At 39.6% G+C, this 72,089-nt stretch overlaps 2 protein-coding genes, 1 long non-coding RNA gene and 1 pseudogene across 3 annotated transcripts; 3 read left to right on the top strand and 1 right to left on the bottom strand.

Moving 5' to 3' along the window:
• Positions 1-17,090: 17,090 nt before the first annotated feature.
• Positions 17,091-21,068, top strand: LOC119738713. The gene is made up of 3 exons (XR_005272493.1): positions 17,091-17,170; positions 19,720-19,933; positions 21,038-21,068. It is a non-coding gene; the product is annotated as an uncharacterized LOC119738713 (long non-coding RNA).
• Positions 21,069-23,410: 2,342 nt separating this feature from the next.
• LOC119734351 (intraflagellar transport protein 56-like) lies at positions 23,411-25,895 on the top strand. The gene is made up of 4 exons (XM_038207813.1): positions 23,411-23,438; positions 23,855-23,899; positions 24,626-24,758; positions 25,597-25,895. The coding sequence occupies exons 1-4, from the start codon at positions 23,411-23,413 to the stop codon at positions 25,709-25,711; spliced, it is 321 nt and encodes a 106-aa protein (XP_038063741.1). The 3' UTR covers positions 25,712-25,895.
• A 9,238-nt stretch (positions 25,896-35,133) lies between these two features.
• On the bottom strand, positions 35,134-50,934 carry LOC119738720 (endophilin-A1-like). Its single transcript, XM_038213658.1, has 7 exons — positions 50,820-50,934; positions 48,386-48,519; positions 47,352-47,418; positions 38,371-38,471; positions 37,973-38,076; positions 37,111-37,247; positions 35,134-35,992 (listed from the first exon to the last, which is right to left on the bottom strand). The coding sequence occupies exons 1-7, from the start codon at positions 50,932-50,934 to the stop codon at positions 35,805-35,807; spliced, it is 846 nt and encodes a 281-aa protein (XP_038069586.1). The 3' UTR covers positions 35,134-35,804.
• LOC119738731 lies at positions 41,180-42,595 on the top strand (annotated as a pseudogene).
• Positions 50,935-72,089: the final 21,155 nt, after the last annotated feature.

Below are 72,089 nucleotides of genomic sequence, written 5' to 3' on the forward strand. Positions count from 1 at the left end.
CAATTATCCCTTCTAAAAAAAAATCCTCCAAGCCATAGTCTCCTCAATTATCCCTTCTAAAAATATCCTCCTAGCCATGATGGTTAGTCGCCTCAATGATCTCATCTAAAAAATATCTTCCAAGCCGTGATGCTTTGTCTGTTCAATAATCTCGTCTAAAAGAATTCCTCCAAGCCATGATGATTACTATCCTAAATTATTATCAACTCTAAAAAAAATAGCTTCCAAGCCGTGATGGTTTGTGCGTTCAATAATTTCTTCTAAAAAAAAATCCTCCTAGCCATGATGTTTGGTCTCCTCAATTTTCCCTTCTAAAATATCCTCCTAGCCGTGGTGATTAGTCTCCTCAATTATCCCTTCTAAAATATATCATCCAAGCCATGATGGTTTTCATTTCAATAATCTCTTCAAAAAAATCCTCCTTGCAGTGATGATTAGTCTCCAAAATAATTATCCCTTTAGAAAAGATCCTCCTATCCATGATGGTTAGTCTCCTTAATAATTATCACATCTAAAACATCTCCTCCTTGCCAGGATGATAGTCTCCTCAATTATCCCTTCTAAAAAATATCCTTCTAGCCATGATGGTTTTCATTTCAATAATCCCTTCTAAAAAATATCCTCTTAACCGTGATAAGTCACCTCAATTATCCCTGTAAAAACAACCTCCTAGCCGTGGTGATTAGCCTCCTCAATTATCCCTTTTCAAAAAAAATATCCTCCTAGCAATGATGGTTAATCTCCTCAATGATCACATCTAAAAAATATCCTCCAAGTCCAGATGATTAGTTTCCTCAATTATCTCTTCTAAAACATATCCTCCAAGCCATGTTGGTTTTCATTCAATAATCCTTTCTAAAAAAATCCTCCTAGCCGTGATGATAAGTCTCCTCATTTAACCCTTCTTAAAATATCCTCCTAGCCATGATGGTTAGTCTTCTCAATTATCCCCTTAAAAAATATCCTCCAAGTCATGATGATTAGTGTCTTCAATTATCACATCTAAAAGATAACATCCAAGCCATGATGGTTTGTCTGTTCATATAATCAATAATAATAATGTTCAATAATCCCTTCTAAAAAGATACCTCCTTGTCATGAGTGTGAGTCTCCGCAATTATCTCTTCTAGAAATTATCCTCCAAGCAATTATGGTTAGTCTCCTCAATTATCACATCTAAAAATTAACTTCCAAGCCGTGATGGTTTGTCTGTTCAATAATCTCGTCTGAAAAATATTCTCCAAGCCGTGATGTTTTTTATTTCAATAAGCCCTTCTAAATAAAAATATCCTCCTAGCCATGATGAGAAGTCTCCTCAATTATTCCTTCTCAAAAATCTCCTCGTCTCCTCAAAAATCTTCCAAGCCGTGATGGATTGTGTGTTCAATAATCTCTTCTAAAAATATCCTCCTAGCCATGATGGTTTGTCTCCTCATTTATCCCTTCTAAACATATCCTCCTAGCCATGATGGTTAGTCTCCTCAATTATCCCTTCTAAAAATATCGTACAAGCCGTGATGATAAGTCTCCTCGATTATCCCTTCTCAAAAAATATCTTCCAAGCCGTGATGGAAAGTGTGTTCAATAATCTCTTCTAAAACATATCCTCCAAGTCAAGATGATTAGTCTCCTCAATTATCCCTTCAAAAAACTATCCTCCGAGCCATGATGGTTTTCATTCAATAATCCCTCTGAAAAATATCCTCCTAACCGTGATAAATAGTCTCCTTAATTATCCCTTCTAAAAAATATCCTCCAAGCAATGATAGTTAGTCTCCTCCATTATCCCTTCAAAAATATCTTCCAAGCCGTGATGATTAGTCTTCTCAATTATCCCTTCCTTCTAAAACATATCATCCAATCCATGATGTTTTTCATTTCAATAATCCTTCTACAAATATCCTCCCAGCCGTGATTATTAGCATCCTCAATTATCCCTTTAAAAATATCCTCGTAGCCATGATGGTTAGTCTCCTCATTTAGCCCTTCTAAAAAATATCCTCCTAGCCATGAGGGTTAGTCCCCTCAATGATCACATCTAAAAAAATATCTTCCAAGCCTTGATGGTTTGTCTGTACAATAATCTCGTCTAAAAAATATCCTCTAACCATGACGGTTTTTATTTTAATAATCCCTTCTAAAAAATATCCTCCTAGCCGTGATGATAAGTCTCCTAAATTATCCCTTCTCAAAACAATATCTTCCAAGCCGAGATCGATTGTGTGTTCAATAATCTCTTCTACAAAAATATCCTCCAAGCAATGATTGTTTTTATTTTAATAATCCCCTCTAAAAATCCTCCTGGCCATGATGGTTTGTCTCCTCAATTATCCCTTCTAAAACAATATCCTCCTCGCCATGATGGTTAATCTCCTCAATTATCCCTTCTAAAAATATCCTCTAAGCCATGATGATTAGTCTTCTCAATTATCCCTTCAAAAAAATATTCTCCTTACCATGATGGTTTTCATTCAATAATCCCTTCTAAAAAAATCGTATAGAACTGCGCCTGGAACACACCTTTTTGAACCGTAGCCTTTTTGTTCGTGGTCTTTGAATCAACATGCGATTCAGTTTCAAATTCTCCCTATTATAACTAACTTCGTTCGATGACGTCACAATGCTGAATTGTCGGAAAGACGTTTACGGTAATTCAAAGAATATCTATGGCTGCAGACCAGCAAATAAACTGCCATGGACCTCAGTGATAAATACCCCCACTTGTAAAGATCAGGACAAATACTCACAACTCTCCAAGGTGTTTGAGACACCCATCAAATTACAGCTTATTTCATCATCCTTCATTGTCTGTTCAATTTTTGCGGTAAAATCCGATGACCTTTTTGGGATAAAAATTCCATCCAAAGATGATGACCCTGCAGTCCTGTAGCCCATCGCCCAAGGCACAATCTGCCACTTCACAAACAATGAACACTCAGGTTTATTAGGACAAAAGATATTGCTCAAACAGGGGCGGATCCTGGAATTTTTGCAGGGGGAGGGTCAGGCTCCTAAAAAAATTAACAAATTGTTGTGACAGGCGAACGGGTAATATTTTGTGTGCATGTTTCACATCGGGGGCAGGGGGGGGGGGGGTCGGCCCCCCTCCCCACCCTCTGGATCCGCGCCTGTCAACATATTTTGTCAAATTTTGACCTGAAATGCTTGTAATTTGATGTATGATGACGTCATGACGACGTCACTAAAATATCCACATCTTCACACTAAGGTTCATGTTCAAATCAGGTTTCGTCTTTCAGCAACTTCTTTTTACATTTTAAATTCACCTAAATTTGACCTACCAGTAACCCCGGAAGGAAAGGTTAGACGACTTTACCTCGAATATCAAAAATGTTTATCAAGGTATAGTCAATCAGATTTCAAAGTGTGAACATGATTGTTCATTTTGTTTATGAGGTTTTGCAGTGAAATCGCTTGTAATTAAATACCTGATGACGTCATTACGACGTCAGAGTATAAAAAGGTATACCTCTGAGTCAGTGTTGATGTTTGTTAAAGGTTTGAAGTCTGTACTGTTCAGAAGAAAAGTCACAGATAATTATTTTCAGAAAAAAAAAACAAGAAAGAAAAAAAGAAATTTCTTAACATTTCCAAACAATGATCGGGTGGTACCGATCACCCAAATATATCAGGGTTTTGTTGCACGGAATGAGGAATTCCTGTTTGACATTATTTCCGCCTCTACTTTCATTTCGCACGCTTCAAACTAAATTATTGTTCACATACTGACTGGTTTAGTTTTTGAAAAAGTTGAAATCTTGTCACTATAATGGATAGCACACTGCACATTCACGGAAAGTTGTATTGTCAAAACAAAGGCCATCAGGTAGGACTTTTTCTAGTCATATCTGATTGCAGTATTTTGAAGAGTTTAAAACATCAAGTTCCCTGCTGATTTCAGAATAGTTTCAACTGATTGTGATTAATGCTTCAACAAATTCACGCACTTTTAATACTTTAAATAAGTGTTTTTCTTTTGTTTAAAGAAGACATATTGCGAAAGCTCCATCCTTTATAAATAACCTCACCCATAAAATAAGTATGATCAACCACCCCTTATTTTCTTCCTCATTTTACCATTTTAATGTGATCAATTTAATTTTAAAACATGAAATCCTGGTTCGATGCACTCACATTGTTTTCCGGCAATCACTGAAACTAATTCAGGATCAACAGTTATGGGGAAGTTGGTCACGGAAGAGCGTTTAGTTTTCAGGAAATCCGGACATCAAAAACATTCATGTCTTATTGTGTGTTATTGCTCAAGCAGTACCCTTTCAACTTTGCCATTTCGCTAGAGTTCACAGTGCGCTTTGATCATCAAGTTTCATTCAATCATCGCAGGATGAACGTGTCATGAATATAGAGGGCGCAAATACAAACGGACCGGATCGTGATCGATGATTCACACAGTTTTATACAAGTTCAAATTGCTTTATTTAACTGGATGAATTTGTAGAAATCATGTGTAGAGTTGGTGTTGTACAAATTTCTCAGGCTATCTGTTCGCCTGAAGAGATTGAAGCAAAAGCTCTCGATGAATTCACTCATGTATTTGCATGTAGGGTTCCACTCAGCATGCTGCTGAGATTCTGTTGGATATTTGGACAAACAGCCAAATTGATTTTTGGCTTATTTTTCGAAAGTTTTTGGTGATTGGTACAGATTTTCACAAATCTGAAATATTTTGTGAAACAAGTTTCAGTTGACAAACAGATGGTGGCTTACTAGAGCCAAACCGGTGCGCTGATTTCCTATCCGGAAAATAAATCTTTATTGAACGACTGTAACCCTTGACTGCGGTAGTCCAGCTGTAATGTTTGCGCCCCCACTTCCTTGGTATGAGATCGATTTCCCCCACAAATGCAGAAACTGTACGCTCATTGTGATTCCTATCACTACAAGTTCAAGCAACCTTGAACCAGTTAGAGGAACATATGATCAATTGCTCACAATCTTAAGTATGATGCAGCACAACTAACTTTTGAACTTTTAGCTTAGTTGATGCTATACATTTGGCCAAAACAGATGAATTAAAGGGATTATTTTTTTGGTTCTTGTCACTGAATTTCGTTGCTAACACACGTTAATAGTCTGCCCACCGGCACACTATTTCGAAAACGTCTTCAGTTTTTTAAGAGGATATATCTTGTCTGATATAACACTATACAAACACGAAATAATTCAGTGTCAAAAACAAAGCTGTTCAGACTCGACTGGTTTTGAATCAAATTTTGGGAGCATTTTTTTAAAGAGCTCATTACATCAAGTTCCCTGCTGTGATTCAGAATAGTTGAAATTGATCGGGATTCGCACTTATTCAAAATAATTCATGCACTTGTAATAGTTCAGGTAAAAAATTACTGCGTTAACATTTTAAAGAAAACAATCTTGCGAATGTTCGACTCTTTAACCTAAGCAGTATATAGGTATGATCAACCACCCCCTTATTTTCTGCCTCGTTTTTTCCCTGTTTGATTTATCATTTTAATTTTTAAACATGAAATCCTGATTCGATGTACTCACATTGTATTCCGGCAATCACTCAAACTAATTCAGGATGAAGAGTTATGGGGAAGTTGGTCACGGAAGAACGTTTATCAGGAAATCCGGACAACTCAAACATGCCTGTCTTATTTTGTGTTATCATTTATGTGGATACTCAGTACCCTTTGAACTTTGTTGTTAAACTGTGTCATTTCGCTAGAGTTCACAGTGCGCCATTCCGGTTTGATCATCAAACATTCAATCACTGCAGGATGAACGAGTCATGAATATAGAGGGCGCAAACACAAACGGACCGGATCGTGATGATGCACACAGTTTTATTCAAGTTCAAATAGCTTTATTTAACTGGATTCATTTGTAGCAATCATGTACAGCGTTGATGTCTGTGCACATTATTCGTCCCTTCTGTTCCCTGTCAAGGGCGGATCCAGAACACAATTTTTTGGGGGTAGCCCCCCCAAAAAATTGGTCCCCGGAAAGTGGGTCCAAAAAATTACGGCGTGGGGTTCAGGGCCCGCTTAATCATGGGCCCCGATTTTTTTGTAATTCTAAATGCTCTGTGGCGATCTGAGGAAATTTCTGACCACTTTAACCATTTTTTGTTTCGAAAAGATGGTAGTGTACCCAGTGCCTGCCTTTATTGCGACCTGGAGGCTTTTGCAAGTCACTTAAAAACAAAATCGGGTTTTTTTTGTCGGGGCGGGGGGGGGGGGGGCATGGTCCCCCCCCCCGATCCGCCTTGTCCGCTGTTCGTCTTCAAATATTGAGCACAAGCTCTGTTTGCATGCAGGTTTCCACTCAGCATGCCACTTAGATTCCCTTGAATATTTTCTTGAAATGGCAATAGTAGCATTTGCTGAATACTTTGAAAGTGTTTGGTCAGTTGGTACACAGATAATAATAAAACAATTATGGGACATTATTCGGTTAACAAACAGATGGTGGCTGATGCCAGTAGTCAAACCGGTGCGCTGATTTCCAATCCGGAACATAATTATTTTTGTAACGACCGTACCTTGACTGCGGCGCCCACCTGATATCCGCCGCTACTTCCTTGGTATGAGATCGATTGTCCTTGGTTATGCAGAAAATGTATGTTCATTGTGATTCCTACAATTTCAAATCCAAGCAATTTAAAAAAGAAAACTAGGATTATTTGCTTTTGAATTTTTGTTTTTCGTGCGAAGCAACAAAATGGCTTAAAAATTTAAGAAGGTTGCAACTAACCTGTTGAAGTTTCAGCTCAGTGGATACTATCGTTGAGAAAAAGCAGAGAAAACGTATTCACTATTTTGTTGGATCTCGTATCTTGATTCCGTGCTTCCTTAAAACACCTTAACTATTTTTTTTTATTTTAAAAACACCTGTAAAGTTTTCAACCGATATATCAGGCGAAATACTTTAACCGGGTATTTGATACCAGTCTTATCTTCACTCTCAGCATTGCAAGGTTTCTGCCATTAAATGTACTTTTCCGGGCAATTGCAAATGATCCTACGTGGCCTTAAATTCTTTTTGCATACAGATTTCTCTCAGAAAATATGGGCATTTGTTTTGGTAGTTACTGCATTTGATTCGAAAATATTAAATCCTTCAAAGAAGACATGAATATTGTTACTCGTGCGTGGGTCTGTTCAGGGCCGTTGCATGCAGGACGCATTCCGCTTAAAAAATATATTATCAATCCAGATCACATTTCGCCCGACAGAGATTTTGATCAGGGGGTGTTTTACTTGTGAAATTCAGCTATGCCTCCCCCAACAGCCCCCAAGATACCTCCCAGCGGATTTTCAATGACTCATTTTCGTTGGTGTTATTTCCAGCTCGCAATCTGCTGAGTGTTGAGGATTCCCTTCGTGATAGAATTCAAGAACGTTACATCGAGGTGAGTGTCTGTTATTTGACATTTTCCTCACTCAATCATCAGAACAGAGCAGTGATTTTGGTGGGAGACTGTATTTTTTCTCCATATTTATACATCTTTTGATCAAAATTTTAACAGAAAACATCCCTCGAGTGATACTCCCTTCCAATAACACCCACCGTAGAACTGTGCCAGACATTTTGGCCTGCAGTCTTTGCAAATTCCTCGTTAAACTCATCAGGGTGCCTCGAACTTATAGCGGAAACACGCTGAAATTTCCTTCACATTTATTTTTATGCAGGTACATCAGTTGGCAAAAAAAGAGAACTAAGATGAAAACAAATATTGATCACACCAATATTTAGTTGCTGTGTAATCAGATTCTTTGGAATTTGTCTTCCGTTATTTATTTTTTAAATCGGAATTGTGTTCGCAACCATTGTCCTAATTTATTCTTTCTTGATCGTTGATCACTTTGTAATTCGTTTGTGATTGTTTACCACGTTCGGGAATCATAACATAAAGGTTTTTCCGTCCAATTTCGCAATTTGTTCGTCCAATAAGAGAGACTGTTCATTACACTGCTAAAGGTCGCATTTAGCGTATTCGATTTTTTTATAAATATTTTACACCCACCAAAGCGTGAAAGCAACTTTTTCGTGCAAAAGAAAATCCATTTCTTTTGTTGGTTTTCGATTTTGCACTGAGTGTCGGCGAATCTGTAAGAGGAAGTTTTCATTTTCAACGAAAGTACAATGGAATAAGAAGTTCATTTAATTTGCAATTTGCAATTATATTTATAATTTAATTTTTGCAACAATTAACAAACTGGTCACTTGTCGTTACATAAAAACCTGTATTTTGACATAGTATTATATCGGCGAGTGTTCTAGATGTATTTCCTTCTATCACTTTGACATTTTACATTGATACAGTTCTGTTCTGCTTTTTTCATATTCCCTTCCCAGGCATTCCAATCTTTGAAATAGCTGTACATTCCTTAATCCAAACTTTTCAAAAGCCATGTCATTTTATACTCCGTTTTATCACTATAACACAATATCTTGCTCATGCAACTTCCAAATATCATTGAACTGTGTTGCTTTTGTAAACGTATGCATCAAAGAGAATTCTTGAGCGGGACTGAAATTCAAAGCACAAGAAATTCAAAGCACAAGTCACGTAATTTGCTGCTTACTTTTCACGCGTGAATGAAGAATACCCTAAAATATTTTGAGCTGTCGCTAAATTGAACCGGGTGTGAAAAGGTCTGCATGTTTTATGCGATTTTGAATAAAAATGTTTTATTATTATTATTATTAGCAAAGTATGAAATTGGGCGGGAAACCCTATAATATTTCATAGTGAATGAAAAAGTTCATTTCTGCTTTAAAACTCATAGTGAACTGGAGATAAAAGTACATTTGCCTGGACAAGTGCAACAAAAGCTTAGAATGCCAACAGACTTTTGACCGAGTTACTAGTGTCTCAAAAAAAGATACATGCCTTCAGAAAAATTAATTTAAAAAAAAAATCGTTTCAATAATAACGTGTAAACAAATATTATGCTTATTTCAAGAATAAGTCAATTCGAGAGAAATTGAACAATGCGACAGTAAAACAGGTTGTTTTTCTTGACGAATTCGGTCAGGAAAACCTATTATTTTAATTACTTGACCCTAATAACTTGGTGAGAAATTTTTCCTGTTTTGGGGTGGCAATGTATCCCAATGAGAAAAAAATCTCACTAATTTATCTTAATTGATAATAAAATAGTATTAAAATGTAAACTTAACCAGTATTCGTTTGTATGTTTTTTTCAGCCTACACTGAATTCCTTGTGATCTCTTCTTGGACCTGATCTTCAAGAACGAACCATCGAGGTGGGTGTGGTGAGGTTTGATTAATGATTCTATCAGGACCGAGGGTAATCCGTCCCCCCCCCCCCCCAAAAAAAAAACCCGAAATACTACAGCTCCGGAACGCTTCGCCCTATCGGAATGCATTTTGGTGACCTTTCCTAACGATTCGGTGGGTTGCCATGACAACCGGTTTTATAAACTAGGCTTTTCATAAATGTTAGCCCCTTGACCCCTCATACGCCACTGTTATATAACAAAGAAAACATTCTTCGAACAATGATTCCTCCAATCTCCTTTTTTGGGTTTTTTTTTCTTCAAATCTGACGGCGGATTGTCATGAACTTTAGACTAGTTCTCCTGTTTATCAAACCTCAATATTTTTCTCTACTCTTCCCGTTTTTAAAAACTATTTTATCGAAAAAAAATCTCACCTGATTTGTTTCAGTTTAATCGTTGTTATTCTGTACAGAATGAAAATCTTCGTGGCAACCGTTCTTTCAATCGCCCTCCTTCTGGGTAACTCCGTCAACCTCCGAGCTTCCGTTACTGGGCCGGTTGCCTCGGACGGTGATGGTCCTGCGTCTCAGGCGGGTCAAACGTGCTGCCAGGAAACAGCTGCAATTGTCGGAATTTTACAAGGGTCAAAGGGTGATGCAGGTCAAAAAGGAGAGCCGGGTGACGACGGCAGAGGCCTGCCGGGCAAGATGGGACCAAGAGGTTTAATTGGGCCAACAGGAGAAACTGGTGTCAAAGGTCAAAAGGGTGATATCGGCCCCCGGGGTCAGCGGGGAGCACGTGGTGTCAAAGGTCAGTTGGGGCTCCAAGGCCGTACTGGTTTTGCAGGCGAGCCAGGGCTAATCGGACCGATTGGCCCTCAAGGTGACACTGGGCCTAAAGGTTCAGTCGGGCGAACCGGTCAGACTGGTGTCAAAGGTCAAAAGGGTGAGCCAGGGGAGACACCAGACGACTCCAACCAGCGGGTAGCATTCACCGTGGTGAGGACGAGCAACTCGGATACGCTGAGCGGCGCCCGTTTGCCGTTCCAGGCGACCGAGACGCTTCTGCCGGGTACCAGCTTCGATCTCGAGACCGGCACGTTCACGTGTGGTGTGCCGGGCACCTACGTGTTCATGTTTTCTGTGCTCAAATATCGTTCCAGCAGCCGCCTGCTCGTTCAACTCCGGAAGAACGGCGACGTGGTTGTCGCTGGCCGTAGCACTGATTCAAGTCACTATGAGCAGGTGTCTGGGAGCGCGGTGGTGGTTCTGCAGCGTGGAGATACGATGTATCTCACAATGTACGGTAGGGCGTTTAGTAGTTCCTATCACCCCACCTCATTCAGTGGCTTCCTCCTTTACCCCGAATAAACAAACAAATCCAACACATAAAGATACACGAGCATCGTGTTGCTGATTTTTTTTTAATCGCTTTCCATTTTGCCGAAACAATAACCAATGAATTAAAACAAATAATGTTCAATGACAATGTCACAAATTATTATTATTAATGTTTTTGCATTGCGCATGCGCCGATCTGTATACAACAATGGATTTGCCATTTTAAAATTTTTTTTGCAAAACAAAATATTTAGCTTCATGCATGAGTATTGAGATATAGTGAAAAGTATACGTTAAGTTTTTTGACGATTTTTGTACTCATTGTAGGCCTATCGGGAAATATTTTGATGGAATATTTTTTTTAAAGCAAGCTGGGTCATCATTTTATTTTAGAAACAAAGGTTTGCAATAAAGCAGTGCCACCATGTATCCAGAAATGTTAACAACTAAAAAAAAATTGTGTTTATGGTGTTATCTCGACAAACCTGGATTTTTTAGGCCACGTTTCTGACCGCCATTTTTTTTATTGCCACATTTGGTCAACATATAAAACAACGTGTTTTTCCCCCAAAAATAAATGCAACTTATTTGTAGTATTGGGTATTTAAAACAGATTAATTAAACACACTAACTGTATCCTAAAGCAAACAGTATAAAAAAAACATACAGACAAACAAACAAAATATTTTACTCCATACCTGGATAATTTTAGGGCGTTTACTGTAACATGTTATTTTCTTCGCCATATGTTCCCTGTATGCCCAGCACAGATGATGTCAATTAAATCAATCCCATGCATGTATCAATTTTTATTTCATGTCACGAAAAAAGTCTCGAGTGATTAAATCTGATTTTCTTATAGACTTTAAGCTTGGCATTTGGATTAACAATTGTTTGAAATATTCTAATGCTATTCACAGCAATTAGAACACACTGGTTTTTATTAAATGATTGCATTATTTTAAACGTTATAATATGTGAGAATTACGTCAAAGTAACAATTGACTGGCTATGAAAACAGTATGCATAAAACCTCATTCTGAGGATTACCAAAAGCACCACCATTGTTGATAAATACTCTCTTTTTTCACTTGGCTTCGTTATGAAAAAACCTATGATTTTTATTACTTTCAGTTGAAACAGAAATGTGCCCACATGAATGAAAAATGTGGATTTGGCTGTTGTTTTTAAAGCCCGCAAAAGTGCGACAAGTATTTCTTAATTAACAGTATTTCTTAATTAACAGACTCCAAATTATTTGAAGACTGGTATAGTTCTTAATCAGCATTACTTGATTGCATTCAAGAAACTCACTTTGAAAACATCAGTGAAAGTGTGAGCCCGTTAGATGGTAAAGAAACAATCTTAACGAAATCAATTAAAACAAAGTACAAATTCCATTCAAGTGAGGAGGGTCTTTCAACTGGTTGGAATTGTCCTTTGTCACTTTATCATTTCAAGTGAATTTCTTTGTATTGACTTTTATTTGGATGCCATATTTGGTCAGGTGATGCAATTAAGTCTCCTGCAGACTGCATGTCCTTGGATAATGTCTCCAGCAGGCACATGTACATGTACGCTGAACAAGTACGCTTCCTGGGAATAGGTAGACTCCTGCAAGAAATCAAAGAAAAGGTTATAATGGACCCTTCCTGCATGTCAATCAACAGTGCACATTGACCAATCAGATCACCACTTTTGATCAGGTGACCACAGTAGCTCAGTCAGACTGGGTCACAAGCACTGTTAGATCTATTGCTCACCCCGCCCCCATGTTTTGCACCAGCGGTTAAAACCCCCCCCCCCCCCCGAGTATTCTGTAAATATTCCACCATCTTTGAATTATTGTTTTTCTGGGGGGGGGGGGAATTACAATGAAAATACGTCTCATCATGCAACTGTAGCTGAGAATGATGGGATGTCTTTTCATTGTAATGCCCCCCCCCCCCCATTTCAAAGATGGCGGTATCCGCGAAACGGCTCATGGAATTTTGTACGTTAATTTTTGTTTGTCTCAGATTTTGGCGTTCTGCGTCCATTTATATATCATGTTTGCAAGTTGCATGTTGCAAGACTGGACTTAAAATCACAAAAACCAGGGACACTGGAAAAGCATTAAGTGTATTGTCTCCATGCATGGACAAAAGAGGGCGCTTTATAGTCAAACATGCAGAAGCCGGAATGAGGGACACTTCACTCATGCTGGTTATCGTGTATTTGGTACCAGCATTTATAAGCCACGATGGTGCCCAAATGGCCCTCGTTTATAGTTTTTTCTGTGGGGGGGGGGGGGGGGGTGCTTGAGCGCAAGAAGGAGATTCTACCTTCTCGTTGAGCGAAGTGACTTCTTCCTCGCTGATCTTCCAAGGAAACTTCTCTGTGGTCTCCCCTGCTTCCTCATCCAGCATCCAGGGTTTGGACAGCTCCTTGAACCATCTCAGGCTCTACTTCTTGGGCTTCTTGTTCAGGTCCGGGATGACCTCCACGTCCGAGCAGTTGATGCGGAACTTGCTGAGCATGTTGGCCATGTTCATCTTCTCCCTGTCCATTTGCTCCTTCTTGCCCGTGGTGGCAAAGACGCGCAGCTTGCATTTCTCCCAGTTGGATTTCAAGGAGATAAGGTGAGGGATGAGTAGGGTCAAGCCTGGGGGGGGGGTGGTGGTAGGAGGTGGGGGTTGAGGGGGGGGGGGGTTCACAAACAAAAATTATACAGAGCATTATTTCCCTTTGACATAAAGCATCCAGAATAACCTGAGAGATCTCTGAAAGGCTCCCTGAAATAAATAGGACACTGAAACAAAATAATAAAGCCAACCAAGAACAAAAAGTGTGGTGTTTTCTATTAGGCCAAAAAAAAAAAGTCGGTCTCTGGTCGGCGCGCGCGTCAATTTTAATCATGCGCGTCAATCTTTTTTTTCCAAAATGTTTCGCGGTAGCTCCGACAGCGCCCTCTATTGCCGCATCTCCTCAATTTTTTTTTAACAAAGAGCACCAAGGAATGGGAAATTGCTAGAGAGCACCATCGAGAGCACCAAGGCAAATTATGGAGGACACCAATGTACATGAAGACACCAAAAAAGCAAAATAGTACCCCACCTTGGGCCAAGTTCGTGCAAGGACTATAGTTGACCAATGGTTAACTAACGTTTGCCCGAACTCTGTCTAGTCAACGGTGGTTGACTACGCTAGTTGACTATTTGGAACCAGCCTACTGGGGTTGGTTGCTTCGCGGAACTTGCTGAGCATGTTGGCCATGTTCATCTTCTCCCTGTCCATTTGCTCCTTCTTGTCCGTGGCGGCAAAGTCGCACAGCTTGCATTTCTCCCAGTTGGATTTCAGGGAGATGAGGTGAGGGATGAGTAGGTCAAGCCTGGGGGTGGTGGGAGGTGGGGTGGAGGTGGGGGGGGGGGGTTCCCAAACAAAAATTATACAGAGCATTATATTTCCCTTTGACATAAAGCATGTGTTTCCTTAGACATGCAGCCATCCAGAATAACCTGAGAGATCTCTGAAAGGCTCCATGAAATGAATTGGACACTGAAACATATATTAAAATAATAAGGCCATCCAAGAACAAAAAGTGTGGTGTTTTCTATTACATATAAAAAAAAACAACTGTGTGGTAGGATAGGTAAAACTCTGTTTTGAGGGGTTTGACATTTCTATAGCCTGAAAATATAGGGTGGGATGATAGTCATTAAAATTTACTTTTTTTTCTCTATTTTGCATGCATTAGTTAACATGTGAATCATTCTGCACTACTGACCAACTTACACAAAAATAAATATATAGTTTACAGTTTTCAAGGTGGGGGGGGGTGCTGCTAAAATAATGAGCGCAAGGAGGAGATTCTACCTTCTCTTTGAGCGTGGTGACTTCTTCCTTGCTGATCTTCTAAGGAAACTTCTCTGTGGTCTCCAGGCTGCTTCCTCATCCAGCATCCAGGGTTTGGAGAGCTCCTTGATGATTGTGTTGGTCTTGATCTTACCCAACCCACCAATCTAGACGGAAACCAATCAGGAAAGAACATTTGAATGCATTTGCTCTAAATAAATTGTGTCCAGGTCTTGGAAAAGACCAACGTTAGCGCTGCAAAAAGCGAAAAACCTGGACAAATCTGGTTTAATGGTCTTGTTATACATTTTGCAACTTTGACTTAATTTTTTAAAGACCTGCTTGCATTTTACTCAAACTGTTCATCAAAACTCATTCCGCAAAGTCTTCTTCAAGTATACTCAACTGTGAGTACACATTTCGGCACTCAAAATACTCATCGAAATATTCATTAAAATAATTCACCAGAGGTACACAAGACTTGTAAAAAGGTACTCAACTAATACAGTAATGCTTCACAGGGACAAGCTTTTGTCAAATCACAGACAAATTGCAACTTTAGCAGATTACTTACGATCAGCACTGCTCCGCATATGAGAAGGCTTGTGCTCTTGGTGATACGGGAGACGAAGTGAACCAGGGCAGGCCTGCATTCAGGGTGACCAGTCAATGCAATAATTTGTGGCCTGTACAGGGAAATACAACCATCCACAAATTGAAAGGAAGAGGGAATAGAACCTGGGACCTCCGGATTGCCGTTCCAGTGCTCTACCAACTGAGCTTGACCAAGCTCCATTGTGTTTTAGTCTCTCATTTTGTCAATGTCTATGTTAAGAATAGGCATTGGTCAGAGTTGTAATGACTCGAGTCGACTTGAGTCACAATTTTATGCACAATTTATGTACACGTGACTTTGCGAATACAGTACGGCCGGTACAGCTGCCGCTTGTAGTGTACATGCAAACATATATACAACATGACACAGACTCCCGCCTTGTTGTAGTTCTGGAACGCACAAAATAACATTCCAGGGAAAGATTTCCATATAGTACTAACATCAACACCCTGTGTACAAACCCTGGATTGGACTGAAAAATTCTAAGTGTTTTCTATCTACATCTACGCGGGTACTCAGCAAAGTCCACTTCTGGATGTTAAGGCTATTCGACAGCCAAACGGAAAACGAATAACGATTCCCATTTTCCAATTCGACAGTTAAACGGACAATTGACGGAAAACGAATAATCGATTCCCATGTAATGCTTGTATTTTCTCACTGCTCAAATTGACTTTGATGACATGAAATTGCTATCTGGGGGCTTGTTAGTCAATACAGAGGAAAATTAGTGAACTTATATGGAAATCTTTCCCATTCCGGAATCGGACTTTAAGCGCATTTTATTTTGTATACTTTCAGTCACTGCTCAGTTCATTGAATTTGAAAAATGATTGTAGGTGATCAGGGAAAATATGGTAATCCTTACTTTTAGGACGCCTCTATTTTGTACGAGTTCTGTTCAAAACTGACTTTTGCAGATGACTGTCCAGTACCAAAGTGACTTTGGCCGGCTAAAGAAGTCTTTTTTTTCTTCAGACAAACTCATGTTAGTTATAATTTTGAAAGCACTTTCAAAGAAAATGTGACTTTCCTACCTTTTTTGCAGTTTGCCATCTCAATTGCTTTTTAAATTTATTTTCTGTTTGTCATCGTCGTCTTTAACCCCTCATAAATCAAAACCCTGCCCTCTTTCTACAAAATCAAACCTGCTGATATTCAAGAGGTGTCATTGCCAAATTGTCAAATGTGTCAATAAATATCAGAATGTCACTTTTGAGTGTCATTTAGTCAGCTGTTTTGGTGAGTCTTTTAACCTTATATAGGAATGGGGTCCTAAAAAAAGTAAGGATTTATACTGAAAATATTTAGTTGGTGGGTTTTTTCCAATTTGGTACAACTATAGAATGTAATATTGGCTCTTATCTGCTTTTTTTAAGCAAATGTACTCTTCAAATGCTCTGCCTATAATGAATTGACTAATTGAAGTGTGAATAAAAAGTCTAGACGTGATGACTTACATGTACGTTATCGATCGAGTTGTCTGCTACATCAGCCTACTGCCATGACTGCTGACAATAATGGGAAATCATCAAACAAGAGGCGGCGCCCTTCACAATTAACGGTGTGAAAAGTGACAATCTCATAACCCGTAAATTCCCGGTCGCATTAATTCCTTCCTAACGAAACCATTTCCCAATTCCTAAGCAAATAGAAAAACGGATAACGAAACCCACTTCCCCAATTCCTAAGCAAAAAGAAAAACGGATAACGAAACCAATTCCCATTTCCTAAGCAAAAAGAAAGGGTAACGGACTTCGAATCCAAAATCCATTCTCGACAGCAAAACGGATAACGAATAACGATTCCCCCCTTCCAAATCCTTTCGAGAAAGGAATTGACATTTCTCAATGCATGATGGGAAAATTCGGACTTCGAAACTTTTTCGCAACCTTGTCCCCAGGGTTAACTTTATGTCGTAACTTTTTCGCAACCTTGTCCCCAGGGTTAACTTTATGTCGTAACTTTCTTTCCTGTATTAAGTACCTGTCAGTGCGTACCGCTCAACACTACGTAAACGAGATTGTATTTGACACCGTTAATTGTGAAGAGCGCCACCTGTTGTTTGGTTTTCCCGATAATGTATGTGGCGGTAGGCTAGGCCTGTACACCAAGCATGTTTTGTCAGGTAAGCCTGGACTATTTACTTGTCAAAATTCAACTTCCTTTCGGCGTACTGGAAAGATTCCAATATCTGGACATTACTCATTTCTCCCTTCAGTGACTTATGCCACAATTCCGGTTTAAAATGTCAAAAAATATTGGATTTAGTAGGGAAATTTGTTACCAAAAAACTATAGTCGGAGTCCCTTATCGAATGTCAGACAAGTCGACCGTTGAGACAACTCGACTCGGGACAAGTCGACCGTTGAGACAACTCGACCGTTGAGACAAGTCGACCGTTGAGACAACTCGACTCGGGACAACTCGACCGTTGAGACAGCTAACGTGCACGGCACGTGCACGGTACGGCCACGCGGTTGACCGGAGATGCGCGCACAGGCCCGGCAAAAACGAACGATGTGCACGGACAATCACGCTGCGCTATATCGGCTCTGCTCTGTTACGTGTCATAACTCCCAAACGGCGATCAGCCGCCGTCAAAATCCCCAGTACTATCCCCAAAACTAGGCCCAAAAACATGCGAGGCGACTTGTCTCAACGGTCGACTTGTCCCGAGTCGAGTTGTCTCAACGGTCGACTTGTCTGACCCCCCCCCTTATCGCGGCATCCTTTATCGCGGCATGGAAAATGTCTCATTTTGTGTTTTCTAAACTCCTTTAAGTGGCGATTTTTATCCAGGTCCTCCAGGCCATAAGGACTTACTGCCGAGTCGTATTAAAAAAGGACGATTAAAAAATGTTGTGTTTTTCGGGACTTTTAACGATTTTTAATAAATATTTAGTCACATTTTCCAAAACCTGCAATAAATTTTCCCTCACCGTCATGACCGTGTCTGCTTAAACTAAAAGGTACCGTCAATATTTTAACATAAATCATTAATGGTGCTCTGTCCATGGAAGTTCCATTGTCTGGTTCCCCTTCTACAGCTGCAAACACAAAATGAAGTCGAAGGTCACGATATTTCCACCGCGGAGTCATAAAAACTTTTACGGGATCAAAATAAGGACAGCGCGTAAGAAAAAATTAAACGGCACACCGTGTAAACTCAATGACGCCCAATCGCCAATCAGTAGACTTGTCACAGTGATTTTTCTTCTCCTTTCGGGGAAGGGCAGGGTTTTAAGAAATCACCCTGCAGGGATGTAGTCTTTAATCAACTTAAACGTTACAGGGAAAATATCAGACTTTATTCAGGGGATGTTTTGGTAAAACATTCACTATGAAAAAAAAAGTTGAGATTATTATAAAAACCACAATTCCCACAATACCGCGATTAATAGGGAGTCCACCTCCATTCGCACATTCCGAGCATGTTTATTTTCACAGGCATTTGAAAAGGAAGAGTTATACAACCTAAGAGACAGGACAATTCAGGAAGGTTAGCGGGCAATCTCTAGTCCAAACAAGAAACGTGATAAGTACCGCGATAATACAGCGTTCCATCCTACATGCTTACTGCCACTGCCAGCATCCTACTGTCTGAAAAAACACCAAGGAGACATTTCACTAAATGTCCAGAACTCCAGGTATGGAATCTTTCCGGAGTATTTTTTAACCCTTACCCACCTCACTCCTCCAAAATCCTCCTGGCGGTTTTGGAGGATTCTAGAGGATTGAGGACGAATGATGATTGAATCAAATGAGGATTCTGGAGGATTGAGGATGAATGGTGATTGAAGCATAGAAGGATTCTGGAGGATTGAGGATGAATGGTGATTGAATCAAATGAGGATTCTGGAGGATTGAGGATGAATGGTGATTGAAGCACATGAGGATTCTGGAGGATTGAGGATGAATGGTGATTGAAGCACATGAAGATTCTGGAGGATTGAGGATGAATGGTGATTGAAGCACATGAGGATTCTAGAGGATTGAGGATGAATGGTGATTGAAGCACATGATGATTCTGGAGGATTGAGGATGAATGGTGATTGAAGCACATGAGGATTCTGGAGGACTGAGGATGAATGGTGATTGAAGCACAAGAGGATTCTGGAGGATTGAGGATGAATGCATTTTGTGGCAGGACTGTCTGATGATTTTGAAGGATTTGGCGTTGGTTATCCTTCATTTAAACACGAGTGCAAAATTTTGGGATGAGGAAGATTTTGGAGGATTGACGATGAATGCATTTTGGGGCAGGACTGTCTGACAATTTTGAAAAATTTAGGCGGAGTTGCAAAATTTTGGAGGATTGAGGATGGTTCTAAGCAAAAAGGGCCTAGGGGGTTATTAATGCTTTAATTGCATACATTGTGAGACTTTCTTTTTATAGCTCCATGATTGTATAGTAATTCTTCCAGAACTGTAAGTGTAAGGGTTTTAAACTAAGTTCAGGAAGTATGGTCAGGCCCTACAGGCCCCATTTTTATCTTTTGTAAATTTGTCAATTTTTTTGGAAATTGTTCTCAAATTTCACAGTAATTATTGTCAACCAAATTCTTCAAACAATGACTTTTCCAGAAATAGCAGATGAAAACAATATTTGAACTAAACCTTATGAATTAGAAGGTAAAGATGTTAAAATAACTTGTTTTGCTTTGTTTCTTGAAGTTGACGGACTACCAAGGATGTCAACTGTGGAGCACATACAGGATGCAGAGCACAGTGATGACGTATCACCATGGCAACGCGTACCGCTCAACATCACTTGAATGAGATTGTACCTGACACCGTTAATTGTAAAGAGCGCCACCTGTTGTTTGGTTATCGATCAACATTATGCAGCAGATAATGCAGCGGTAGGCTATATAGGCCTGTACGTCAGGTAAGTCTGGACTATTTATTTCTCAAATTCAACTTCTTTTTGGCGTACTGGAAAGATTCCCATATATCTGGACATTACTAATTTTTCCCTACAGTGACCTATGCCACCATTTAAAGGGATACTATGTCCAAAAATGTTGGATTTAGCAGGGAAAAGTTGCTTGCTACCATGGCATGCCTACTGAGAAAACATGTCAAAGGACATTTCCTAGTCTTTGTTGGTCAGTGACGTCTGAGGTATGGGAGTCTTTCCGCAGTATTTTTGAATGCTTTGCATACATTGTTGGGTAAGACCTCTTTTTATAGCTCCATGATTGTATAGTCATATAGTCAGCAGGGCCAGGGCCTATTGTTTTTAGTTCACCGCACCTACCCCAATTAAGAACCCAGTATCAATGCACACATATAGTGGTGTTCCCTAACGTGGCGCACTGCGACGTTTCTCCTGACTTTCCTCATGCACGGTTGCCAAACTTCTTTGTTGATAAACTTCAAATTCATTCAGTTATTACTGGTACTTTTTCAGTAGTGTTTGCCATTTTAACTTCTGTAAACAATTTCACTGTAATACAATTTTGAGCAAAATTTATAAACGGTGGCGTCCGGAAATTGGGCCAAAAATCAGCTTAGTGTTCCCTAACACAGCGCACTTGCGTAAATCTTGGAAAATTCCAGGTTAACACTAAAAAAGTTATTTAAAATTAACACATTCTTAATTAATAATAAATATATCTCTAATTTACCCAACTAGAAGTATGTCAGAAAAATATTTTCTTATTTTTGGGTGAGTATAATCATGGTGAGTTGAAGGTAAATTGTTTCCCGATGATAATTTGAGTTAGAAATATGATTCGGGTTTGTAACTCAGGGGTTGCCCTTCAGGAAAATCAAGTTTGGATTGATTTGGGGGTCAAAAGGTCAAAGGTCAATGTCATTGGTCAAGGTCTAGGTCATTCCATTGACCAGTATTAACTATTCTACTACATGTACTTGTAATTTTGCACCTTATATCAACAAACTCAGGCCGAGGGGTTTCAACAGCACCGCTGTATTTTTTTAGGAAAGTTGCAGTAATGTTTATTGATTCATTTTATTTCATCAACAGCTTTGAAAATGGAGTTGAGGCCAGACAGACAGGGGGCATAGGACTGCATATTTGCTCTCAGGTCATTTCATCTAATGCATTTAATGTTAGACACTATTCGTTTTTTGAACTTTTCTCCAAAACCCTGAAATTATTTATTGCCAATCTTGCTCTAATATTCAGGACCAATTTTGTTTTGGAATTATTCTTGACCATTCTCTTTATTTGGTGAACAATTTTGACCATCATCTGACTAGAGGCGTGATATTAGTGCTCGGGCATCAAATTACGTCAGGAATCGACCACTAGTCTCGCCCCAACTTGCTCATAGTTGTATCTGTGGCATGGTTTAGCTGTATTGGCCCTTTTGGGCAATACAAAAGTAGTGCATGTGGGAAAATTATCAGAAAAACTAAGATGACATTTTTGTGTGTTTACGTTTCTAGAGTTACTTCTACAACGACGATAGGTTCAACTACAACTATGCGCAGGCCAAAGCCACAGCAGGCAACTACAAGGAAGCAGAGGAGGTAGGTTGGACTCTCGGACCCAATTTTTGTTGTTGCGCCCTCAATAGTTGGCCAGTCATGGCGCAGTGACTCGTCATGGGGCCTGAACTAGTCCTGGTGCCTTTCATTTGCAAACATCAAAAACCAAAACTACCAAGTTATTATGAAATACCTGACTGTTAGGGAGTAATAGTCTCAAGCATCCTGTGAAATCACGGCACCTGGTGTGCTGTCATTTTCAAGAAAAGTGGAATATTGTATCAATTTCCACCGATGGTCGGCCCTGTTTGAGAGAGAAGCCCGACTTTCTGTCTGTTCTCATCCATAAACTGTTGCCGTATACCTAGATGTAGAACAAAAAGATATTCCAATAGCTTATTTTCCCACGTGCTGAATCTCTTTGGAATTTCTTGCCTGGTGCTTATTTCCCTCCAACCTGTGATCTGTCCTGATTCAAGAGGAGTGTGGAGTGCTGGGGCCTCGTGGTTAAGGGCGTTGGATTCGCGGTCTGCGGTAAAGCTGCAGGTTGTGGGTTCGAGTCCAGCCTGGGGTCATGGTGTGTGTGCCCTTGGGCAAGGCACTTTGTCACTCATTGCTTCTCCCCACCCAGGAGTTATAGGCTATCAGCTTTGGTCCAAAAAATGGGCCACCGGTACCAGACGATCGAAAAGAGCAATGCTCATAGCGATTTTTTGAAAGGCACATCTAGAGTTGGAGAATGTGTGATAGCTTTGCAGTGTGAGTGGTGGCAGTGTTATCACTTTTGATTTATGTTTTCAAAATTGCCGTCAATATACTTGAACCGGATAAATTATATGTGGTAACAAGCATGTTTTGGCTGCCATTTATAAAAAAAGAAAAAAAAGGGATAGCACCCAAAAAGCTGCCACCGCTGCAATGCTGTCACATATTTTCTGACTAGAGGGGTGCATACCTTGCCAAAAATCACAATGAGCATTAATTCCCTCATTTGATACTGACCAAACCCCCACACTGATGGCTTATAAGTGGGTGCCTATGAGGGCAGAGATGGTGGGGTTGATTTAGCTGCTTTGCTCCGACTTGTAGCCCTGTATATCTGGAGTGGCTTGTAGCCTTGTTCAGGGCAAATAGGCATAAAAAACAAGTCTAAAACCCGGATGGGGATCTTTCTGTGCCTCCTAGACCACTGTTTTGGTGGGAACACTTGGTTTTACCATGATTTAATTGGAGTGGGTTTCGTTTCTCTTGTTTTGCAGATTTTTGTGCTCATTCAGAGTGAGAAGATCAAGAATGACTACACGTGTCTCTGGTTGGCAAGATGCTGTGAGTATTACCGTCAATTGTGAATGACGTTTCCTCTTCCAACTTCCAAGTTGCTAATTATGGGAATGAATCCACCTGTTAAGCCTCAACTCATAATGTATTGACCACTCACAATTGTGACTGCACAACCAAATGTCCAATTAAAGTCACGACACGTCGCGTGCATGCATTTCATGTACTGCTGGAAAATCCAGAGTGGCATTAGGGAGATGCACATGTTGCCCATGTGTGAGGTAGACTGAAGGGTCTCTAACAATGACATAACCAGCATGCAATCATCGCCCTGATCGTATATTAAGGACGTGACTTTGCGTTTCATTTTGTAAACATTAAGCAAATATTTTCAGAACCGTTTTAAACGTTTAGCCATTGACAGTGGCTTTTGCCTACCCATTATGTCTGATCTGCAGACCGGCGTGATTGACATGATAAATCAACAATGGTTGACATAGTAAATAGCAGGCAGTCGTTGATAAAGTAAAAATGTAACTACGTGTTCCCCAAATGTAATCAAGTACTACGGTGTTTCTAAGGTTTTGTAAATTAAGTAGGTTTGAAAACAACGTTAATTATTGGTGCTATGTGTGGTTATCTCCAAGGAAGATTGCGTGAACGGAGGTCCCTTTTTTATAATTCTGGTTTTGCCTACATGTTTTGAGAAATTTGTAAACGGAGTTAAAAGTTTTTTGTTTTGAACGTTTAAACATCACATCTTAGTCGTACATTTGCCATGTTGGATTTGTTCTATCACATTTCAAGCAGATTGTACGACAGAAATTTGCCACATTGAACATCCCACTTGCACCCCAAATATTGTACACAGTTACACTGAGCATTGCTGGCCGAAAATTGCTGAAACGAGCATCCACTGAACCGAACCATCTTGTGTGGACCCCAATGTGTTTTCTTACAGCAGTATCCTATGTATTTATAACCTTTCTTTGTGTGTTTTCGTTGTTCAGACATCGTGAATCGTAAGGCCAGACTAGCCTGGGAGTTGTACCTTAAGATGGAGACGTCTGGCGAATCGTTCAGCCTGCTGTAGCTCATTGCCAACGACGGCTACAAGGTAAAACATCATCCCCTATTTTTGTCCGTTGTATGTTTGGTCAAGATTTTGGCATTAGCCCCAAATTAGTATCCAGTCACTCAATCTCAACCTGCAACCGATTTCACAAAACACATTTGTCACTTCGTCCAAACGCAAATCGTAGAGGAGACATAAATCTAAATATAACGCATGTGTAGAAAAGAATGCAGTATCCAGACGCTACTTCAGCAGTTGTGTACAAAGTCTATGAAGATCGAGTCAAGAAAACTTTCCAAGTATTTCTGAACAAAATTGGAAGTGTTTCTCAGTCCCAGATTCATGTTTGTGAAACATTTTTGCAATAACTCATCTTTATTGAGATGATGTGTGAAGACAAAAGTGGCGTCTGATTGCAACATTGTTTTCACTTGTAAAATCAACGATAATACGAATCCCCGTCAAAAAGAAAAAAAAATGATTCGTTGCACATTTACCACTTTGTGTCATTAGCTTGAATAATGAAGGATGCACTTTTGTGTCGCAAACTTTGGTAAGCATGTAGAGGGCATCATAAAATATTAGAATAGCCAAAAATCCCAAACTGCTTAAAATATTGATTTGGGACAAATTCATCACTTTGTCAACACGGTGGCGAAATGATCGAAAAAATTCAAGCTTTTCATTCGAAATTCTGATAAATTTTTGCTCAACCTCAAAATATAATTGTCACAGCTTCTTCCCGATTCTCAACTTTTCTGTCGGTAGATGGCCAGTTCTACTATGCAGCCAAGGCTTTCGATGTCCTGGAAAGATTGGACCCCAATCCTGAATACTGGGAAGGCAAGCGAGGGGCGTGCGTGGGCGTATTCCAGCAGATCATAGCTGGTCATGAACCAAGGTGGGTGTCATCTCTGTCAATCAGCAGTGCACACTGACCAATTAGATCTCAACCTTTGGTCAGGTGACCACACTACATCTATCAAACAGTGTGCACTGACATATCACTCCGGTGCTCTACCAACTGAGCTATCCAGCCCAATGTTGGCGGTTCCCTAATTGTCAATGTCTCTGTCAAAGGGGCGCTAGTCAGAAGCCCTCAACCCGCATATGCCATGCAGCCAGGGATCACGCCCAACGTCACGATGCAGACCTGGCAAATATCAAACGGGGATCACTCAGAGAGGATACGGCTTTTTATTACAAATCTTCATGAATACTTTTCAACTTCTTAGCCCTCTAGTTCAACTTCATTTATCTTTATGGATTTTTCCTTTTTCCCCCAATACTCTATAAACAGCTTTCATTTTCACTATTAGGTTTTGCCCTTCAATGACGTAAAAACACTGCTTACTCAGTTTGTTACCTCCCGAGTGAAAGTTGGAAAAAATCACTCGGTTGGGACTCGAACCTATGACCTCCTGCTTTCTAGTGCAGTAGTCTTACCACTGGACCACCGAGCAAAAAGGGATTGGTTGGCTGGCCAGCTAGACAGATCCCGTAAGCTCGATGGTCGAGTCGTGGGTTCGAATCCCACCCAAGTGATTATTTTTCCAACTTTCACTCGGGAGGTAACACACTGAGTATACAGTGTTTATTCATCTTTGAAGGGCAAATCCTAATATTGATTTACATCGCCCCGACGCAAAGTCCATCTTGTTAATAGCTTTCATTTTCATGTGCACAAAACCCAGTGAAGTTCAAGCCACTAGATTTTTGTCATTTTTTTCCCTCTACAGAGGAACACTGCAAGACATCCTCCAAATCTTGCACAACACCGGTAACCCACAGGTGGAATACACCATCCGTGTCATGAAGAAGTGGGCCAAGGACAACAGGGTACCAGTTTCCTGAGGTGGTCCATATCCTATAGTCTTGAGATTGTTTAAATTTGTACATTCCAAAAACCCCTGCTTGCAAAGGGATTTTCCAAAAATAAAATAATGGAACGATACTGTTGATTAAGAGTGATTTAATTATTCTTGACGCATGGGAAATTTGCCTTGAAATATTTCTCTGTTTAGCTTTGGCAAGATAGTTATGCAGGAGAAAAAAACAACAGTTCTGGAGAGAGGCTGGTTTCTCATGGCATAAACAAAGTAGGCTTGCCTAGTTAAGCTGGACTCTGTGACTCAGTCAGTGACTTGGTCAGTGACTCAGTCAACAACTCAGTGACTCATTCAGCGACTCCATGATTCAGTCAGATTCAGTCAGTGACTCAGTCAGTGACTCGTCAGTGATTTGGTCAGTGACTCGGTTAGTGAATCACTCAGTGACTCATTGAGCGACTCAGTGGCTCAGTCATCTACTCCGTGACTAGGTCAGTGTCTCAGTAAGTGACTCGGTCAGTGACTCTCTCAGTGACTCAGTCAGTCAGTGGCTCATTCAGTAACTCAATGACTCGGTCAGTCAGTACGTGACTAATAGTGACTGACTCGATACTCAGATCAGTCAGACAGTTGAAGTCAGGTAGCATTGAAATGTTCATATCATAATTATAGGTTCTCGTCATAAATGTTGCTTAGGACAACTCTGCAAGTTTGTTTTCTTGGAGTTTCTGGGGCCTGTTTAGAGACAAGCCAACGGCATGAGAATGGGCCAGGAATGGTTATTCAAGGAGGGGGGTAGTCATCTGTACGTAATGTAATTATACTAATTAATGGTTTATATTGATATGAATATACATGTATAAGTTTTCAGAGCACGTTTGTCAGGTAATTAGGGTGTAAGGTCCAGAAGGCATGAAACAAATTGAAGATGAGTGATTTGAACTGAGCCTAATTTCATAGCGCTGCTAAGCACACAATTTCTGCCACACTCTAAAAAAGCATTAGTCAGATTTGACTAGAAACCAGTCAAATTTGACTAGCCATTCAGGGTCAGCTGGGTGCAACTGAAAATCAGTCAATCTGACTAGATTTTTCCAGTCAGTATTATTGACTTTGGAAAAGTAGTTATGCAAATAACTGAAATTGGAGTCGAACCCAACTACGTTTCTAGTCATAGTATTGAACTTTGCATGTTTAACTAAATTCCTATTCAATTTCCAATAACTGGGAAAACTAGTCAATATTTTGACTAAGTTGTTTTTAGAGTGCAGCAGGAGCCTCTCCGTCTATCTATCACATTGTCAATACTATATTTTTTTCATGTACAATATTGGGACAGAATGTTGCAACCTGATGCTGCTTTTTCTTCATTTCATCTCAATAAGGTCATTCATTTCAAAAATGATGATAAGACATGAATCTGGGACTGGGAAATACTTAAGAGAAAAATTTCTTGACGCTCCATAGACTTTGCACACAACCGCTGAAGTGGCGTCAGGTTGCAACATTCTTTTCCAATATTGTGTGATATTCTGACTTCATTTCTTTATTTCATCTGTAAAAACATTAAATGTTTACTGCCTTTCTTTAAAGGGAAGATACAACATTTGCAAACATCACAAAACGAAATGATCAAATTATCGCAAAATACCTTACTGGATTGTTGGGGAATGACAGTCTAAAGCATCCTGTGAAATCGTGGCTCCTGATGTGCTGACATTTTTAAGAAAAATTGTACTTTTCCAACGCTGGTCGGCCGACCAGCATTGGAGAAAACTGGCTATTTTTCAAAAATTGCTCCGAATTTTTCATAATTAGTTATTCCGCATTTTCTTTGCAATTGATTACACACCTGTGAAGAGGTACAAGTCTGCTAGACTGATTCTCTGACCTTACAATTCCCCAAAGTCTATTAATTGCTCCGTTTTATCTTATAAGTGGGGTCACCAGACTGCAAATACATGTCTGGTTTTCTTGGCTTTTCCAGCATCTACAAGCCCAAATGCGAAAAAGGTCATTTTAACAATATTTGCTATAACATACTAATCCTCCAAATCCATTTATTTCTGAAAATTGCAGCAAAAGCAAATGTTGTACATTCCCTTCAAGTCCGATAAATCTTATCTTGCAGTGTAAATATTGTGTAGGTGAATTTTAAAAGTAAATGTTACTTAAAAGATTGTTGAAATGCTGTGCATAGTTCTTTGTATAAAGAGATATTAAATCATCACAATAAATAAAAGTGAAAAAAATACCTGTTTGTTATTGGTTTGTTTGTTTTCTTGGTAGTTTGTTTGTGATTCTGAAAACAAAACTTAATTCAATTTATTTAAAAGATAAGTTTAGTAAATTTATGTTTGGGCATGGGGCTATAAAAAGTTGGGAAGGTAAAAAAAAAGAATAATATAATTTCAATTTGTTTAAAAGTAAGCTCAGTGAATTCATTTTTGGGAAAGAAAAAAAGTGAAGACAATAAAACAACAATACTATGGTGGGACTCGAACCTAAGTCGCCAGATTGGGAGTCCTACGCCGGTCCAGCAGACCATAGTCGCACTTAAACAAAGCGTCAGTTCTGCTATATCATACCGTAAGATAGGCTTATCGTGGCTTTTCACGTTGACGCCCATGCATGCTTATAGACGTAAAACACAGTCTGAAGATGTAAAACATTCGTTAGATTTTTGGTGTAGCTGTTCTAATTGATCTAAATTTAATTGAAAAAGGGTGAGGGGTGTCAACTGAACTAAAATTGTAGACTTCAATGAAATAAAACGCTTACAATCCTTGGTTTCAGTACGAAACACACGTGTTCAACGGATGCAGAGAAGCCTATTTCTTTTGTTAAATTCCTTTGTTGAATCTGGCGTTAACAATAAAATGTTTCCATTGAGGGAAAAGGATTAAACGCCGCGATCATTTTTCACGCTTGAGTGCATCTGAATGGGGAATATTGAAGCGGAAAATCACGATTTACAGCACTTAGGCAGCACTTTATCCCACTTAATGATACTTTTTGAAGAGGAAATTGCATACTGAATACATCTATAGTTTTAAAATGCAAAAATTCGCCGTATTTAAAAAGTCGACGAAATTTTTTTGGAAAAATTTCACCAAAACTTTCCTAATCCTATCGTAGGCGGCGCTATATATATTTCATTCTCAGTGCGCGCATTGTTAGCGCGATAGCCGCCGCCCGATCGGTGTATCACCCGTTTACCCAATCTTATTTTAGCATCACAATTTCAATTTATCTCACGAATAAAAGTTGAATAGGTCTACAACTAAAACAATAGATAATTAAGGTCAGTGAAAAAAATGCAATCCGAATAAAAGTCAACTTTAATGGAACAAAAGAGACGCGTATAAGGATATTAATAAAAGGGCCCCGGTATACACATGAGCAAGAGGGAGGCGGGATTTTTTTTGTCGTGTGAGATGGGGGGGGGGGGAACAAGCGAAATATATTTATTGAAAGTCGTAAGTGGAGAAATGTTTTTTAAATAAAAGGGCTATAAACTGTACATGTATACAAAACAGGCAGCCAGCCCCGCCCCCATCCCCTTGCGATGCCATACACACACGCTAATGCGCTGGCCAACTCTGGATACGGTGCACGTGCGAGAATTAAATATATATAGCGCCGCCTACGTTAGGATGAGGAAAGTTTTGGTTAAATTTTTCCTAAAAAAATTACCTTGACTTTTTTAATACGGCGAATTTTTGAATTTTGAAAATACAGTTGTATTCAGTATGCAATTTCCTCTCCAAAAAGTATCATTATGTGGGATAAAATGATGCCTAAGTGCTGTAATTCGTGATTTTCCGCTTCAATATTCCCCATTCAGAGGCACTCAAGCGTGAAAAAAGATCGCGGCGTTTAATCCTTTCGCCTCAATGGAAACATTTTATTGTTAACTCCAGATTCAACAAAGGAATTTAACAAAAGAAATAGGCTTCTCTGCATCCGTTGAACACGTGTGTTTCGTACTGAAACCGAGGATTGTACGAGTTTTATTTCATTGAATTTCAGGATTTTACTTCAGTTGTCACCCTTTCCCTTTTCTAATTAAATTTAGATCAATTAGAACAGCTACACCCAAAATCAAACGAATGTTTTACATCGTCAGACTGTGTTGTACGTCTAAGTGTGCATGGGCGTCAACGTGAAAAGCCACGATAAGCCTATCTTACAGTTAATTAAGTAGAACTGGTTGAGCATTTGAGCGCGTTAATGGTCTTGTGGACTGGCGTAGGACTCCCAATCAGGCGACTCAGGTTCGAGTCCCACATTATTTTATTGCTACTTAATTTTCTTCCCTTTTTTTACATTCCCGAGACATAAATTGACTGAACTTATGTTAGAAAAATTGAAGTGTTGTTTTCAGAATCAAATAGAATAAAAAATATAAAATATTCTTTTTTTATATTGTTTATTCCTCCATGATTGGATCAAGAAATTCAAAACTATGGGAGAGACAAGTTTGGAAATAACACAGTGTTTCCTGAAAAGCAGTTAAAATTTTATTTCTTTCAACTCCAAAGTAACAGTCTATATGAATTTAACTTAACACAGAGTTATCACTGACTATGGTATTCTCGAACTAGTTGCAGAGCATTTTGTTACACAAAATAAAACAATCATATTTAACCAAAACATTTCACGCATGTCAGTACTGCATGCGTACAGTTTTACAAACAAATGATAAGGACTAGTAACTGGGTTTTGGCATTAAAGATGACTCATTGTCCAAAATCAAGTATTTTTTTCAAAATCAAAAAAATATATAATTAATATTCTCCGGAAATGTAGTGTGTTAAAGCGCTCAAGATACTGGCGATCTAGAGTCAACTTTCATGACAAAAAGCAATGCAATCGGTTTCGAGAAGATAACTCAAGAAGTACTTGGTGCATTAATTTGAAATATTGCATAACGATTCAACCTGATATATGTATCAAATCTCTTGAATTTGGATATCAATTGTTGACCAATAATAAAAATATACACAAGACAATGTGGCATGTAAGCGCGCAAAATACAAGGCGAATTTGAGTCAATATGTTTATGGAACAAAAACAACACACTCGTTGTTGAGACGACTTTTCAAGAAATGCTTGTTGTATTGGACTGAAATCAAATCTCCTGATAAGTTATCATACACAACACATCACTTGCGAATTTGGAGAGAAACCGTCAAAAATATAATTAATATACTCCGGAAATGTAGTGTGTTAAAGAACTAGCTAGCTACAAATAACTGGAGATTTTAGTCAACTTTCATGACACAAAAACAACTCGGTTTCCAGAAGATAACTCAAGAAATACATATTTGCATGAAATCGACATTTAATAAATTGATTAAACATACAGATGATTGAACAAATCTGTTGAATTTAGTGAGGAATCATCAAACCGAGAGCGTTTTTGTGTCATGAAGTTGAGGCATGGTTTTTCGTGTTGACAATACTTTTGTACTTACGTACACAGTACAGTGGTGACCAATAGCGCGCCCTCTTGTGAAAGAAAAATGAAAATGACATAAATTGGCGGGATTTTCTCCATGTTTCCCCAGTACATTATTTTGGTTATATTGTTTTTATTGTCGGACGATCCCACTCCAAATTCAACAGATTTGTGATATATGTTACCTTTAATCACAATACGAAATATCGATTCAATGCAACACGCATTTCTTGAGTTATCGTCTGGAAAACGAGTGTGTTGTTTTTGAACTATGAAAGTTGCATTCCTGCTTTCAGTTTAAAGACAGAACATTCTTTACGATGGTGACCACTATTTGTGTAGCGCGCCCTCTCTTGAAAGAAAATTAAGTTTAGTTAAATTTGGCAGATTTGTCTCCGTTTTTGACATAAATCGCTAAAATAAATTCTAATCTTAGAATTAAGTGTAGAAATTGAGTATTTTTGTGTTGATTTACGCTGGTCGTCTCACCGAAAGTTCATTATTTTCGTTTGCAGATATTTCATTTTATTGGCCTTGTTTCAGTAAAAAAAAGAATCAGTTTAACCCCTAGCATTTGCTTTTGTTTATAATTTTGGGTAAAAACGGGAATAGTGAAACTTGGGACTTTCCACAAGTTTGAATTTGGTGTTAAAATAAACAAACTGAGGTTATGATCTTCGTTCATAAATGGAAATACATGTAGGTTATTTCAATTTCACTGGAAGGCAACGATCCCACCCAGCAAAAATAATAAACTGATCCACTTAAACCCCGCCCCATGATATTCTGACCAATCACAGCCGTGATTTAATGTGGTCTGACACGCGTGCATTTGCGTACGACGCGCGCGTCTTGAACACGCATTGCAGCATTGGTTGAGTGGGTCACGCGTTGCTGATGCTCACGTGGCAGTGGGCGCGGCTTAATGACTCGGTTTGCTACATCCACGATCACCATTTACAAAGGAATTTATTTCCATTCTTAAATACGATTTGAAATTCAGAACATAAAGGGATTTCTCTCCTTTGAATTGATTCACAAAATTTAATCAATTTTCAAGTGAAGAAACCCAATAATTTTCAATATTATACAACAAATTAAAATCAATAATTAAAATAACAACATGAAAATGTTTCCAGATGGTTCTCTCTGAAACCTTCGCATTTTTACATGTGCTTCCAAAACCCATTCAAATCCAACAGGGTGCAGTTGACCAATGAACTGACTAGGAAGTCGAGAACCAGTGTTAGCGACTACAAGAGTCCTCCAAAACCAGCGTCAAATTGCGACGAGCCAATCCATGTACAACATGAAAACAAAATCTGGACAATTCCTTTGCTTAATTTTCATTTTCATATTAGGGTCACATCAAATGAAAAGATAAATAAAATAAAAACATGAAAAAGAAGTAGTCAACAAAATACTAAAATGAAACATAAACACTCAAATTAGTCGACCACACATTAATTTCTAATCATTGGATTCTCATTGTTTCAAGTCACTATGTAACATTTTTGATGTAAGAGACAATACATGTAAAGTACACATGTATAAAATTATTTACTACGTAACCGCGCTGACAATTATATGAATCTTCGAGAATGAACAATTGGACATGTTTACAAAGAAGATTTAACTGTCACTGAAATTATTATTGGAACCCAACAAATCTCAACAGATTTTTGTTGAAGGACACATTAGGGTCTAGCATCCAGCTGCTGGCCATATGCTGTGTCCTTGGGCAAACCACTTTACCCCACTTGCCTCTCTCCACCCAGGAGTATAAATGGTTCCAGCATTAGCTGGGGAGTAACCTGCGATGGACTGGCATCTCATCCAGGGGGAGTAGAAATATTCTCGTTTCATGCTACTGAAACTGGAGATAAATGCCAGCCTGATGGGCCACATTGGCTTGTGACAGACTGAACTTACATCAAGGTACATGCATCATGGGTAGTTATGCATAATTGTTAGGAACTTACAAGTTAGGGATCTCTTATACACGCACACCTTGCAGAAAAACTGCAAAAACATTCTTACTTTTAAGTTCGACAAATCACTCTGTCGCCCACTAAAAGTAGGCAACAGATCATTCAGAGTGAAAAAAAATACACTTAGATTGAAAAAAAAAGTTTGAATAGATTTTTCTCTGTCAGAGTCTCAGGTGTAAAGAAAAGAAGAAATTTCACTCCGAGAGAAATATGGGAAAGAATGTTGCATCCTGACGTCATTTTTCCATCATATATTATCTCAATGAATCAGTCACTGCAAAAATGTCCAAAAGACATGAATCTGGGACTGAGAAACATGAGCCCAATTTTGTTAGAAAGTGGTCTTAGACTCTCCATAGACTTTGTGCATAGCCAAAGAAGTAGCGTCTGGATACTGCATTCTTTCCAAAAGCGTACCATTACTACTACCTTGGGTTTTAATCTCGGGTTTAACACGTTTTCTCACAAATGCCATCCAGAAAAGGAAAAATAGGGATTGATTTCCCTACTGCCTTTATACATTGAGTGTCAACTGTACATAAAGTTCAGGGATATAACTACACAAGTAAACAAAAAAAGATACTAGTAAAATAAAGACCATCAATCTCGACTTGAGACAGTTTTAGCTTCAACGCAAAATATAAAGTACTTTTCTTATTAAGACAAACATATCAATGCAAGATTGAACTGGCAACTCTCAAATGAAATGCCCAAAGTTCAACCCTGTCTAGTCGACACAAAAGTTTGCTCTATAATCTCTGAAATCTGGACATCTATGATAACTTTTCCACTCTTTTCCCTATCAGACATTGTAGTGTGAACCATTCTCCACAGCTAAGTTCTGTACAAAAATAGGTTATTTATTTATATATGATACATAAACTACGTCTACCGAAACAGAAAACAATTCTAATTTTCTCTACGATTGAAAAAGACAAACACCACAATGATCAGTTGCTTGTTAAGATTTCCATTATAAAATAGATAAAAGGTACGCAAGAATTATTTTAGCTCCATTTATACATAATATTCGAGTAATGTAACATTCGGTATTTGTATCATTATTATATAATGAATTACAATATCAAGAAATTATTCTTAAATTGTTCAGTTCCTGTGTGTTAGGGAGCGTCTTTAAAATTGGAATAATTAGCCATGTCTGAATTACTGGGCTACGACTACGGCTTGATATTACACATGAGCCATAGCTGAGTAATTCAGACACGGCTATCCTTGTTCTGTATCAAACAAATTACATGTCAATGGAAATGCTAGTTCCTGATGGCAACCTAGTATTTTCCCAATTGTGCTGCAAACGGTACCAGACTACTCTTGAGCAAGCCTTGATCAAGGCTGTGTTCAAATTACTTGACTACGGCTTGCAATCACACACACGTCTATGGAAAGCGGCCGAGGTCACTTCCCATAGACTCCTGTACTTCCTAGCCGTAGCCACGTCTATGGAAAGCGGCCGAGGTCACTTCCCATAGACTCTTGCACTTCCTAGCCGTAGCCACGTCTATGGAAAGCGGCCGAGGTCACTTCCCATAGACTCCTGTACTTCCTAGCCCTAGCCACGTCTATGGAAAGCGGCCGAGGTCACTTCCCATAGACTCCTGTACTTCCTAGCCGTAGCCACGTCTATGGAAAGCGGCCGAGGTCACTTCCCATAGACTCCTGTACTTCCTAGCCCTAGCCACGTCTATGGAAAGCGGCCGAGGTCACTTCCCATAGACTCCTGTACTTCCTAGCCCTAGCCACGTCTATGGAAAGCGGCCGAGGTCACTTCCCATAGACTCCTGTACTTCCTAGCCGTAGCCACGTCTATGGAAAGCGGCCGAGGTCACTTCCCATAGATTCCTGTACTTCCTAGCCGTAGCCACGTCTATGGAAAGCGGCTGAGGTCACTTCCCATAGACTCCTGTACTTCCTAGCCGTAGCCACGTCTATGGAAAGCGGCTGAGGTCACTTCCCATAGACTCCTGTACTTCCTAGCCGTAGCCACATCATTTGGAATTCACTGAATCTGGGGAACTTTTCAAGAGTTCTAAGTTGTATAATGCCTCCTTTTAAATACCAACAGACCGGTAATTTCTCATTTGGTAGAATCAAAGGGAAGACATATTCTTAGTTGTTTCAAGAAAGAAAACACCAGACTGCCAAGGCTTACAAAAGAACTAACAATTAAGAGATCTCGTCTATGGAAATACATAGCTTAATATGATGGAATTTAAAAAAAAAAAAAAATACACAATTGACATTATGCTGATATACATAGGACCACTCTCCAGAGGGCGCTATTGAATGTATCTGTTCACTGTACACAGAGTTCCATTGTGAGTAACCAGTATTGTAGTACTCATACTGATAGAAATGACTCATACTCAGACAAAGTACTCATACTCATACTTGTCATGCCAGAATATGCGTACTCGTACTAGTACTCAAGGCAAAGTACTCGTATTTGTATTTGAATTCATGATGACGAAGTACTTCAATGTGTCCTTGTGCCCATGGCAACGTACTCGTACTCAAACTCAGGATGACAAAGTACTTGTACGTGTACTCATCGCGAAGAACTCACGCTCATACTCAACCACACGATGACAAAGTACAAACTGCAACACTATAAGTAACGCTACCACCTACCATGATTAAACCGGTTAGATAATTTCCACGTAGTTAGCCGGGAAGTATCCCGTGTGACCGTTTAACTCTCCATCGATCCAATTCTCGTCGATCTTACTGACGATGCTGATGATGTCGCCCTCCTGAAACCCCAGTTCGCCCTCGTTTTCTGCCTCAAAGTCGTACAGTGCCTTGCAGCGTTCCTTCGTTGCCGTTACAGGTACTGAGAAATAGGAAATAAATATCACAAAATCAATTGAAAAATAGCAAATTTATTCAGTTTGCACAAATATGCAAGGTACCAGTTACAACTAAGGCGAGCCATCAGATAACAGACCGTTCGGGTACCGGGTCCGGTATGCTAATTTCTGTCACCCCAATCGGTAGGAAGCCAGAAGCCACCCGGTCACTGAAGCGTGACGCCCCAATCGGTCCAACCTGGTGACTCAGGGTTTCACAATAGGCAACATAAATTGAAGTCTGGCCATTGTTGGAGGATTTTTCGGCCGGCTGGGATTACCAGCGGCAACTTATATGAAGCTCGTCACAGTCATTGTTGCCTACTGGAGGATTAGCGCGTCGCAAATTGGTTCCTTTGTGATGGGCCAGAGCAATGGTGCAGAAGCCTGGTGGAGTTAATCCAGGCCGATCGGTTCCATGCAAGGTCCCAATCCCTTCAACATACTGGGCGGGCTCAACCCCGAACGGTCCGGGGAGGGATTCTAATTTGAGGGCTCGCCTAATATACATCACATAACAGTTGACAGATCGTTAGTTGGTGACCTGTTTTTACTAAGCAATATTTTCTGTCCAGTTGGAAAGCCTATAGGTTGCAAACCAGCGAATAAACTGCCATAGACCTCAGAGATAAATACCTGCACTTCTAAAGATCAGGACAAATACTCACAAGTCTCTATAAAGTGCTTGAGGCACACATCAAATTAAAACTTATTTCATCATCTTTCATTTCATCAAGTTTCGGTGGGTAATCCAATGAGTTTTGGGAGAAAATCCCATCCAAAGATGATCCCCCCTAAAAGTAGTCCTGAAGTCCATCGCCATTTTGAAAAACGATGCCTATGCTCCATTGCAAAATAGAGCAAATTTAGGGCCTACTGGTAATTTCATCCAAACTTCGTCCTCATCACGGCATGGACCCTTCTGTTTTTTTACAAACCCTCAAGTTCATGGCCCACAAAATGCTCCAATACATGTAGCAAACAAATTGAGGGCATTCAAATCGTGATTTGGCCAGGGAAGGCAATTTGGGGCCTATTTACTGGCCTGCAACCTTAAGCAAACTGTGTGCTGAGCTGGAGCATGAGATCCCTGTTGACTTACCTGGTGCGTTGTAATCGACCGTTGACGGGTACGCGTCGGTGTCGTCTCCGTCACTGGAGTCTCTCTTCGTGGAGTAAGAGTTGAAAGTACTTCTGGGTTTGCGTTCTGATTTGGGTCGACTGCCTGCCTCCTCAACCCTGGAAAACATCACAGAACATTGAGAAGGATGGTAACTGACAAGTTTGGGTATTATAGTCAGTCAGTCACAAGGCCATCGCAAGGCCATCACAAGGCCATCACAAGTCATCACAAGTCCATCACAAGTCCATCACAAGTCAATGACAAGTCCATCACAAGTCAATCACAAGTCAGTCACAAGTCATCACAAGTCAATCACAAGTCATCACAAGTCAATGACAAGTCCATCACAAGTCATCACAAGTCCATCACAAGTCATCACAAGTCCATCACAAGTCCATCACAAGTCCATCACAAGTCCATCACAAGTCAATCACAAGTCAGTCACAAGTCATCACAAGTAAATCACAAGTCATCACAAGTCAATGACAAGTCCATCACAAGTCATCACAAGTCCATCACAAGTCATCACAAGTCATCACAAGTCATCACAAGTCAATCACAAGTCCAGCACAAGTCCATCACAAGTCATCACAAGTCCATCACAAGTCATCACAAGTCCATCAGAAGTCCATCACAACTATATTACAAGTCCATTACAAGTCCATCACAAATCAATCACAAGTCCATCACAAGTCATCACAAGTCATCACAAGTCTGTCACAAGTCCATCACAACTCTATTACAAGTCCATCACAAGTCATCACAAGTCCATCACAAGTCAATCACAAGTCAATCACAAGTCAGTCACAAGTCCATCACAAGTCCAGCACTGTTGGCATACCTTTCATTGAGTGTTGAGAGAAGGCTTTCCAAGACCTCTGCAGACTGTTTGTGGTATTCTAGCTGAGCCTCGGCTAACGCTTGAAGCTGTAACACCTGCTCAACCTGTTAAAGAAATCAAGGTGCTTTTCAAGGATTGCATTAAAACAATTAAATTACATGGCAATTTAAAGAATATCTTACACAACAGAATTAAAAAGGAAACCGTCAATCTCTTCACCCATACAATGTCGGTATAAATTATTCTTCCATGGTTGAACTGAGAGAAATATCAAAATAAATGCGAAGAAATACAAAGTGAAAAGTTGTTCTTGAGACTCAATGAGAGGTATCTGATTGAGTAGTAAGATGCTCTAGTGCATCTTGGCTCATCTTTGCTCCGATTTGTCAGGTACTTACATCACTCTCAAGGAGGTTCCTCATCCCATTCTCAGCAAGCTCCTGAGATTCGTGAAACTTCTCTTCTGCAAATTGGATTTCTTCTTCAGGAATTGTGCTTCCTGCAACACAAACAAAAACAAGATTGATGAGAACAAAAGTCAGACATATTGGCTCAGAATTATCCAAGATGCCAGTATTTTCCTGGTGTGGAAATGTAGTATAATTGCTGCATCATGCAAGCATGCATTAACCCTAACAGAACTCAACCCATCAAACCCCAACGGCATGTTTAGTGGGAATCTGTCAGGATGGGTACAGTACCCTTAAACTGACAGTCTTTTACATTGGGTTGGCACACCTCCAGAATCAAAGATAGAAATATGTGTCAGCAGTTTCCCATATGGTGTTGGAATTTGCCAGGATGGGTATGGTTCCTGGTACATCATGCTAGGGAGTTAGAGTTAATCCATCACCATGTACACAATGAGTCATAAAGAAAGTGACCAAATTAGAAACATATTTCAAAAAATATGTGGCTCGCTCTGTTTAATAAAAATAGGGGTAAAGTACTTGTTATTGACTAGTAACTGTGAAAATTTCACGTAATTTGCATACTCTATTCCCAAGTAATGACTATTTTGATACAATGATCCAAAATTCAGTTGTCCACCACTGATCATTTATCATTCTACAAACAAATAAATACCCATTAAATACCATGAAACATAAACGTTTTCCCACCTCCATGAATGAATGGAAAAACGGACAAAAACGGACAAAAATCGCCATCAATATTTCAGAAAAAAAGAGCGGACTTGTTCCTCGTAATCGAAACACAAAATCTGACAGTAAAAATACTGTTTCAGTCTTGACTCAAATGATTGAAATCTCATTTGTATTTGAATGCCTGTGTGTAATCTGTAATTCTCACTCAGCTCAATAGCTTCCAATGGCATTCCATGGACAGCTACATTTTGTATACTTTGATTGCTTTTTAAGAATTTTTTGTATTAATCCAGGTTGTTTTTTCAAAATGGCGGGCGGAAGTGATTCAACAACTGCTTCATGAACGAACAAATCATACACAAACATTTCATCCATGAAATGCTGTTATTATCCTCGTCCAAGATGTTTAGATTAAATAATGAAAGGTTTGCGGAAACACCATGTGCGAATAATTTCTCAACTAAGAGAATGGTTCTGAAAAGAACCAGAGGTATAAACTCGACGTTCCGGTCAGTATGCTCTGACCGTCTTCAGGAGAGTGCCTAAACTCTAAGAAAGTGAATACTTAAGTGGCAAAAGGGGAAATCAATGGAGTGTGAAGTTGCATCCTGTGCAAGTTGCATCCTGTGAAGTTGCATCCTGTGAGGATGCCAAGTAGACAGGATCCCTGAGCAAGCTTAGTGCCCACTGAAGTGGAACAGTAGGGTTGCAGTGTCAGTAGAGGGAGGACCTAGGGTATAGGAGACCCATCAGTCTAAGATATTAGCTGAGGACCTAGGGTATAGGAGACCCATCAGTCTGGAGAAGTGGGAGCCAGATGTCGTTGAGGTGAAACCCGATGTCTTGCGGAACTGTGTTGTGCTTGCGGATCTCGATGGCTTCCCGTATGCGTCTTGGATGCCAGAACTGGATCGGTGCGATGAGTTCGGCCGCATCCCAATCAACTTTGTGGTCGTTGATGTGGGAATGTTTGACAATGGCCGATTTGTCAAAATCCCCTCGCCGTCCATGTGCTCTGTGTTCCTTGAGCCTAGTGGGAAGGTTCCGACCAGTTTCGCCGATGTAGACTTTGCCGCATTCGCATGGAATGCGGTAGACTCCCGGCTTGGATGAGGAGTCCTGCTTGTCCTTGTGCAGGACGTCGAGTTTATACCTCTGGTTCTTTTCAGAACCATTCTCTTAGTTGAGAAATTATTCGCACATGGTGTTTCCGCAAACCTTTCATTATTTAGTATCTCCACCATGCAAAGCCTCAAATCTTACTTATCTTCGCTCTACGGGGAGCTGGTAACCAACCAGGTTAGGTTGTATGAACGGACGTCAATTCGGCGTTCTAAACTCATCAACAACTTAACCTTCCTCAAGCGATGCCGCGACTCTAAGATAACTCCTGCCGGTCTGCGTATCCGCGATCCCATACGCAATCACCGATCGGATGACATCCTCCGGAGAGCCAGCTCCGCACTCATCCGAGAACGCATCTCCTTCACCAGACTACAACTCGCCATCCTCGACCAGCAGATCACCAACACGGAAGAGGATCTCCGCTCCACCTTGGAACCAGTCCACTTTGACAGGATTTGTTCTCTCACCACTTCTTCCAGCCAGTTTGTGTACTCCACCACTCGTCGGAAACAACTTAGGAAATTCTACCGCCTGGAACGCAAGGAACGGAGTACTCCGACTCCTTTCCACCGGAACCGTAGCCCGCCAACTGGATCTCCTATATCCTGGCGTCATCCATCTCGCCTACATAGCCCGCCAACTGGATCTCCTATATCCTGGCGTCAGTCTTCTCGCCCGCGTAACCTGCCATCTGGATCTCCTATATCCTGGCGCCATCCACCTCATCTCCGTAGTCAAGACACCTTCACCAAGCATACGGTAGTCAACCTCAGCAGCCGACAGCTGAACAGTACTGAAACAAAAGTTCTGTCCCTTGGCATGAACTTTGCTGTTCCTCCAAAGTCCGTACCCATCGAGAGCATCATCCAGTCGACGGAGCCAGCCCTCAGACACCTCACCAAGACAGCAGCCAACGACGTCCGCATCAAGATGAATGAAGTCCTCCGCAAGGCTCGCCCAGCTAAACCTAATCTGACCAAAACAGAGCGGTTCGCTGTCAGTGACCTTCGCCGAGACAACTCCATCCACATCCTCACAGCGGACAAGGGCAACGCCACCGTCGTCATGGACAGGGAGGACTACAGCAACAAGGTAAAAGACATACTTTCTTCTGGTTCATACCGCCCACTCCCCAAGAACCCCATCCGCGCCATCGAGAAGCGAGTTGCCAGCCAACTTCTCCTCTTGCATCGAGCAGATGCATTATCCACCCCCCTCTACAGACGACTCAGACCCTCCAGTTCGATCTGTCCCAGGTTCTTTGGTCAACCAAAGATTCACAAACCTGAGATCCCTCTGCGCCCCATAGTTGCCTCTCGAGGTTCCCCCACTTACCACACAGCCCAACACTTAGCCAAAATCCTCAGACCCTTGGTGGGTCAGACACCACACCATGTGTCCAACTCTCCCCAGTTTGTCAGCATCACCAGAAACCTCACGGTCCAACCCACTGACTTGCTTGTCAGTTTTGACGTCGTCTCACTCTTCACCAATGTTCCCACAGGCGAGGCCTGCAAACTAGCTAAGGAAAGACTTGAACATGATACCACTCTCGCTGAACGCACAGACCTGTCCCCCGACCAAATTCATGATCTGTTACTAACATGTATTTCTTCCAGTTGTTTTCAGTGGCAAGGCAAGTTCTACGAGCAAACGGCTGGGACCTCCATGGGATCTCCTTTATCCCCGGTCCTAGCCGACATCTTCATGGAGGAGTTCGAGTCTTCCTCCCTACTCACAGCGGATCTTCGGCCGAGCCTGTGGCTACGCTACGTTGATGACACCTTCGTAGTGTGGCCCCATGGCCCGGACACACTCCAAGACTTCCTCCAGTACCTCAACAAGCAACACACCAGCATCAGCTTCACCATGGAACAAGAACAGCACGGCACCATTCCTTTCCTGGACGTCAAGATCTCCAGGAATCCGGATGGCACCCTGGGACACAACGTCTACAGGAAACCCACCCACACCGACCGCTATCTCCACCAGCGGTCGTTCCATCACCCCAGCATCAAGTCATCGGTCAACCGCACCCTAGTACAGAGAGCCTTCGAGGTCTGCGACCAAGACAACCTCAAGCGTGAACTCAAGCACATCCAGACGTCACTACAACGGAACGGCTACAAACCCCACCGCATCAAGATCAGCAAACCTGACCAACGGGTCCCCTATACCCAAGGTCCTCCCACTGTATCTCCCTCAGTCACTCTTCCTTACATAGGTCCAGCTTCTCATCATCTGCAACGCATCCTCCGACAAGCCGGCGTCAAGGTGTACCACTCATCTGGCAACAAGCTCCAAGGCAGCCTCCATACGCACAAGGACAAGCAGGACTCCTCATCCAAGCCGGGAGTCTACCGCATTCCATGCGAATGCGGCAAAGTCTACATCGGCGAAACTGGTCGGAACCTTCCCACTAGGCTCAAGGAACACAGAGCACATGGACGGCGAGGGGATTTTGACAAATCGGCCATTGTCAAACATTCCCACATCAACGACCACAAAGTTGATTGGGATGCGGCCGAACTCATCGCACCGATCCAGTTCTGGCATCCAAGACGCATACGGGAAGCCATCGAGATCCGCAAGCACAACACAGTTCCGCAAGACATCGGGTTTCACCTCAACGACATCTGGCTCCCACTTCTCCAGACTGATGGGTCTCCTATACCCTAGGTCCTCAGCTAATATCTTAGACTGATGGGTCTCCTATACCCTAGGTCCTCCCTCTACTGACACTGCAACCCTACTGTTCCACTTCAGTGGGCACTAAGCTTGCTCAGGGATCCTGTCTACTTGGCATCCTCACAGGATGCAACTTCACAGGATGCAACTTGCACAGGATGCAACTTCACACTCCATTGATTTCCCCTTTTGCCACTTAAGTATTCACTTTCTTAGAGTTTAGGCACTCTCCTGAAGACGGTCAGAGCATACTGACCGGAACGTCGAGTTTATACCTCTGGTTCTTTTCAGAACCATTCTCTTAGTTGAGAAATTATTCGCACATGGTGTTTCCGCAAACCTTTCATTATTTAGTATCTCCACCATGCAAAGCCTCAAATCTTACTTATGTTTAGATTATTTAAAACATGGCCCATGAACGCCAACTTTCGTGAAATCGATCGTAAGTTCATTGCGTGGCCACGCAATAAGTTTGTTGCGTTAAGTCCTATGCATGGTGTCAGTTACGCACTGTTTTTTGTGAAATCAGCTGCAGAACAAAGTTCCGTACTTATTACAACTCACACATATTTAAAACTTAGACTTTCTCAATTTCGTCCTCGGAAAAGTCACTTATCTACACTTTTCCAAGTTTGAGTCCACGCAAAAATGATTTGGGTCAATTTTTTTCATCAATGCAATTGAATATTGACCAACAAAATGCGCAAACAGGCTCATTAATATGTATGAGATGTAATGAATATTCATGATACCTCCATATATACAAATTCATGTTATTTCTGACAGAATCAGCTACAACCAACATAACTCTTTGCCAGTAGTTGTCCTTCTTTAGTAGACACGATAATTTACAACAGTTACAAATTACATTCTAAAACTTGTAACACAATATGTCTTTTGATGTTAAACTAAAAGCACTCTTAAACTTTACCATTTTGGGGTCAATCTGATCATCTTCCAAAGCAATTTTCTTTTCTTTTTGAATATTGTTTAGGTTTTATTGATAACATAAATTGTCGTATTTCATCACCCAGTAAAACAGACATTTTTGGTCTTTGGACTGTTGCTTGATTTGGATGTGCTTAAAATAAACTGAAAAAAAAATGAAATGAAAACGGAATGATAATCTCCAATCAAGAAAACATAGCAGCTGGCTTAAACATGCAGGCAAAGTGAAAATGCTGGCTACGTTTGTTCTATGACATGCTGTTAGTGTTCCAAGCAGGATGTTTAAAAACAAAACATGCAAGTTTCATGAGGACGTTCACATGAAATGCCAAACAAAATAAAGGAAGTAACATGCACAAGCTAGCATCAAAACCAAAACAAAACCAAAACTGCAAAATGACAAAGTGAACTCTAATCCAGTTTTGATTTTCAAAAAAATGACTACCGAGCTTTAGAAATCTGGGATAATATATTTCAAAATAGCGGTGTTTGGTATAGCAACGTTTCACTGTATATGAGAATGTAATTTCCAGTAACCCTGGTTAACCCTTCTGTTAGTGAGCATAAGCCATGTCTGAATGACATGGCTACGACTAACACTAGCCCACATGGGAAGTGGCTTCATCTGCTTCCATAGGTGCAACTAATGTATTAGCCGTAGCCACTTCATTCTGACGTGGCTTTACGCTTTTTCCTTTTCCCTTCATTTTCGACTCTGCACCCACAGCGAAATCTACAAATATAATGCACTACTGCCTACTCTATAGCCCAGACTGCTGGCCAAATTTGATACGCTTTAGGCTGACAATCCATGTGTCCGTTTTTGATGTGCGTATTGCGTTTTGCATACCAGTTGCGTATCTGCGATGCGTACTCTGAAAATCCACGAGTACGTATTTCTCGGCACACTTGACCGACGTACAAGCTCATATTCCCACAATGACTGGTCTTAACGCAGCAGGGATAGCGCAATGCGCAATACAGGTACGGACCTATGTATGTATGCACATTGCTTATCAAACAACTGATTTTTACACATCAGGCAGTGCGCACTACGCATGACGGACACACGGATTTTTGGCCTTATACTGTATTTTCTGAATCCTCAATTAATTCTGATCTATTTCACCACAATATTTTCTACGAAATGCTACGCTACAAAATCGGTGTTGACATACCACCTGCTGCTGAGAGGAACCGACGAAAACGTTTTTACAGGTACATGGAAAGTAAAAATAGAAACATGATGTCATCATAGGATAATAGACCAATGGGCTCTTCGCACAAGTACCCCCTCAACGGTAAGAAAGGGAGAGTTGGGGTCGGAGAGACGACTGGGAGAGACATTTGAACGCATTGCCAACGACGCCTGACGTCACAGGAAGACGCTATGGCTTTGTGCATATTGGGAATGAAAGTAGTCAGGGTACCATGCGCTATACGTAGTGTGCCCCATCCACTGGACTATCGAAAGTGATCAAATAGCTCCCTCTCCTGTTTGCGCATGGAGACCATTAATCTAAGCAGCCGTTGGATTCCTTTGTATTCAGTTTGGTCGTTTTTTTATCCCGGAGGCTGTCTAGACCAATCCTGAAGGGGTAGACGTTTATTAGGGACATGTAGCTGATTAACTAACTAAAACACACTTTTATAAGATGGAATTTTGCGTCGGGGTGATATAAATCAAATTAGGTTTTGCCCTTCACTGACGTTTAAACACCTACTCAGTGTGTTACCCACTGAGTATACAGTGTTTAAACGTTGTGGAAGGGCAATTAACCTAATTTGATTTAAAACACACTTCAAAATAGAATGTCATGATAGTACGATACACGTACAGGCTTTCAAGCAGACCCAGGTGAAGAAGTAGGAGAAAAGTAAGGTCAAAATTTACAAAAACCAACAGGACAAAAGTCGGATTTTGGAGGACAGACTCAGGATAAAAGTAGGACTGTAGTGGGCTTTCTGGGGTAGTTTTCGTTGATACTCGCCCACGTCCACAGCATCATAAGCCTCATTTGGCATGTTCTGTACTCACAACACTTGTGCTCCATCTTCAACTAAGCTCTTGGAAGTACAGTTGCAGTACTCCTGCGCCCAAGCCCTTCATTGTGTGATTTGACAGTGTGTAACACTGCCATGAAAGTTTTCAATGAGATGAAATTTCTTCGGAGTTGTGGGACAAAAATCAAGAAAAAATAGAGCACGGTAAAAAAATATATATCTAGGAAAAGTAGGCATACTTAAAAGCCTGCACGTACATGTGGACTGAGGTTAATCTATTACATGGACATTTATCACAGTTGTAAATCTTAAGCATCTAGCATTCTACATACACACATTCACAATATTGTTGTAGGGAAAGTACAAGGTAATATTGTGCATTAACAAAGGTCAACAACACTATCTATTCTCATTTTTGAAACTCACAGACAATTTCGCTTATTGTTAGTTCAAACTTGTAGTGAGCTATGGGTGTACACTATGGGTGCTAAGCACAATAAGGGACCATTCATGACGAGTCTAGGAACTAGACTATGACATACCGACCAAACCTGCTAATGCTGATGAGTATGTAGATGATGCACAGTGAAAAATGAAAGTAAAACATTAATACAGTGAGTGGTAAAAAAAAAATGATGTTGAATTCAAAGGTGTGGACAATTCCTTCATAGCGACGTCAATTTACAGGATTTAATGATTAAACTCTTCTATTAGAGACAGTTAGGCCTATCGATCAAAGTAACAAAGTTCAGTTCCCGATGATAATATCCACTTTTGGAAACAATATTTGGCAGATCATATTGGCCGCTGAGTGAATATGGTTGACACAAAGTTCAAACTTTTTCTCGACTGTCCAAACTAAGTCCTCAAAAAATCTAAACCACAATTAAAGGCTTGCAAGGAACACTATTTTCAATGCAATTTTTGTTTTTCTTTTAGTGCAAACAAATATTATACGCATTATACAGTATGTCCAAAAGAAATGTCCGTCTGACTATTTTTGAAATAACTACAAAACCATGAAGTCCAATTTGAAAAAGTTTGATTGTGCAGATACTCCCTATCTTGGCCTCAACCCCGATGAGTTTCATTTAATTTCAGTCACGCATCGCTGCACACTTGTCAATTGATCACAACAACATTTTGGGACACTGTGACCAAGTTCCTTGCCTTATTCAATTTCAGTGCTGTGTTAAGTAAGCTGTGTAAAATCCTGCATGTTGTGAAAAGGGCTGCAATTGGGATTGGAATCATTTGCCTGGCTATCAGTCATCATGGCAAGACCTCAGTTTAATGCTCAAGGGCAAATGATTCCAATCCCAAACCACATCCGCCTTTTTTTCACAGACACTTTTTTGGGACATACTCTATGACAATTAATAATTATAAATTTAGTGTCAGGTTAACAATAACACTTTGGAAGTCTAATGGTTTATTTTTGTTTTAGTTATGATTTTAGTAATGTAAGATGATTTGATATGATGGAGATGAGATAATCTGTCGCCTACCTTTTGCTTGCTTCTTCTTTTTGTAGTCAAAGTCAAGACGTCGCCCCTGTAACTTCTTCCGATGGTGCTGTAGAAATGAAACATTGGGGAGAAAGTTAATGTACTGTTTGACAAGAGACATTTGCACATTGCTGTAAGGCTCCTTATATAAATTATGGGTCAAAGCGTGACAAATTTTCGAGTTCCTGTTATCTCTGAACGTTGTCATTTGCCGTTCAAGTGTCATTAAGAATGACTTCAACAATTTGTTGGGTAGGTTGTCTGCTTCACATAATCACTCTTGGCGGACGACTGCATTAACCCTAACCTTCCCAAATCCTCCCAAATCCTCTTTGCAAAATGGAGGATTTTGCAGGATTGAGGCTGTTTGGCAAAAATGTGTGGCTGAGTTTGGAGGATGCACTGTGTCAAGGTCTTGGGCCGGGCCTTGTGTTTGTTTATGCTCAGCTGTGCATAAATTATACTTGAAGTCCTCCGCACTGCTCCAGGATGTCACTGGCTCTGCCTCAACATATTGACAGTGATTGCTGGAGGATTTTGTAGGATTGAGGCAGTGATCATTCTTCCACGGATCACATTCACGAAATAATGGAGGATTTTGCAGGATTGAGGCTGCATGCAATTTTGACATGGAGGCAGTTGGAGGATTTTGCAGCATCATCGCAAAAATGCCCAGGGAGTTAGGGTTAAGAATGACTTTAAACAATTTTGTATTCGTTGTGTGGGTAGTTTGCTATTCATAATCACCCTTGGAGGACGACTGCATTAAGGAGTGTATCAGAATTATAAAATCACAGATGTCAGATGTAACAGGGACAGGAAAAAAGTGGACCCCAAATTTATCGAATGACCCAAAGTACACAGGCATAAGTTACAACCCAAATCAACCAGCAATCGATCACTTGTCTTGTATCAATTTTTTTCCAGATTGGCCACAATTTGTGCTTGAATTTCCCCGCAGGTGGCTGTGCAACACAGTCCTGCTTCTATCCAAATCAACCAAATTCTGTCAGATTCTGTAAGATGGAACTCACGTTGATCTCCTTCAGATCTTTGTTCTTGAGATGATCCAGGGGATCCAGGAAGTTCTGTCTGACGTTCAGATCGAAGGCGTCCTTGACTTCAGAAAGTTGCCTCAGTGATTCTCCCATCTCGACCATCGCCGTAGCTGTATCCAAAAAATAACCAAAACAATTTTTTTTAAAATAATACCTATAAAAAATAACATTTTATTGTTCTGTTGTTTCCACCAAAACTAAACAGCTGTGCTAAGTATACCCTGGGAGCTGAGATTGTCTATGAAATGCATGGTCTATGAAATGCATTATTAGACCGAGTAAAAAAAAAAACGGTTTCCCGTCTGCTTTTTTTTTCCCTCCACCATGAGGTGAGGTATATGTTTTCATCGGCCTTGGTTTGTCTGTGAACAGGATAACTCAGGATAAATGCGGAGGCACTAGGCTCACGTGAATCGCGCACTCCGGACTCCTTCGACCAAAACATTTGCGAGCCTCGTCTTTAAGAACGCGTGCACGTAGTCGTGGCGCCACCTCAAAAATGGCTTCTAATTTTGTTTGCCGGATTACGCTATATGAGAATGTAATTTCCAGTAACCCTGGCTAACCCTTCTGTTAGTGAGCATTAGCCATGTCTGAATGACATGGCTACGACTAACACTAGCCCACATGGGAAGTGGCTTCATCTGCTTCCATAGGTGCAACTAATGTATTAGCCGTAGCCACTTCATTCTGACGTGGCTTTATGCTTTTCCATTTTCCCTAATTTGTGCTTGAATTTCCCCGAACGTGGCTGTGCAACACAGTCCTGATTCTATCAGACTCAACCAGATAATGGGTGATGTTAGATTTTGTAAGATGGAACTCACGTTGATCTCCTTCAGATCTTCGTTCTTGAGATGATCCAGGGACCCAAAAAGTTCTGTCTGACGTTCAGATCGAAGGCGTCCTTGACTTCAGAAAGTTGCCTCAGTGATTCTTCCATCTCGACCATCGCCGTACCTGTATCCAAACAAAAACAAAAACATAACAAAATCCATCTTTTTATAATACCTATAACAGGAAAGATTATATTGTGTTAATACAAAGCCCATTGATTGGGCTTTCATATCCTAGATTTGGAAAGTGCTACAGGCAAAACTTTATTCAAAAATTGGTTCTGACATTTGAGTTTTGTCTTTTTTGACTCACCTGTATATTGCAAATGCATGCATTTATAAATAAAAACAAGTCAGGTGTGTTTACAAACACAAATGCCCCGCAACCGTGACTGTTCCCATGACACAACACCACTCTTTTAACATCAACTTACATGTACCTTGGTCACATGGAACGTTCATTAATTGACAGCATTAGTGTCTTCTGTAGGTTTTATATGAATTAATCCCTGATCCCTATGATCTCAGAATAAATACAAGATTTCTATTGTTTTAGCCACTGTGACCTTGGCCCTTGACCTTTTGGCCCCAAATGCAAAAGGCTTCTTAGGATTACCAAGGACAATCCACAAACCAAATTTGAAGTTCATATGTAAAGTATTTCTCAAGTTATCGCGCTGACAAAATTTCTTTTGTTTCAGCCACTGTGACCTTGACCCTTGACCTTTCGGCCCCAAATGCAATAGGCTTCTTAGGATTACCAAGAACAATACACAAACCAAATTTGAAATTCATATGTAAAGTATTTCTCCAGTTATCGCGCTGACAAAATTTCTTTTGTTTTAGCCACTGTGACCTTGACCCTTGACCTTTCGGCCCCAAATGCAATAGGCTTCTTAGGATTGCCAAGGACAATCCACAAACCAAATTTGAAGTTCATATGTAAAGTATATCTCAAGTTATCACGCTGACAAAATTTCTTTTGTTTTAGCCACTGTGACCTTGACCCTTGACCTTTCGGCCCCAAATGCAAAAGGCTTCACAGGATTGCCAAGGACAATCCACAAACCAAATTTGAAGTTCATATGTGAAGTATTTCTCAAGTTATCGCGCTGACCAAATTTCTATTGTTTCAGCCACTGTGACCTTGACCCTTGACCTTTCCGCCCCAAATGCAATAGGCCTCTTAGGATTACCAAGAACAATACACAGACCAAATTTGAAGTTCATATGTTAAGTATTTCTCAAGTTATCGTGCTGACAAGATTTGTCCGGACACACACACCCACCCACCCACACACACACCCACCCACCCACCCACCCACTCACCCACCCGCGGGGCATAAAAAATAAAAAAATACAAAGTGGGTGCACAAAAGGCAGTGGGCAGCTACGAGAAACTGGTTTATTTCTTTACTTAGCCTTGCATATCTGAAGTGCTGGGCACTACATAAATTACACAATACTCATGGTACTATGTTGGTGGATTGGAACACTGATTAGAGCACCTTTTTGAGAGCTTTATGATCAGTCTACCACAGAAGGAAAGAGAATACATCTTGAAGCTTGCTCACCAAAAGTCGAATCTTCTCCTAATTCTCTGCCGTTCTTCAGCATGACTTCTCCCAGGAATCCTACGGGTTGTTGAGGCTTGGTTCCTCCTTTGTTCTGACCACGGACTTTACTCATGGCTCTGGAGACTGTTCAGGAAAGACAATACGATTGATTAGGGTCAGCACACAAATAGAAGATCTATCTCTATTTGGTTTGTTTGAAGTGAATACTTAGACCCGATTCAAACCGGTGTTCTATAGTCACCCCAAACGTAATTATTCCAAAGGTTACAATTAAAGGTAATATACGACATTTGCAAACATCAACAAACAAAACCACCAAATTATTATGAAATACTTTACTTGACTGTAGGTGAATGACAGTCTCAGACATCCTGTGAAATCATGGCACCTGGTGTGCTGTCATTTTTAAGAAAAGTGGAATTTTGGTATTGATTTCAAAAGAGTGGTCGGCCGACCATCATAGGAAGAAACTGATTTTTCCAAATAGTGCCCCAATTCACCCAATTTATTTAGTCCGCATTTTTTTTGCAAGCGGTTACACATCCGTGAATGGATGCAAGCCAGCTAGTCTGGTTCCCTGAGCTCAGGGAACATCACAAGATCCGGCCCAAGACCTTGACACAGTGCATCCTCATAAATCAGGCACACATTTTTGCCATATAGCCTCAATCCTGCAAAAGCCTACATTTTGCAAATAGGATTTTGGAGGATTTGGGAAGGTTAGCGTCAATGATGTTTCAATTTTGGTTCTTACCTGGATTGGGCTGAAGGTATTCTATTGTCTTGTTCACCAAATCATCCACTGTGTGACCTGCCACGTCAATTTTCTAATGAATAAAAAATACATTACCCAAAGACAATGAGAAGAATTCAATAAGCATAAATAATGTCAAGCAATATTTACTAATACTAAATGTGTTAAAACTTTTTTCGCTATGGCAGGAGAGATTCATACCCTGGACTCCGTTGCGTGTACACATCAGAGTCCAACCTGGGCTAGGACTAGGGCTAAGTTACACTTACAGCAGACAGGGCTCTGGAGTGCTCTGAAACGTGCAAAACAAAACGGGCAAAGAAAATGTCCTCAGTATTGCACCAACCAAGTTTGGAGACTCAATTCAATTTTCAAAGGAGATTTTTCTTCAATATTTTGCACATGAGAGGGAAGTCAAGTGATTTCAAAATGGGACTAAATACTAGACTGGTACATGTCCAACCATCATGACCATATGGTCCAACTATTTGAAAAGACTGACCTCTTCATTCAGTGTCAATAGTCTGGTGGCTTGACTGCGGAGAAATGTGTAGCAAATTGGGACTAGTTCCCGCTTCATGCCACATGTTTCTTAAATTCTTTTGGCATGGTTGATTGATGCAGTACTGAAGCTGTGTTGGACTGGTTGTTTCAGGTGCCAGTCTATTTTCTTGCTTTGCATGTTTTCAATACCATAAGTTTTGGGACTCTCATACACAGTATTGAGAGTCCCAAATTTTCGGACTACACTTACAGTAGTCCGAGTAACTTGGACCCAACTTATCGTCTTTTTAACATGCAGATTTCATCCTCAAAATGGCCTCCCAATTACTAGATAGGCCACCTGAGGTACAAATAGACATCGATGATTAAGATGGTTGTACTGAAGTTTATTTACGATCCGGAAGAAAAGTGAAATTTCCCGTTCAATTCTGAGAGCTCCCCTTTCGATCATGAACATGTTAAATTTCCGACTCGTGTTAATGTTTGAACGACGTGATGTAGTCTTCGATTCTGTTACCGAGCGCGAAGCATCGATTATGATAATGAGTAGACTGGATCTCGCTTGTGAACACAAGTGGATTTCAAATGGTATAAAATCGGGAACTAGCTTGAACTGGTTTCCGCCCATAAAAGCTGTCCTAGTTCCCGACTCTCTATTATTAGGCCAAAAAAAAGAATATGACTCTGCCGTTTTCCTCATACATCATCTCAATGAAGGACAGTCATTGCAAAAATTATGCTAAGACATGAATCTAGGACTAAGAAACATTTCCAATTTCAATGTTGGGAAATACTTCAATTTTCTTGACTCACCATAGACTTTGTACCGCTGAAGTGGCGTCAGGTTGCAACATTCTTTCCATGTCTGCTGCCCATTGGAGATCAACCTGCTATCTGAACTGTCATCAATTGCATCATATGCTGCATTCCTCTGACTCTGTGTCTTGCATCACTGGCTGCTCATGGCATGCACGTCATCAATTTCTATGAAAACCGTAGGATAACAGAAAGGCACTTTTATCTGTATCTGTATGGTTACGTTGCAGAAGCCTATTCAGGCATTATCACAACGGAGTATAAGTACTCAAGGCGCTGGCAGTTATGTCTATTATTAGATGAATAAGTACATGAGAAATATGAGACCCATTATGTAGCACCTTTCATTGGTTTAATATAAGTTGCTGCGGCCACTGCTAGGACACCGAGGCGAACCCCTTCTCTTACTAAGCGAACAAGTCTTTAACGTGCATTATACAACACACGGGACCTACAGCTTTACGTCCCATCCAAAGGACGAAGCAAGAATGGTCAAGAGCCTTGCTTAACTTAAGCACAAGTGTCCGCCGGCGGGCTCGAACCTACGTGACATTGTTGACTCTGAAACACCAGAACATGAGTCCGGTGCTCTTAACCGCTAGGCCATGACACTCCATTTATAACGGCTAAATAAAGCGTGAGTTGGTATTTGCTGGACGTGTACTAAAGGAGCAATTCTTCCGAAAATTGAGGGCTGTCCATGCAAACTCAAACAAGGCCTAGCCTAGCCCTAGGCCTAACTTAACTGACATTTATTTTGCCAGCCATGCCAGCATAATTATTACGTTTTTATTAGTCAGAATGGGACAAAACTATACATTCACGTTACGAGTGTCTTACTACGCTAATCTTGAATAACTGCTCCAAAAGAATCCTGTATTTTATTCTGAAATTTACCTTTCCCCAAAACGAGTTGTGGATCACGTTGCAATTTCCCCATGTGGTGATATCTGGCGCCAGCTGTCAACTGATAAAAGAACTGCGCCCTCTATTGATTCGATAAATAGCGCCCTCTATTGATAAGATGAGTGGCGCCCTCTATTGAACTTTCCCGTTTGGGGCAAACAAGTGGGGCGAGTTGGTAAGGGGGCGAGTTGGTAACTGTATGGTCAGTAGAGGGCGCTGTTTTGTTTTTCAATAGAGTGCGCTATTTATTGGATCACAAATTAGCTGTTTATGTATATCAATAGAGGGAGCTCTTCAAATTTTCAACAGAGGGCGCTATATCGGACAAGTAGAATGGCATAACCGGAATTAAGTGATCAGTTTTTAGTTGCTTGCCCGTGCAATTTTTTTAGTTTTGACAATAAAAAATACATTTTGTTTTCAAATTTCTATTTTTCTAGCAATATGAAAGCTTTGCACTTTGTAATGATGGAGACATCTATCGAAACGATCCGCCCACGTTTAATTAGAGAATTTTGATGTTACAAAAATTTTGAACTATTTAAGAGCCCAATAAATCCCTCGAATCTAAAATAAAGCTTAAAATTTTTTTCTCTGACGGCGTGAAACGTCCGAGAGCGAAATAGAAAATCAAGTGGTTACATTAAAAGCCTGAACTTTTCACTGAAAAGAAACAATGTAGTGTGCATGTGACTGTCGCAAAATTACACCGTTTTTTTTTTTAAAGGTAATTACAATGTTAACAATATTTGAATTGATATGATGAAAGGTGATTTCAAGTGTAATGCTATAGTCTCATAAACAAACCATATCCTTCATTGGCAATCATAGATGTACTGTGCTGGACAAGCTATTTCAAAAATTAAGTGATGCATCGAATTGACTTGTGGCCAGATAATTGGTCGTGAGAAATAGACAAACAAGACAGAAGATTGAGACAAAACATTGTTTTGCTCTCCCTCAACATTGTCTTGTGTCGCAACACGGAGAAAAACTTGGCGATGGGTTGCAGACGCAGTCCAAACAGAACAATTGCCTCACTTTTGCACATAAGTGATAGTCACACTCTATCTCAGAAATTAAGTGATGCATCGAATTGAATTTTAGCTAGATGACTGGTCATGACAAATAAACAAACAAGACAAGATTGAGACAAAATATTGTTTTTCTCACCATCAGCAGTGCCCTCCGTCAACACGGAGAAAAACTTGGCTATATGCTGCAGTCACTGTCCAAACAGAACATTTGCCTCACTTTTGCACAGAAACGATAGTCCAGCTGGACACACTATCACAAAAATTACATGACGCATTGAATTGAATTGTTGCCAGATGACTGGTTTTGAAAAATAGACAAACAAGACAGAAGATTGAGACAAAATATTGTTATGCTCTCCCTCAACATGCATTGTCTTGTGTCGCAACACGGAGAAAAACTTGGCTATAGGCTGCAGTCACAGTCCAAACAGAACATTTGCCTCACTTTTGCACAGAAATGATAGTCAAGCTGGACACGCTATCTCAAAAATTAAGTGATGCATCGCATTGTATTGTGGCCAGATGATTGGTCATGACAAATAGACAAACAAGACAGAAGATTGAGACAAAATATTGTTTTTCTCCCCATCAGCAGTGTCTTGCGTCAACATGGAGTAAAACTTGGCTATAGGCTGCAGTCACAGTCCAAACAGAACATTCGCCTCACTCTTGCACAGAAACGATAGTTCATGTAGACACGCTATCTCAAAAAATTAAGAGACGCATTGAATTGAATTCTGGCTAGATGATTGGTCATGAAAAAAAGACAAACAAGATAGAAAATTGAGAATAAAAAATGTCGTTTTCTCTGCCTCAACAGTGTAAACACAGTTATTGTATTAACTCAAGATAAACACATTGCATTGTAATGAAATTACCTCTAATATTTTACCATGATATTTGACAAGAGCATCTTGAAAATTGACAGGAACCGCCAACGAATGATTGTAAAACAATTGAAGGAATTAGCAATGTGAGGACACTCCGTGTTATTTTTATCGTCATGCATCAATTTCTTCCATAAGAGGGCGCGCTAAAAAAAAAACGCTCACCACGCACCAACTTCAGTCCACTATCTTGTTTCGATCTCGTTTTCGTTCTTGTTCAACGAATTCCATAAAAATATACTCCTGAATGTGATACATTATGACGAATTATTGGTCGGAATTTCACTAAAATACAATTTGTAAATTGTGACTTATCCACCGAACCATATAGTATTTTCTGTCATTTACGATATCATTCATTCGGAAGGTATTTTTCAGGTTTAACACACTAAGTTGTTTCGCTCACATTATTTTTGTTCTTTGATGAATTCACTTAATATTGTACTGGCAATCGTAACACATTATTAACAATTACTCAACGAAATTCTGAGTTAATACGTTCAGTATTACATGAGATATTGCCCGAACCATGAGTGTCTTCTTTTTATTCAATACCAGTTCGTGTTGGCTCTGCGTGTTAGCAGTATAGCGACCACTGTGCATGTGGTGCGCCCTCTATTGAAAGATTAAACCGCTGGGTACAGCAAAAATGTAGCAAAAAAATGCGTTGTGTTAAAACGGAGAAAAACTGTCTCATTAAGTCAGCTTTAATTTTCTTTCAAAAGAGGGCGCGCTTCACATATAGAGGTCACCACCGTAAATATTTTTTTTGTCAACACGAGACACCTAACTGAAGTCAACGTTCGTGACACAAAAACAAAACACTCGGTTTCCAAACAATAACTCAAGAAATACCCAAAGACGTTGAATATGGAGAGCAATTATTAATCCATGAAAAAAATATAACCAAAAGAATAAGTGAGTTAAGCACGAAAAATAGAAGACGCGTTTAAGTCAACGTTCATGGAACAAAAACAAAACCTACTCGTTGTGGAGACGATTACTCAAGAAATGTTTGATGCATTGCATTGAAATATTCCATAGTGATTTAACGTGATATATCAATCAAATCTCTCGAATTTGGATATGAATCGTTCCCCAATAATAAAAATATACCCAAGACAATGTGGCGTGTAAACGCGAAAAATACAAGGCGAATTTGAGTCAACCTTCATGGAATAAAAGCAATACCCTGTTTGTGGAGACAATAACTCCAAGAAACATTGATTTATAGGAGTGAAATTACATCTCCTGATTGGTCGTCATGTGTAACACAACTGGTTTGAATTTGGAAAGAAATCATTAAAAAATGGAATTAATATACCCTGGAAATGTAGTGAGTTATTAAAGCACACAAATTTAATGGCGATTTTGAGTCAACTTTCATGACACAAAAACAACACACTCGGTTTCCAGAAGATAACTCAAGAAACATCTGTTGCGTCACTTGCGTGGAATTGAAATTTCGTAAGTTGATTAAACGTGACAGATAACAAACAATTGATGAATTTGGAGAGGAATTGTCAAACAATAAAAGTAATAATTTCAAATAATGTACTGTGTTAACACCGAGAAAAACATACCTTATTAAAGTCAACTTTTATTTTATTTCAAAAGAGGGCGTGCCACACAAATAGTGGTCACCACAGTAAAGAATTTACCAAAGTCAACTTTCATGACACACAAAAATATCGCACTCAGTTTCCAAACGATAACTCAAGAAATACCTGTTGCGTTGCATTGAAATTACGTACATTAAATAAATTTGAAAGATAACAAAAATATGTAGAATATAAAGAGGCATTGGTAGCCAATAAAAATAATATAACCAATACAATTAAGTGTGTTAAGCACGAAAAAACAAGACGAGTTTAAGTCAATGTTCATAAATAATTAATTCAAGAAAAATTTAAACTATATCTCTTGATAGGTCGAGATACAACACAACACAACACAACCCTTTCGAATGTGAAGAGGATTCATCAAACAATAACATTAATATATAGGCCTACCCAGAAAATGTAGCGTGTTAAACGCGAAAAATAATATTAACGAAGAGGACTACCATTTATTTGTCTCAATATTTAGTTTGCTTCTCCTATTTGTCATGATTAATCTCCTGGCTAAAATTCAATTCAATGTGGTTGTTTCATGATTTAGCGTGTCCACGAGGACTGTGTTGTTTTCGTGCAATAAATAGGCGCATAATTTAATATATTTTTCTGTGGCGATTTGCCAGTGTTGACAAAAAATATATATATTTACGGAGAGAACTACATTCATTTTATAGAACATTTGCCTATTTATACTTGGATGCAATTGAGGTATGGCCAACACATACTCTTGGTTCTCTGCTGCAGCCAAAAGCAGCTATTTATTGGACTAAAACTTCTCGGGTTAAATTTCAAAGTATAAGGGTTTATCAGACACAAACGATGGACCTTCACTGTGGTCCCTTTAATTGTTAGCGGGCTCACCTGACCCAAACCTTAATTGGACCTTAACCTTGGTCCTGTCTTAGCGGGCTCGCCTGACCCAAACCATGGACCGTACTTTGGTCAAAATTTATGATCATCATGTCCCAATGCTTCAATGCCAACGACAATTTAAACTCTGGAATTTTTTTCCTTCTGAATTTCAAATTTTAAAAATGTTTAAATTCCATGTGATCAAGTTAACACAGATGTGCTGTTCCATTGTCGTACGGCTGGATCGAACAATATAATCTCTCGGGGAACAGCAGGAGAGATTGCAAGTCTGTGCAATTCATAACAGTGCCCTCAATAGTCAGTTGGCGTCCAGCCCAACCCCTCCACCCCAGCTTTTCAAACTTTCCAAGTCGGCGGTTCCGCAAATATTAACAAAAGATTGCCGCTGCTGGTCAAGAGGCCTAACTGTAGCCTTTCCACAAGGTCACCCTGACTAGCGCCGGTAGTTAACCGAGTGGCGAAACAGCGAGCCGTTTGAACGGAGACTAGACACACGTCGAGTGAGCTACAAGCGAGGTTTTCCAAATCCTAGCTTCATTCCAATACCGGATCCAGCTCTATTGCAAACCCCATGCCCGAAACCGGTTTACGGAACGAAGCCGGAGTTTGGGAAACACCGGTATGTCTCATGACTTCGGTGACTTTCGGTCGTTTTGTAAACATAGGCTTCGTGCCCGGTTCGGAACAAAGCCATGTAAGGCCCCTAATCAGACAAGTGGCTTTGTCATTTACTTGCATGGTATGGTCCCACTGGTATGGGGGAGGGGAGGGGGAAGGGGGGCATGTGGTCGTTCAACTATCCCACCCCACCCCCATCGTCGCTACGTCATTGCTTCAGAGATTATTATAAATCGAGGTGGTTCGCAATACAGAATGGCAAACTCTGGTGTGATTTGTCCGGATATCACCAGGGCTAGTTCAGGGTGAATCGTACGCGTTATGCGGAGGCCACGATTTTTAGGTCCATCATCACCGGTCATGCATTCTAACATTTCTGGAAATGATTATTCGAACTGGGAGATATTAACGTGTAAAAACCTTTTCCACATTTAGAAGGCCACGATTATACACGGGCCGTATATGATACGTAAAGTTCATGGAAGTTTATTTAACTGTATTTTATTTCCTCAAAGTCCCAATCAAGGAGCAAAGCCTACCTCAGGGGCATAACTACGGGGACACGGGGCATAAACCCCCACCCCCTGTGGAAGCCGGCCCCAGCCCTCCCCCTTCCCCACCCCCCCCCCCCGCCCCATTTCGAAAACCTGAATTAAAACATTAATTGTTGTAATAATACGTTTATTTTGCATTTAGTGCAGCCTTTGAAAAAAATTACGCACCCCAGGTGCCCTACCCTAAGTAAAACCCAAGTTTCTCCGCTGGCTTGAGTACGATTTAATTCCTCATATAATCCCGAATATATCCACACAATTTAATAGACTGAAGCGCCAACTGTACATTGAATGAATCACGGCCGGTGTATACGTCACTTGTCCATCCACCAATCACAGTTTGTCGGTGACAAGTCGGTGACGACAAGTCGGTGACCACAAGTGAGTGGTCTGTGACTGACAGGTTGAGTGTGTCAATCATAAATTCCATATTTGGATGTGTCACCGACATCCATACAATATCCACCAATAAGAAGCGGCCATTTGAATGTCGGTGACAAGTTTTTTTTTATGGTGACTATATAGCCTCAACGACGTCGGTGATGTGTGATTGACAGCGCACAGGAGCCATGCAATCACAATCCAGGTCCGAGGTTTTAGTCACTGCTCAGGAAATCGATGGCACTATTTAAGACATGTGGGGCCGTCCACCCTTCACATCGACCGCAGGTCACCTTCGGACGACAACCAGAGAGAGAACTGACTGCAAGAACAAGACTTTGCTCGGTGAGTGTTTGAAACAATCATTTTTCTTCTGAAGACATTTGTTGTCTTTTGCACGATGTGTTTGAATCAATGTGGGATTCAGAATTTGAATGTTGCTGATTCAATGATTTTTCAAACAACGAGCTCGGTAGTAGGCTTGATATTTCCTCGTCTTTGTGTGTTTGTGAAATGTGGTAGCTTGAGGACTGAAAAAAATTTTTATGAACAAATGTTCAATTTCTTTTTACTATGACTCTGATACACTTTTGCTAGCAGCAAAACCAGCGCGCTAATTCCAATCCAGAAGTTGTGCCTTTTCCCAACGACCACTTTGGAGTTGATAAAGTATCGCGATAATTTACAAATGTGTTTGAAATTAACTTGTTCAGACTGGCTTTGTTTGTGCATAACATGCACTAATCAAAGCGCGTCTGAAAGAGTTAATTTCAAACACTTTTGTAAATTATCGAGCTATTTTATTTCAGCTCTTAATGTAAACAGTTGGTGCGGATGCAGACCACGGTTTTGTGAGGTCAAATTTCAAGGCAATAAAAATGAGGAATTCCTGTTGGGCAATATTTCCGCTACTACTTCCATTGTGCACTCTCAAAAACAAATTGTCCAAATACTTACTGGTTTCTTTTCTTCTTGAACAAAAATCATTTGGATTCTTGTCGATATGGACAATACACTACAAAGTCACATTTATGGACTTTTTAAAATTAAGGTTCGACTGTTAGATTGGACTGTTTTCTGACCGCAGTTTTTCGCAAGTATAAAACATCAAGTTCCTTGCTGTGATTCAGAACAGTAAAGATGTATTGATCATTCAAAATAATATTTTAGAGGAACTACAAATCAGTGTTTTACATTTTCGGTTTCAAAATACAAGGCTCGCAAAACCTGGACTCTTTATAACCTGGCCAATATTTTTGGCATGATCAAGCACACTCTTATTTTTTGCCTCCCTTTTTCCTATTGACTTTATCGTTTAAATTTTCAAACATGAAATCCTAGTGCAATGTACTCACATTATTTCCGGATATCACTCAAACTCAATCAGAATGAAAAGTTATGCGGAAGTTGGTCACGGAAGAACGTATACAGGTATCCGGACATCTCAAAATGCCGGTCTTATTTGTGTTATTATTTGTGGATATTCTCAGTGCCTTTGAACTCTGTTGTTCAACTGGCATTTGCTATAGTTCAAAGTGCGCCATTCCTGTTTCATCAAGTTACTTTTAAGCATTGCAGGATAAAAGTGTCACTGGTCAGAATAGACTAGAGGGCGCAAATACAAACGCACTGGATCATGATGATGCACACAGTTTTATACAAGTTCAATAGCTGGATGCATTATGTAGAATTCATGGATAGATTTGATTTTTGGAGAACGAATTTGAGATAAATAGTCAACCCAAATTACATTTTTACTGAACAGACATTTTTTGGCCGTATTGTACTTGTGGAATTCAGCCATGCCTCCCCACCAAACTCCAAGTTATCTCCTAGAGGATTTTTAATGACTCATATTGTTGTTGGTATTTTTTTCAGCCAGCAATCCGCTCAAGTGTTGAAGAGTGCTTCTGCGAGAGAATTCAAGAACTGTGCTTAGGTGAGTGTCTGTTGACATTTTCTTCATTCAAGCATCAGAATAGAGCAGTGATTTGGTAGGAGACCGTTCCTTTTTTCTATGCATTGAATCTTTTTGGTCAAAATTAGAAACCAGAAAACGTCATTCAATTACCTCTACGAAAAATATCATCCTGGCCATGATGGTTAGGCTTCTCAATTTCCCTTCTTAAAAAATATCCTCCAAGCCATAGTCTCCTCAATTATCCCTTCTAAAAAATCCTCCTAGCAATGATGGTTAGTCTCCTCAATGATCACATCTAAAAAATATCTTCCAAGCCGTCATGCTTTGTCTGTTCAATAATCTCGTCTAAAAAATATCCTCCAAGCCATGATGATTACTCTCCTAAATTATTATCCATTCTAAAAAATAGCTTCCAAGCCGTGATGGTTTGTGCGTTAAATAATCTCTTCTAAAACAAATCCTCCCATTCATGATAGTTAGTTTCCTCAATTATCCCTTCTTAACAAATATCCTCCAAGCCATGATGGTTTTTATTTCAATAATCCCTTCAAAATATTCCTCCTAGCGGTGATGATTAGTCTCAACAATAATTCTCCCTTTAGAAAAAATCCTACTAGCCATGATGGTTAGTCTCCTTAATAATTATCCCTTCTAAAACAATATCCTCCTAGCCGTGATGATAACTCTCCTCAATTTTATCCATTCTAAAAAAATAGCTGGTAAGACGTGATGGTTTGTGTGTTCAATAATCTCTTCTAAAACAAAACATCCTCCCATTCAGCTGGTTAGTTTCCTCAGTTATCCCTTCTAAACTAAAAAATATCATCCAAGCCGTGATGGTTAGTCTCCTCAATTATCCCTTCTGAATAAATATCCTCCAAGCCATGATGGTTTTCATTTCATTAATCCCTTCTAAAAAATACCTCCTTGTCATGAGTGTGAGTCTCCGCAATTATCTGTTCTAGAAAATATCCTCCAAGCCATGATGGTTTGTCGCTTCAATTATCTCTTCTAAAAATATCCTCCAAGCCATGATGGTTTTCATTTCAATAATCCCTTCTAAAAATCTCCTCCTAACCGTGATGATAAGTCACCTCAATGATCCCTTTAAAAAAAATCCTGCTAGCAATGGTGGTTAATCTCCTCAATGATCACTTCTAAAAATATCTTCCTAGTCATGATGGTTATCCGGTTCGTAAGTGACTTCGTCATACACGCGCACGCACCACTGATTACGAGCGCCCATTGGATAAACACTCAAGTTGCGTTAACTTCCGGTTCCATTGGTGCCATGCTACACCATGTACAGAAAGTTGAGATGACGTCACACTTACGAACCGGATAGTTTCCTCAATGATCACATCTAAAAAAATATCTTCCAAGCCGTGATGGTTTGTCTGTTCAATTATCCCTTCTAAAAAATATCCTCCTAGCCGTGATGATAAGTCACCTCAGTTAGGCCTATCCCTTAAAAAAAACCTCCTAGCCGTGGTGATTAGCCTCCTCAATTATCCCTTTACAAAAAATATCCTCCTAGCAATGATGGTTAGTCTCCTCAATAATCACATCTAAAAAATATCTTCCAAGCCGTGATGTTTTTATTTCAATAATCCCTTCTAAAAAATATCCTCCTAGCCGTGATGATTAGTCTCCTCAATGATCAATCCTAAAAAATATATTCCAAGCCTTGATGGTTTGGCTGTTCAATAATCTCGTCCGAAAAATATCCTCCAAGCCATGATGGTTTTTATTTCAATAAGCCCTTCTAAAAAATATCCTCCTAGCTGTGATGGTTAGTCTCCTCAATTATCCCTCTCAAAAAAATATCTTCCAAGCCGTGATGGATTGTGTGTTCAATAATCTCTTCTAAAAATATCCTCCAAGTCAAGATGATAAATTTCCTCAATCATCTCTTCTAAAAAAAAAAATCCTCCGAGCCATGATGGTTAGTCTCCTCAATTATCCCTTCTAAAACAATATCCTCATGGCCATGATGGGTATACAGTCTCCTCAATCATCCCTTCTAAAAAATATCCTCCTAGCCGTGATGATAAGTCTCATCAATTATCCATTCTCAAAAAAATATCTTCCAAACCGTTATGGATTGTGTGCTCAATAATCTCTTCTAAAACATATCCTCCTAGCCATTATAGTTAGTCTCCTCAATTACCCTTCTAAAAAAATACCCTCCTAGCCATGATGGTTAGGCTCCTCAATGATCATTCCTAAAAATTATCTTCCTAGCCGTGATGGTTTGTCTGTTCAATAATCTCGTCTGAAAAAATATCCTCCAAGCCATGATGGTTTTTTTTTTCAATAAGCCCTTCTTAAAAATATCCTCCTAGCTGTGATGGTTAGTCTCCTCAATTATCCCTTCTTAAAAAATATCTTCCAAGCAGTGATGGATTGTGTTTACTAATCTCGTCTAAAAAATATCCTCCAAGTCAAGATGATTAGTCTCCTCAATAATCCATTCAAAAAAATATGCTCCGAGCCATGATGGTTTTCATTTAATAATCCCTTCTAAAAATATGCTCCTAACTGTGATGATAAGTCTCCTCAATTATCTCTTCTTAAATATCCTCCTAGCCATGATTGTTCGTCTCCTCAATTATCCTTTCTAAAAAAAAAGAAATTAGCCTCCTAGCCGTGATGATAAGTTTCCTCAATTATTTCTTCTAAAAAAATATCCTCCAAGCAATGATGGTTGATCTCCTCAATTATCCCTTCAAAAATATCCTCCTAGCCGTGATGATTAGTCTCCAAAATTATCCCTTCTAAAATATTTCTTCCAATCCATGATGGTTGTCATTTTAATAATTCCTGCTAAAATAATTTCCCCTCAGCCGTGATGATAAGTCTCCTCAATTATCCCTTCTTAAAAAATATCTTCCAAGCCGTGATGGATTGTGTTTACTAATCTCGTCTAAAAAATATCCTCCAAGTCAAGATGATTAGTCTCCTCAATAATCCATTCAAAAAAATATGCTCCGAGCCATGATGGTTTTCATTTAATAATCCCTTCTAAAAATATGCTCCTAACTGTGATGATAAGTCTCCTCAATTATCTCTTCTTAAATATCCTCCTAGCCATGATTGTTCGTCTCCTCAATTATCCTTTCTAAAAAAAAGAAATTAGCCTCCTAGCCGTGATGATAAGTTTCCTCAATTATTTCTTCTAAAAAAATATCCTCCAAGCAATGATGGTTGATCTCCTCAATTATCCCTTCAAAAATATCCTCCTAGCCGTGATGATTAGTCTCCAAAATTATCCCTTCTAAAATATTTCTTCCAATCCATGATGGTTGTCATTTTAATAATTCCTGCTAAAATAATTTCCCCTCAGCCGTGATGATAAGTCTCCTCAATAATCCATTCAAAAAAATATGCTCCGAGCCATGATGGTTTTCATTCAATAATCCCTTCTAAAAATATGCTCCTAACTGTGATGATAAGTCTCCTCAATTATCTCTTCTTAAATATCCTCCTAGCCATGATTGTTCGTCTCCTCAATTATCCTTTCTAAAAAAGAAATTAGCCTCTTAGCCGTGATGATAAGTTTCCTCAATTATTTCTTCTAAAAAAATATCCTCCAAGCAATGATGGTTGATCTCCTCAATTATCCCTTCAAAAATATCCTCCTAGCCGTGATGATTAGTCTCCAAAATTATCCCTTCTAAAATATTTCTTCCAATCCATGATGGTTGTCATTTTAATAATTCCTGCTAAAATAATTTCCCCTCAGCCGTGATGATAAGTCTCCTCAATTATCTCTTCTAAAAAAAATCCTCCTCGCCATGATGGTTAGCCTCCTCAATTATCCCTTCTAAAAAAATATCCTCCAAGCAATGATGGTTAGTCTCCTCTATTATCACTTCTCAAAATATCCTCCTAGCCATGATGGTTAGTCTCTTCAATGATCACATCTTAAAATTATCTTCCAAGACTTGATGGTTTGTCTGTACAATAATCTCGTCTAAAAATATCCTCTAACCATGATAGTTTTTATTTCAATAATCCCTTCTGAAAAAATATCCTCCTAGCCGTGATGATTAGTCTCCTCAATTATCCCTTCTTAAAAAATATCTTCCAAGCCGTGATGGATTGTGTTTACTAATCTCGTCTAAAAAATATCCTCCAAGTCAAGATGATTAGTCTCCTCAATAATCCATTCAAAAAAATATGCTCCGAGCCATGATGGTTTTCATTTAATAATCCCTTCTAAAAATATGCTCCCAACTGTGATGATAAGTCTCCTCAATTATCTCTTCTTAAATATCCTCCTAGCCATGATTGTTCGTCTCCTCAATTATCCTTTCTAAAAAAAAGAAATTAGCCTCCTAGCCGTGATGATAAGTTTCCTCAATTATTTCTTCTAAAAAAATATCCTCCAAGCAATGATGGTTGATCTCCTCAATTATCCCTTCAAAAATATCCTCCTAGCCGTGATGATTAGTCTCCAAAATTATCCCTTCTAAAATATTTCTTCCAATCCATGATGGTTGTCATTTTAATAATTCCTGCTAAAATAATTTCCCCTCAGCCGTGATGATAAGTCTCCTCAATAATCCATTCAAAAAAATATGCTCCGAGCCATGATGGTTTTCATTCAATAATCCCTTCTAAAAATATGCTCCTAACTGTGATGATAAGTCTCCTCAATTATCTCTTCGTAAATATCCTCCTAGCCATGATTGTTCGTCTCCTCAATTATCCTTTCTAAAAAAAAGAAATTAGCCTCCTAGCCGTGATGATAAGTTTCCTCAATTATTTCTTCTAAAAAAATATCCTCCAAGCAATGATGGTTGATCTCCTCAATTATCCCTTCAAAAATATCCTCCTAGCCGTGATGATTAGTCTCCAAAATTATCCCTTCTAAAATATTTCTTCCAATCCATGATGGTTGTCATTTTAATAATTCCTGCTAAAATAATTTCCCCTCAGCCGTGATGATAAGTCTCCTCAATTATCCCTTCTTAAAAAATATCTTCCAAGCCGTGATGGATTGTGTTTACTAATCTCGTCTAAAAAATATCCTCCAAGTCAAGATGATTAGTCTCCTCAATAATCCATTCAAAAAAATATGCTCCGAGCCATGATGGTTTTCATTTAATAATCCCTTCTAAAAATATGCTCCTAACTGTGATGATAAGTCTCCTCAATTATCTCTTCTTAAATATCCTCCTAGCCATGATTGTTCGTCTCCTCAATTATCCTTTCTAAAAAAAAGAAATTAGCCTCCTAGCCGTGATGATAAGTTTCCTCAATTATTTCTTCTAAAAAAATATCCTCCAAGCAATGATGGTTGATCTCCTCAATTATCCCTTCAAAAATATCCTCCTAGCCGTGATGATTAGTCTCCAAAATTATCCCTTCTAAAATATTTCTTCCAATCCATGATGGTTGTCATTTTAATAATTCCTGCTAAAATAATTTCCCCTCAGCCGTGATGATAAGTCTCCTCAATAATCCATTCAAAAAAATATGCTCCGAGCCATGATGGTTTTCATTCAATAATCCCTTCTAAAAATATGCTCCTAACTGTGATGATAAGTCTCCTCAATTATCTCTTCTTAAATATCCTCCTAGCCATGATTGTTCGTCTCCTCAATTATCCTTTCTAAAAAAGAAATTAGCCTCTTAGCCGTGATGATAAGTTTCCTCAATTATTTCTTCTAAAAAAATATCCTCCAAGCAATGATGGTTGATCTCCTCAATTATCTCTTCAAAAATATCCTCCTAGCCGTGATGATTAGTCTCCAAAATTATCCCTTCTAAAATATTTCTTCCAATCCATGATGGTTGTCATTTTAATAATTCCTGCTAAAATAATTTCCCCTCAGCCGTGATGATAAGTCTCCTCAATTATCTCTTCTAAAAAAAATCCTCCTCGCCATGATGGTTAGCCTCCTCAATTATCCCTTCTAAAAAAATATCCTCCAAGCAATGATGGTTAGTCTCCTCTATTATCACTTCTCAAAATATCCTCCTAGCCATGATGGTTAGTCTCTTCAATGATCACATCTTAAAATTATCTTCCAAGACTTGATGGTTTGTCTGTACAATAATCTCGTCTAAAAATATCCTCTTACCATGATAGTTTTTATTTCAATAATCCCTTCTGAAAAAATATCCTCCTAGCCGTGATGATTAGTCTCCTCAATTATCCCTTCTCAAAAAAATATCTTCCAAGCCGTTATGGTTAGTCTCCTCAATTATCACTTCTAAAAAATATCCTCCTAGCAATGATGTTTGTCTCATCATTTAGCCCTTCTATAAATATCCTCCTGGCCATGATGGTAAGTCTCCTCAATTATCACTTCTAAAAGATATCCTCCTAGCAATGATGGTTAGTCTTCTCATTTAGCCCTTCTAAAAATATCCTCATGGCCATGATGGTTAGTCTCCTCGATTATCACTTCTAAAAGAAATCCTCCTAGCAATGATGGTTAGTCTCCTCCTGTAGCCCTTCTAAAAAATATCCTCCTGGCCATGATGGCTAGTCTCCTCTATTACTATTCTAAAAAATATCCTCCTCTGGCCATGATGGTAAGTCTCCTCAATTATAACTTCTAAAAGATATCCTCCTAGCAATGATGGTTAGTCTCCTCATTTAGCCCTTCTAAAAAATATCCTCCTGGCCATGATGGTTAGCCACTCAATTATAACTTCTAAAAAATATCCTCCTGGCCATGATGCTTACTTTCCTCATTTATAGCCCTTCTAAAAAATATCCTCCTAGCCATGATGCTTACTCTCCTCATCTATAGCCCTTTTAAAAAATATCTTCCTTGCCATAATGGTTAGTCTCCTCAATTATCACTTCTAAAAGATATCCTCCTAGCAATGATGGTTAGTCTCCTCCTTTAGCCCTTCTAAAAAATATCCTCCTGGCCATGATGCTTATTCTTCTCATGTATAGCCCTTCTAAAAAAATCCTTCTAGCCATGATGGTTAGTCTCCTCATTTAGCCCTTCTTAAAATATCCTCTTGGCCATGATGGTTTAGTCTCCTCAATTATCACTTCTAAAAAATATCCTCCTTGTCATGATGTTTATTCTCCACAATGATCACATGTTAAAAATATCTTCCAATCCATGATGGATTGTCTGTACAATAATCTCGTCTAAAAAATATCCTCTAACCATGATAGTTTTTATTTCAATAATCCCTTCTGAAAAAATATCCTCCTAGCCGTGATGATTAGTCTCCTCAATTATCCCTTCTTAAATATCCTCCTAGCCATGATTGTTCGTCTCCTCAATTATCCTTTCTAAAAAAGAAATTAGCCTCTTAGCCGTGATGATAAGTTTCCTCAATTATTTCTTCTAAAAAAATATCCTCCAAGCAATGATGGTTGATCTCCTCAATTATCCCTTCAAAAATATCCTCCTAGCCGTGATGATTAGTCTCCAAAATTATCCCTTCTAAAATATTTCTTCCAATCCATGATGGTTGTCATTTTAATAATTCCTGCTAAAATAATTTCCCCTCAGCCGTGATGATAAGTCTCCTCAATTATCTCTTCTAAAAAAAATCCTCCTCGCCATGATGGTTAGCCTCCTCAATTATCCCTTCTAAAAAAATATCCTCCAAGCAATGATGGTTAGTCTCCTCTATTATCACTTCTCAAAATATCCTCCTAGCCATGATGGTTAGTCTCTTCAATTATCACATCTTAAAATTATCTTCCAAGACTTGATGGTTTGTCTGTACAATAATCTCGTCTAAAAATATCCTCTTACCATGATAGTTTTTATTTCAATAATCCCTTCTGAAAAAATATCCTCCTAGCCGTGATGATTAGTCTCCTCAATTATCCCTTCTCAAAAAAATATCTTCCAAGCCGTTATGGTTAGTCTCCTCAATTATCACTTCTAAAAAAATATCCTCCTAGCAATGATGTTTGTCTCATCATTTAGCCCTTCTATAAATATCCTCCTGGCCATGATGGTAAGTCTCCTCAATTATCACTTCTAAAAGATATCCTCCTAGCAATGATGGTTAGTCTTCTCATTTAGCCCTTCTAAAAATATCCTCATGGCCATGATGGTTAGTCTCCTCGATTATCACTTCTAAAAGAAATCCTCCTAGCAATGATGGTTAGTCTCCTCCTTTAGCCCTTCTAAAAAATATCCTCCTGGCCATGATGGCTAGTCTCCTCTATTACTATTCTAAAAAATATCCTCCTCTGGCCATGATGGTAAGTCTCCTCAATTATAACTTCTAAAAGATATCCTCCTAGCAATGATGGTTAGTCTCCTCATTTAGCCCTTCTAAAAAATATCCTCCTGGCCATGATGGTTAGCCACTCAATTATAACTTCTAAAAAATATCCTCCTGGCCATGATGCTTACTTTCCTCATTTATAGCCCTTCTAAAAAATATCCTCCTAGCCATGATGCTTACTCTCCTCATTTATAGCCCTTTTAAAAAATATCTTCCTGGCCATAATGGTTAGTCTCCTCAATTATCACTTCTAAAAGATATCCTCCTAGCAATGATGGTTAGTCTCCTCCTTTAGCCCTTCTAAAAAATATCCTCCTGGCCATGATGCTTATTCTTCTCATTTATAGCCCTTCTAAAAAAATCCTTCTAGCCATGATGGTTAGTCTCCTCATTTAGCCCTTCTTAAAATATCCTCTTGGCCATGATGGTTTAGTCTCCTCAATTATCACTTCTAAAAAATATCCTCCTTGTCATGATGTTTATTCTCCACAATGATCACATGTTAAAAATATCTTCCAATCCATGATGGATTGTCTGTACAATAATCTCGTCTAAAAAATATCCTCTAACCATGATAGTTTTTATTTCAATAATCCCTTCTGAAAAAATATCCTCCTAGCCGTGATGATTAGTCTCCTCAATTATCCCCTCTCAAAAAAATATTTTCCAAGCCGTGATGGATTGTGTGTTAAATAATCTCTTTAGAAAAAAAATATCCTTCAAGTCAAAATGATTAGTTTCCTCAATTATCTACCCTAAAACATATCCTCCATGCCATGATGGTTTTTATTTTTATAATCCCCTCTAAAAAAAACAACCTAGCAATGATGGTTTGTCTTCTCAATTATCCCTTCTAAAACAATATCCTCCTCGCCGTGATGGTTAGTCTCCTTAATTATCCCTTCTTAAAAATATCCTTCAAGCCGTGATGAGTCGTCTCCTCAATTATCCCTTCAAAATATCCTCCATGCCATGATGGTTTTCATTTAATAATCCCTTCTAAAAATATCCTCCTAGTCATGATGGTTTGTCTTCTCAATTATTCCTTCTAAAACAATATCCTCCTGGCCATGATGGTAAGTCTCCTCAATCATCCCTTCTAAAAAATATCCTCTATATCTTCTCATTTAAGAGTCAACTTAATTTGGCATTAGCGATTCGCTAAACGTCAATCGCATTGGCGATAAGAAAGAAAATTTAATAATTCGCTCTTTTTTTTATTTCCACAGAGTGATTACAACAATAAACAAACTGCTCACTTTGGTTTACATAAACAAATCTGTCTTTTGAGTGCTCAGAATGTATTTTCTTCTATCACTTTGACACTTTACATTTTTAAACTTCTGTTTTGAAATTTGTTAGGCATTCAAAATTTTCTTTGAAATAGCTGTAAATTCCTTTATCAAACTTTTTACTCAATGTATGCGTATGCACAACTTTTGCTTTATCGTAAGTGGATGCCGTTTCTTACACACGCAAAAGAGTGTGCCCGCCGGCACACTATTTTGAAAACAGCAAAGCCTTCATTTTACTTATTTTATTTTACGTTTAATCAGGTGGAATAATTTTACAGGTTGTTTGAAACCAGTTCTATTGTGAAGTACACTTTCTGTACATTTGCAAATGATCTTAACTAATTTTAACTTGTTTTTGTTTAGATGTTTCTCCAAAAAAAAACCGCCCGTGCGTGAGTCTAGTCAGGGCCGTTGATGAACGAATTCCTACCGGAATAAATAATCAATCCAAATCACATTTCACCCGACAGAGATTTTTTGCGGCGTTTTACTGATACAATTCAGCTATGCCTCCCCCACCACCCCAAGTTATCTCCCATCTGACTTTCAATGACTCGTTTTTGTTGATATTATTTGCAGCCAGCAATCTGCTCGAGTGCTGAGGATTCCTTTCGTGAGAGAATTCAAGAACGTTACACTGATTCAGGTGAGTATCTGTTATTTGACATATCCTCACACAACTGTCAGAATTGAGCGTTTATTTAATGGCAGACTTTATCTTTTTGTGTGCATCGATAAACATTGTTGTCAAAACTGTAACAGAGAACGTCCTTGAAGGAAATTTATCATTAATATAGGTTTTCCGATCGAATTTGTCCAATGTGCATTCAAATTCAATTTCCTTTATTCAAAGTAAGGGATGCATACCCCTTGCTA

The sequence above is a fragment of the Patiria miniata genome, unplaced genomic scaffold (assembly GCF_015706575.1).
Source record: "Patiria miniata isolate m_02_andy unplaced genomic scaffold, ASM1570657v1 HiC_scaffold_10, whole genome shotgun sequence".
Taxonomy (NCBI): domain Eukaryota; kingdom Metazoa; phylum Echinodermata; class Asteroidea; order Valvatida; family Asterinidae; genus Patiria; species Patiria miniata.

What these genes read in the sequence shown, in the direction of transcription:
- LOC119738720 (XM_038213658.1), bottom strand. Translation starts at nt 50,934, where the DNA reads ATGAGTAAAGTCCGTGGTCAGAACAAAGGAGGAACCAAGCCTCAACAA. An exon ending in GGAACCTCCTTGAGAGTGAT is followed by an intron (nt 38,077 to 38,370) that starts GTAAGTACCTGA and finishes TTTCTTTAACAG; the next exon opens with GTTGAGCAGGTGTTACAGCT. An exon ending in CTCTCAACACTCAATGAAAG is followed by an intron (nt 37,248 to 37,972) that starts GTATGCCAACAG and finishes GATGTTTTCCAG; the next exon opens with GGTTGAGGAGGCAGGCAGTC.
- LOC119734351 (XM_038207813.1), top strand. Translation starts at nt 23,411, where the DNA reads ATGTGTGGTTATCTCCAAGGAAGATTGC. An exon ending in TTGCCAACGACGGCTACAAG is followed by an intron (nt 23,900 to 24,625) that starts GTAAAACATCAT and finishes TTCTGTCGGTAG; the next exon opens with ATGGCCAGTTCTACTATGCA. An exon ending in ATAGCTGGTCATGAACCAAG is followed by an intron (nt 24,759 to 25,596) that starts GTGGGTGTCATC and finishes TTCCCTCTACAG; the next exon opens with AGGAACACTGCAAGACATCC.